Source organism: Pholcus phalangioides, unplaced genomic scaffold (assembly GCF_987345545.1).
Source record: "Pholcus phalangioides strain wild (caught in Gottingen) unplaced genomic scaffold, Ppha-v1.0 ptg000005l_1, whole genome shotgun sequence".
Lineage (NCBI taxonomy): Eukaryota > Metazoa > Arthropoda > Arachnida > Araneae > Pholcidae > Pholcus > Pholcus phalangioides.
In genome coordinates, this window is record NW_028301598.1 from 9,824,581 (window position 1) to 9,896,669 (window position 72,089).

Consider the following 72,089-nt stretch of genomic DNA (forward strand, 5'->3'; position numbering starts at 1 on the left):
CATACCTTCAGGCCGTCAAAGTGCCATTCCGAATGATATGCAGGTCCGTACGTCCGCCTATGCTGATTCCACCCCATACCATTCAACCAGCTCGTCTGTATTGTGACCTTTCACGAATGAATGCGGGGTTATTTCGAGTGCCCCCGTCCCTCCATACCAGAACACGTCGGGTGTCACACTCCAGACTGAATCGGGACTCGTCTGTAAACAGCACTTGGCTCCAATCATGTTGCTCCCAATCTCGATGTTCAGCAGCCCATCTTCTTCGGGCCGCACGGTGGCGTGGGGTCAACGGAATGCAGACAATTGGCCTACGTGCATAGAGCCCTCCCTCATGAAGCCGATTACGTACTGTTTGGCTGGACACCCTTCGTCCTGTTGCCAAGAGCAACCGTCTTTCCAGCTGCGTAGCATTCTCTGTTCTGTTTCGACGGGCTGTTAACCGTACATACCGGTCATCAGTTGCTGTAGTGGCGCGTGGCCGACCTTGCCCTGGTCGACGTCTAACATTTCCTGTTTCTTGGAATCGATTCCACAGCCTTGCAACAACACTTCTGGCGACTCCAATAGCGTCCGCGGCACTACGTTGTGTTTGCCCGGATTCCAGTCTGCCTATAACACGCCATGCCATGGATTCCGGTAAATCACGTTGTTGAGACATCCTCAAGTCACCTTGTCTCAAAAAACAATACTGCGCAATCGAATTTCACAGTTACGGCAGTAAAACAGACGTTTCTGCAACATCCCGATTTCTGCCCTATCTCCTTTTTCTGGTTTTTGACGTCATGAACTTTGATTTGCATATGAAGTTTTTCTTCTTCCGTTTCCTGCTAGGCTTTAAATTATGGATGATTCATTTTATGTTACTTATCGGTATGCATCTTTGCGTAATTTTGTTAAAACCATGTGCTCCCCTAATAGTTTTGAGCAATGTAGTTGCGGCCCTGAGGTATACCAAAAAAAATAATTTGGTAGCCGTAATAATAGCCGTAACTAGTCAGGTGCATCCGCTCAAAGTCCACTTGGAAGTGGGGCTCCAGAATTGTCCAAGAAAGGACCCAAATGCAATTTCTTGCAAAAGGCACAGGAATGGCTAGTTACAGCACTGTATGCGCGTATCGTAACGTTTTCAAAAAAGTTCGATTTTTCAATAATGATAAAATAGTTACAGTTATCATTGATAGATGACGCAATCAAAGTATTTTTAACTTAAGCACCATCTATTAGGAATGAATGTAACTATTCTAGCAACAAAACTGTTATTTAATAAAACACTGTCTTTTTGTGCGAACTGGATCGTTCATGCTTTTCAAATAATTGAATTTTCTCCTTTTTTGTTACTTTTTGATCACCTTAAAGGGTAATTTCCCTCAAAAATGTCAACTTTGAGTAAATGTTTTCTGCATAGATTTCAAAATATGTGATGCTGCTACCTATCGGTGAAAATGTGTCTAGGGTAGTCAAGTACCCTAGTAAAATATTGAACCGTGTATGACTTTAAAAAAAATTGATGAATTCAAAACTTTTTTCCACAAATGTCAAAAAAAAAATCCTACGTATATCAATTTTAGCCAATTTTGTCCATGGATATGGGAAATTTATCACTAGTTACCATCACTTGGGCGGGGGGGGGATCTAATGTTCCGGAAAAGACATAACAAAACTGCGTGGAACTTTTCTTTCCTTCTCCACTGCTACCTCCAGAACTCTGAGAAAAAAGGCACCCCTCAAGTGTCGAAAATATGAACTGAACTTGTAGTGGGGTAAAAATCCATGCACTAACCTCGTGTCTGGTCTGAAGAATGTCATTCTTTGCCGACAGAAAAAATACATTTAACGCACCTAAATTCTTGTCTTACATGGAATTTTTTCTTTCAGCTTTGTCTTTCTGACGAAGATGAATCTTGTTGCGAATATCCTCGTGACGTATTCAATCATTATCATAGTGGAAGGCTTCTCTATCAAAGGTGAGAGTTGGAAAGTTTTACAATTTTTTTCTTGTCAGTGTACATAATAATGATTCTGTTTGCTCTATGTTCTGAATAATTCATTTGACAACATCTTTCTAGAACACGGGTTTCTGATTTTGCGCACGCGTAATGTCTTCCGGTACAAGTAGATGCCACCTTGATTTACGCCAGCAGTGTGTGTGTGTGTGTTTTGTGCAGAGCGAATAGAACTTGTGTCGGGAGAGTTGGGCCTTGTTTTTCGAATTCATTTCTTGCGATCAATTTGGAACCTTATAACGAAGGCTCGATCTTCTCAGGTGACGCGAAACGTACACACTACCGACGTTATGCAAAATTGCGTCTATTTGTAGGGCAGGGATGTTGATACTGAACATGTCAAAAAGGACTGACACTACCAAACGCTCCTTATTTTTAACCCCTTTACGATCGCGACGAAATATTTCGCCCAAATGCCAATTCAATAAATTCAATCCACAGTTCTCTTTGTTTTCTTTCCTTTCTCTTCACCATCGCAAAGCTTTATTTCTCCCCCTATGAACCAAAGTTTGTTTTTCCACCTTTTCTCTATACTCTTGTTAACGATCCCCCCCCCCCCACATATAATGTATCTTTTCGTGAATACATATAAGAGCGTAAGAAAACGTGTAAGCTGAGATTGAAAAGAAAAATTTACTGCATACTCTCTTTGGTTACGAGACCGTCCAACCCTTAGGGAAAGAGCGCAAAGCATCCCAAAAGGTTCCCTGGGCTGTCAGTGGGTCATGTCTGTCTGTCTGTCTTTATACTCTTATCTACTTATCCATTACATTGTTGTTTTTTCTTCCTTTTTCTTCTATATTTTCCTATATCTATTCTATAATATAAAATCACAAACAAACTCGAAAAGGGCCTGTTGCTAAGCAACCGAGTGACGGAAGTGGGTGAAATTTTTGAGTGACGGAAACTCTGTTACGGAAGTGGGTTCGATTGATATATCGATATTCACATTCATATATCGATATGATATCATATATCATATATCGATATTGGGTCGATATTCACATATCGGGACCCATTTGACCCATCGGGACCATGTTATGTGCATGTACCAAGAGGCTCCTACATCCTACAGCAGAGCCCTTAGGCTGGAATTTAGATTTCGAGCCCCCAAACCAGCTTTTCAGGGGGCCCCCCTGTGATTAATTTATAGTGTGAAAAATCAAAAAGTGAAAAGAATCGTTGTGGCCCCTGTCAGCCCTTCCTTTGTGGGGGGGGGGGGAGGTCCATGCCGAGAGGTATATATATGTGTAATATACACACACAACAGCAGTGCTCCCAACACAGGGTCGGGGTACCCGGGGAAGATTTCACGTATAAGTAAAAAGTTTTCATTTCCAGGGGCCCTTGATGGATCTCATTGTTTTCTTGCTGCTTTAACGTTGAAAAATTTCGATAGCGGAAGCAAAAGATATATCCAGTCTGGGGCCCCACCAAAAGTATGCGAATTGGTGTCCCGGGTAATTGGTTGGGGGGTCCTGGATTTTATTCGTTGGTAAAACGAATACAAATGAAAATTTTTCATGGTACTCGCTCCGTGGGATGGCCGACAAGCTTCCAAGTCGGGGCCCATGTTTACAGGTTTCATTTTGGGGGCCCTGGATGAATCTCATTCTTTTCTGTTGTAGAATTCGCAACAGCCGAAGCCCGAGATAAAGCCAGTCTGGGGCCCCACCAAAAGTATGCGAATTGGTGTCCCGGGTAATTGTTTGGGGGCCCTGGATTTTATTCGTTGGTAAAACGAATGCAAATGAAAATTTTTCATGGCACTCGCTCCGGGGGATGACCGACAAGCTTCCAAGTCGGGGGCCCCATGTTTACAGGTTTCATTTTGGGGCCCTGGACGAATCTCATTCTTTTCTGTTGTAGAATTCGCAACAGCGGAAGCCCGAGATAAAGCCAGTCTGGGGCCCCACCAAAAGTTTGCGAATTGGTGTCCCGGGTAATTGGTTGGGGGCCCTGGATTTTATTCGTTGGTAAAACGAATACAAATGGAAATTTTTCATGGCACTCGCTCCGGGGGATGACCGACAAGCTTCCAAGTCGGGGGCCCTATGTTTACAGGTTTCGTTTCGGGGGCCCTGGATGAATCTCATTCTTTTCTGTTGTAGAATTTGCAACAGCCGAAGCCCGAGATGAAGCCAGTCTGGGGCCCCACCAAAAGTATGCGAATTGGTGTCCCGGGTAATTGGTTGGGGGCCCTGGATTTTATTCGTTGGTAAAACGAATACAAATGGAAATTTTTCATGGCACTCGCTCCGGGGGATGACCGACAAGCTTCCAAGTCGGGGGCCCCATGTTTACAGGTTTCATTTTGGGGGCCCTGGATTTTATTCGTTGGTAAAACGAATACAAATGAAAATTTTTCATGGCACTCGCTCCGGGGGATGACCGACAAGCTTCCAAGTCGGGGGCCCTATGTTTACTGGTTTCGTTTCGGGAGCCCTGGATGAATCTCATTCTTTTCTGTTGTAGAATTTGCAACAGCCGAAGCCCGAGATAAAGCCAGTCTGGGGCCCCACCAAAAGTATGCGAATTGGTGTCCCGGGTAATTGGTTGGGGGCCCTGGATTTTATTCGTTGGTAAAACGAATACAAATGGAAATTTTTCATGGCACTCGCTCCGGGGGATGACCGACAAGCTTCCAAGTCGGGGGCCCTATGTTTACAGGTTTCGTTTCGGGGGCCCTGGATGAATCTCATTCTTTTCTGTTGTAGAATTTGCAACAGCCGAAGCCCGAGATGAAGCCAGTCTGGGGCCCCACCAAAAGTATGCGAATTGGTGTCCCGGGTAATTGGTTGGGGGCCCTGGATTTTATTCGTTGGTAAAACGAATACAAATGGAAATTTTTCATGGCACTCGCTCCGGGGGATGACCGACAAGCTTCCAAGTCGGGGGCCCTATGTTTACAGGTTTCATTTTGGGGGCCCTGGACGAATCTCATTCTTTTCTGTAGTAGAATTCGCAACAGCGGAAGACCGAGATAAAGCCAGTCTGGGGCCCCAGCAAAAGTATGCGAATTGGTGTCCCGGGTAATTGGTTGGGGGCCCTGGATTTTATTCGTTGGTAAAACGAATACAAATGGAAATTTTTCATGGCACTCGCTCCGGGGGATGACCGACAAGCTTCCAAGTCGGGGGCCCCATGTTTACAGGTTTCATTTTGGGGGCCCTGGATTTTATTCGTTGGTAAAACGAATACAAATGAAAATTTTTCATGGCACTCGCTCCGGGGGATGACCGACAAGCTTCCAAGTCGGGGGCCCTATGTTTACAGGTTTCGTTTTGGGGGCCCTGGATGAATCTCATTCTTTTCTGTTGTAGAATTTGCAACAGCCGAAGCCCGAGATAAAGCCAGTCTGGGGCCCCACCAAAAGTATGCGAATTGGTGTCCCGGGTAATTGGTTGGGGGCCCTGGATTTTATTCGTTGGTAAAACGAATACAAATGAAAATTTTTCATGGCACTCGCTCCGGGGGATGACCGACAAGCTTCCAAGTCGGGGGCCCCATGTTTACAGGTTTCATTTTGGGGCCCTGGACGAATCTCATTCTTTTCTGTTGTAGAATTCGCAACAGCGGAAGCCCGAGATAAAGCCAGTCTGGGGCCCCACCAAAAGTATGCGAATTGGTGTCCCGGGTAATTGGTTGTGGGCCCTGGATTTTATTCGTTGGTAAAACGAATACAAATGAAAATTTTTCATGGCACTCGCTCCGGGGGATGACCGACAAGCTTCCAAGTCGGGGGCCCCATGTTTACAGGTTTCATTTTGGGGGCCCTGGATTTTATTCGTTGGTAAAACAAATACAAATGAAAATATTTCATGGCACTCGCTCCGGGGGATGACCGACAAGCTTCCAAGTCGGGGGCCCTATGTTTACAGGTTTCATTTTGGGGGCCCTGGATGAATCTCATTCTTTTCTGTTGTAGAATTTGCAACAGCCGAAGCCCGAGATAAAGCCAGTCTGGGGCCCCACCAAAAGTATGCGAATTGGTGTCCCGGGTAATTGGTTGGGGGCCCTGGATTTTATTCGTTGGTAAAACGAATACAAATGAAACTTTTTAATGGCACTCGCTCCGGGGGATGACCGACAAGCTTCCAAGTCGGAGGCCCCATGTTTACAGGTTTCATTTTGGGGGCCCTGGATTTTATTCGTTGGTAAAACGAATACAAATGAAAATTTTTCATGGCACTCGCTCCGGGGGATGACCGACAAGCTTCCAAGTCGGGGGCCCTATGTTTACAGGTTTCATTTTGGGGGCCCTGGATGAATCTCATTCTTTTCTGTTGTAGAATTTGCAACAGCGGAACCCCGAGATAAAGCCAGTCTGGGGCCCCACCAAAAGTATGCGAATTGGTGTCCCGGGTAATTGTTTGGGGGCCCTGGATTTTATTCGTTGGTAAAACGAATGCAAATGAAAATTTTTCATGGCACTCGCTCCGGGGGATGACCGACAAGCTTCCAAGTCGGGGGCCCCATGTTTACAGGTTTCATTTTGGGGCCCTGGACGAATCTCATTCTTTTCTGTTGTAGAATTCGCAACAGCGGAAGCCCGAGATAAAGCCAGTCTGGGGCCCCACCAAAAGTATGCGAATTGGTGTCCCGGGTAATTGGTTGGGGGCCCTGGATTTTATTCGTTGGTAAAACGAATACAAATGAAAATTTTTCATGGCACTCGCTCCGGGGGATGACCGACAAGCTTCCAAGTCGGGGGCCCCATGTTTACAGGTTTCATTTTGGGGGCCCTGGATTTTATTCGTTGGTAAAACAAATACAAATGAAAATATTTCATGGCACTCGCTCCGGGGGATGACCGACAAGCTTCCAAGTCGGGGGCCCTATGTTTACAGGTTTCATTTTGGGGGGCCCTGGATGAATCTCATTCTTTTCTGTTGTAGAATTTGCAACAGCCGAAGCCCGAGATAAAGCCAGTCTGGGGCCCCACCAAAAGTATGCGAATTGGTGTCCCGGGTAATTGGTTGGGGGCCCTGGATTTTATTCGTTGGTAAAACGAATACAAATGAAAATTTTTCATGGCACTCGCTCCGGGGGATGACCGACAAGCTTCCAAGTCGGGGGCCCTATGTTTACAGGTTTCATTTTGGGGGCCCTGGATGAATCTCATTCTTTTCTGTTGTAGAATTTGCAAGAGCGGAACCCCGAGATAAAGCCAGTCTGGGGCCCCACCAAAAGTATGCGAATTGGTGTCCCGGGTAATTGTTTGGGGGCCCTGGATTTTATTCGTTCGTAAAACGAATGCAAATGAAAATTTTTCATGGCACTCACACCGGGGGATGACCGACAAGCTTCCAAGTCGGGGGGCCCCATGTTTACAGGTTTGATTTTGGGGGCCCTGGATGAATCTCATTCTTTTCTGTTGTAGAATTTGCCACAGCCAAAACCCGAGATATAGCCAGTCTGGGGCCCCACTAAAAATCTGCGTATTGTGTCCCCGCTACTGGATGTGGGGCCCTGGATTTTATTCGTTGTAAAATTGATAAAAATGAAAAATTCTCACAGGGGGGTGTCCGACAAGCTTGCAGGTCAGGGCTTCATGGAAATGTTGGCAGGTTGTAATTCGGTGCCCCTGAATGTATCTCATTGATTTTTGTGGTTTAACATTGTAAAATTTGCAACACATCGGTAGCCCAAGATATATCCAGTGTGGGGCCCCACTGAAATTCAGCGAATTGAATCTGGGGACCCCCATGGGGAAGTTTTCTGGGGATACTTGATGAATCTCATTTGTTTTTTGTTGCTTTATTATTATTTTCATTAAAATTCGCTTCTTCAGTAGGCTGGTGCTTTCACACGTCCCTTTCCCCTTTTCCATAGCACGCTGATGAAGTGGGACGAAATAAACAAGATATGTCCGGGAGAGAAGTGGGGGGGGGGGGTTGGCCGCCAAAGGTGGCAGGGGGGCAGAGCCCCCCTAGTATTCCTATATTTTCCTATATATTCCTTTTCTTTCCCCTTCTTCCTTCTTTCTCTAACGGGCGGTTAGGTTTCGACAAGGTTACCAGATTTATCGCCGATTCGCCAAATAGAGGTCATCCAAACTTATTGTAATTGATTGTTTACTTTTCTCGCCAACTTTAGACTTGAAGACATCAAGGAACTATACAGAGGTATCCTCTCCGATTTACACCGTCCAGGCCCAAATTAAAGATGGAAGATGGAGGCCGAGAAGCAGGGGTTTCACGGTCTTCCGCCCCACGACAATTGCTCAGATGGGCCGCGGAGGTAAAAAGTTCAATGTGACGATGACCTCGGAGAAAAAGCTAACGAGGTCTCGTATAGTCAACAGCTTCGACGACGATCCCAAGATAGATTTTCCAGCTACAATAAACCACTTCACAACAGCGAATACCGAACCACCGAGATTCGACCACGACGAATGCGTCTGCGTCCCCGAATACCTGTGCAAGAGTGGTCGACTGGGTGGACTCATCTTGTCTGCTATTAGGCTGGGAGACGGTGCGATACAACTCAAGGCTAACGATGAGGTGAGGTTTTTCAACCTTCATACCCGGAGGGGGGTGCACAGCTTTTTCAGTCCACGGGCGATATTTCTGCCACTTGCGGGCCAGGAAACTTTTATATAGTGAGTAATCATATGACCCGTATTTTATGGGATATCCTTGTAGTTTTAGACGTCCCAACTTTTTATAAAAAATGTCCCGTTTTTTCATTCATTTTCTCACATATTTGGTCAACACATGCGTTTTTTGTTCGCTGAATGACATTTTGACATGCATCATTTTCCGTGATTGGTGATTTTTCAGCAATTTTAGCGATAGTTGGCAACTTTACAAACTTTTGACAATTTGATTTGATATAATTAGCAACTTTACTTGCGTTTGACCTTTCTTTTTTAAAGCTGAATTGGCAATATTTTGTCTTTCACAAATTTTTTGATTGTAAATAGCAACTTTACTTGCCTGGGACAAATGTTTTAACTGCAAATAGCAATTGTATTTGCCTTTGGCAAATATTTTTCCTGTAATTGATTTCGACATTTTCTTTTTTGACTGCTTCATCGGCAACTTCACTTTCATTTGAAATTTATTTCGGCTGCAAATTTCAACTTTATTTGCTTTTGACAAATTTTTTGACTGCTAATAGCAATTTTACTTGCCTTTGACAATATTTTCTTCGTCTGTAAATGACAACTTTACTTCACTTTGACAGTTTCTTTGGCAATTTCTCGTATTTTTGTGAAAAAAATATGGTCAACCTAGGTATTTATCGTGCTGTGTATATTGATGCTTTTGTATCGGGACACCTTTCGCAGGCCGCATTTGGCCCGAGGGACTGAGTTTGTGCATTTCTGATGTAAATCATTCGAAAATTACTTGTCCTTAATTTCTGTGGCTCCTTTTATCAGCAATTGAAGTAATTTGGTGGCTATTTAGATACACAAAAAATATGGCTTACCAAATAAGAGAAAATTCATCTAAATTGTCGAAAATATCATGTAATTGGCCAAGAATAATCATTCAAATTATAACGCAGGTGTCGGCTGACCATATTTCTTTAAGGTGAAAACGGGACATCGCCAGTTCACCTAATATCAGGTTAAATTACAATATCTGTCGTTGCTACAATCAAACCAAAGTCACGTCAACAAAAATAAGTCGTATGATTATGACACAGCTGCGGCACCTTGTTGATCAGACCGTCGAGAAACAAAACAGATACTCACTTTTTTGTGAATTTTTTCTTTAATCTATTCGCCAAAATTGGCTCAAAATCGAGAGGATGCGTGAACGCTGATTCCCTACTTTGTGCTAACCCTTGGCTACATGATAAACGTCTGTCCTGTCCCCTTAACTGAAATTGGCATTTCCTATACATTTGGCGACCGAAAAATGCGGTTGAACTTGTTTTCGACTATTCGGCAAGCTCTGAAATTTCTGTTACAGGAAGGGTCTCCCATAACTGTCGTCATCAGGGGCCTCTTACCAATGAGCAGCGATGGTCGGTGCGGCTCCAAAAAAGTTTGCTGTGGACTCGAAACGTTCGGTGGTGATCGCCGGAAAGACGTTGGAGACCCAGATGACTACGATGACCTGTACCCAGTGGCCACGCCAATCCCCGATTACAGAGACGATCCGGGACACCATCGTCAGCAACAGGTAGTCTTCCGGGAAGAAGAATGTGGCGTACGACGGGCCCGCGGCGTTCACAACAGGTTGCAGGCGGTTGAATATGGGTCCGACGCTGCAGAATATGGCGAATACCCTTGGCAGGTAAATCGATTCTCATGATTATATAGATAATCCGGCAATCAACCATTTGATGGTAGTTTCGCTCCACAAGGGTTGGGCTGACAGGGACCCATCCCTGGAGCAATTACCATCATTTTTTTATATATATACAGCATACTGTAGTAGAGAGTTGCATTACATGTATGGGAAATATCACTAAAAAGGAGTATAGAAAGGACGGGAAGGGAAAAAAAAACAACATCCATTCATGGGGTGCAATAAAGCTTCGCGATGTTGAGAAAAGAGGTAAAAAAACTGGAATTGATTTCTTCCAGTTGCGTTTGGACGAGGTTTGAGTTCGTTAGGGGGGGGGGGTTGATGCTAGCAATAGAAATGACCTCTCATTTCTCTCTTTTCACCTAGGCAGCTTTGCTGAGGATAGTAGATTCTCGCCAAAGTTTATATGTTTGCGGTGGAGTTTTGATTTCTAGAGAGTGGGTGCTGACCGCAGGTCATTGCGTTCAAGGGTAAGTACCGACATCATATATATAGCTTGCATAACCTAAAAATTTCTTTTGAGACGCCATAATTCTTAACTGATGCCATGTGACTGACCTTTCTCTTCTATAGAATCCGGCCATCAGAATTACAGGTCCGTCTCGGTGAATGGGATGTCGACAGGGAAGATGAAGTTTATCCTCACTTGACGGTAGATGTCGATGCCATCGTAACACATCCAGAATTTTCTCTCAGCAATTTGTACAATGATATCTCTCTCATCCGGATCCATGTCCTTCAGGGTATAACAACGCCTCACATCACTCCTGTATGCTTGCCTGGTGGTGACGACAAGCTGTTCGGGCAAAATTGTTGGGTCAGTGGATGGGGAAAAGATGCTTTTGGTAAGTGCACTTTAATATCTACTATACGGTTCATCACCTTTTCGGTCTGCGAGCCAGATATGCGGTATTTCTGCCACTTGCGGGCCAGAAACTTGTATATAAAGAGTGACTATATAACCCGTATTTTAAGGCATATTCCCGTAATTTTGGCCGTTATAACGTGTTATACAAAATGTCCTGATTTTCCTCTCATTTTCAAAAAAGCTCAGTTGAATTTTCGAAATCAAAATTTAAGATTATTTTCCTGACTTGTATACTCCATTATGATAATTATAACTCTAATTATTGTCTCCTAAATATATTCATCTCACATATTTGTCCACCACATACGTTTTATTGGTGAACTACATTTTGACCTACGTCATTTTTCGCGATTGGCGATCTTTCAGCAATTTTGGTAATAGTTGGCGACTTTACTTGCCTTTGACAAATGTTTAAACTATAAATAACAACTTCACTTGCCTTTGACAATTTTTTCGGCTGTAAATGGCTAGAGATAGACGGCTTTTTCTCAGCTCAATACATTGAGGAAACAGATATTGTATGGACCGAGAGGAACTCGGAAAGAAAGTCATCTGGCCTTCTCCATGACTCGAACCCAGTTCCTCCAACATTCCGGGCCAGCATGCTACCATCTACACCACTGGAGACACGATCCTGCCTTCCTTATTTTATGCACTGTGACGTGAGGCACTCAAGTAGGGGCATTAGTAGCCTCTCTTAACTTCAGGAAATGGTCCCCAGGCGGGACGGTTGAGATACACGGCTTTTTTTCAGTCCAATCCATTAGGAAATACGGAAAGCAGGGTCAGTGTCTCCAGTGGTGTAGATGGTGGCATGCTTGCCCGGAATGCAAGAGGGCCTTCGTTCGAGTCCCGGTGGAAACCAGGTGACTTTTCTTTCCGAGTTCACCTCGGCATAAAATCCATAAAATATCTGTTTCCTTGATAAAATTGGCTACTTTATATTTAACTTTGACAATATTTTTGGCTGTGAATTGCAGCTTTACTTGCTTTCGACCGGATGGAACATCTTGGGGTCGTATCTGGTCCGCAGGCTGGGGATTATTTTTGGCAAACCTTTTACCACGCTATGCCGCAATCAAGATTATTTTCGATGTGCGCGTTACTCTAAGAAGTTTAGTTCAGTTGATATACATATAGTACCTTAATGGTACGGGCTTCTGTAATAACCGGATGCCGTCTCAACGGATGGACCCGGGGGATTCATAAAAATGAAATCTTGTTGAAATTTTAGAAAGTAAGCATGTAAATCGGTAGGAAATAAATTTCTAGCCCGGTAAGGTTCTCAAAAAAATCTCTTTGCTCGGGGGCCCATAGTGCTCTCAAGACTGCCCTGGTACCAAGTTCATTGTTTGTTTCCGCCCCCTCCCCCTAAAATTTTTCATCATCGCAAGATTGCTACCCGGGTTAATTAGCACCGTCGCCCATCCCTGATCCCGGCTCTGAGTTGGCATACCTTTCGACCTCGATGCTTTCAGCCACGAATCCTTCAAAATCATCTTTCTTCTTCAAAATGCACCTTATAGGTGCTTGTTGAATTTAAGTGTTCCAGAAGATAATCTAAGTGTTTTTCTTCTCTAAATTCCAAGGATCGGGAGGTTCGTACCAAAACGTCTTGAAAGAAGTGGACGTGCCAGTGCTGAGACAACAAGAATGTGAGAAGAAGCTGCGCAAAACTCGTCTCGGCCAAGATTACAAGTTGTTTCCCGGGTTCCTATGCGCCGGTGGTAAACAGGGTAAAGATGCTTGCACGGTAAGTTGGGCATGGCCAAAAACCAATGTTCTCCAACCTCTTTTCACCTATGGACCGACGGAAACAGTTCAACAATTTCTGCGGACCTCCAAAAATAAATAAATAGGAGAAATAATTCGCGGACTGGCAGAAAATAAACAAATAAGAGAAATAATTTGCTGACTGGCAGAAAATAAATAAAAGAAATGATTTGCGGGCCTACACACACACACACACAATAAATAAATAGGCGAAATAATTTGCAGACCGGTAGCAAATAAATGAATATGAGAAATAATTTGCAGACCGGTAGCAAATAAATGAATATGAGAAATAATTTGCGGACCAACAATGAATAAACGAATAGGAGAAATAATTTGCGGACCGGTAGCAAATAAATAAATAGGAAAAAAAATCTACGGACCGGTAGCAAATAACTAAATGGGAGAGATAATTTGCGGACCGGTAGCAAATAAAAAAAGTAGGAGAAATAATTTGCGGACCGGCTATGAGTAAATGAATAAAAGTAATTTGCAAACCGGGGTAGCAAATAAATAAATAAGAGAAATAATTTGAGAATATCGGCAAACAATACACACATAGGAGAAATAATTTACGGACCAGCATAAAATATATGAACAGAAGAAATAATTCGTAGACCGACAATAAATAATTGAATATAAAAAATAATAGGGTGATTCTAAATTCATGGACAAACATTAATTGAGAGGTGATGTGAGTCACCTGAACAAGCATTTTTGATCATAGAATGTGCGGTCGGATCGCAATAGCAGTACAGGGCGTTTTTGTAGAGAGCTTAACAGTACTTCACTAAAAACAAATATAATATTTTCACCCAGAGAGCAAATTTTTAAACTGCCTTATCAGTTATCAGCAACCATGTAGCATTAGCCACTGTTATCAAATGTTTCCAACCTGATAGTGTCACACATGAACATAAAATCCGATTGATCCGAGAAGGTATTTATGTTGATGTATAAAGATTATAAGGTTATACAAAAATAATTACCAGCTCTGAATGCATCGGAACGCACGCACAAAACACTTTTTTTCCCAACTCTTATTTATAAGGAAGTGGCAGGTTGGCCGCTGACCGCAAACAGAGGTGATTTTCGTATTATGTCTGTAGAGACTATTGTTTGTTCTGAGAAAAACTGGCCGCGAAGAAAAGTTGGCCGGGGAATAGAGGTGGCCGCCTATGGAAATTTCACTGTATTTGATTTGCATTTAGGCGCGGTATAACCCAGGTAAATAAGATACCCGCTTAAAGTACCAAAGGATATTTAGAGGTGTCGCGAGTTCGACACCCGATTCATCCTTATCAGAAACTTTCCTGACGCGGGGGTACAACAGAAACGGCGACACGACCACAGAAAAAGACTGCTACAGCAGGAAGTCTCATACCAAGTGGTTAGCTCGTCAACCTCTCAGTGAGTGTAAAAAAAGCAGCCGTTCGGAATCGGCAATAAATTGTTGGTCCCGGGTCCAATTAGCCATCGTCAGCAGAAAATGATCGTGGTGTGACAAAAACAAACATGTATTTACAACCATATTACTACTACTTCACCGGCCATATCGCTATACGCAATTTATTGCGTTAACGAGTTCGGTGAGAAATGAAGGCGCCATTACTAGGTGGCAGCCTCAAGAGCTCGTTAGGTTAAAGTATCTTGTTTTCTATATTTGTATAGAAACTATAGTTGTACTTTACAACTTCTTACAGATCTTATAAATAATTGTGTTGAAAATGGGGAATATCCTAAGTCTCTCAAATCAGCAGCTGTGATCCCTATTTACAAAAATGGAGATTCAAATTGTTTGCATAACTATGGACCTATTTCTATCTTATCTCAAACCTCTAAAATTTTTGAAACAGTTATTAAATCCAGAATTTACTGTTTTTTATCTACTAGTAATTTTTTTTCGAAAAATCAACATGGTTTTTTACCTGTCAGTAATACAGAAACTGCTCTATTGAGATTCACTGAATTTGTTTATAAGAATATAGATCATTCTAAAAAAACAATAGGAGTATTTCTAGACATCAAGAAAGCATTTGACAGTGTTAATCATAGTATATTACTCTCGAAGTTATATGCTTACGGAATTAGAGGAAATGCATTTAGTATCATCAAATCTTATCTTGACAATAGAACCCAGATGGTAAAATGCAATAGTTTTCTGAGTAATGTCATGCAAATAAAAAAGGGAGTCCCAAGGATCGGTTATGGGCCCGCTGCTATTCATAATCTTTATTAACGATCTTTGTAACCTCGACATAGTAGGTAAAATTATAACCTTTGCTGATGACACAGTCATACTTTATTCAGGAACGGAATATTTGGCACTCACTGACATTATTAACAACGACCTCATCAAAATTAGAAATTGGTTTCAATGCAATGATTTACAAATAAATGTAACAAAAGTAAATTTATAAATTTTTCTCTTCAATACATTCCTCAAATCAACCATAATATAACTTTCCATGTCTGTTCACACTTCACCTCGTGCACGTGCCAATGTCTTGAACAAGTAACATCCATTAAATACCTCGGCGTTCATATTGACCAAAATTTGAAATGGAATTCGCTCCGTTTCATTTTATATAAGCTCTATCATCTGAAACCGTACATTAATAACCATTTCCTTATAACATTCTATTATTCAATGTTTCATTCATATTTAATGTATGGTCTCTCAGTTTGGGGAGGAGATTATCTAACTATTATTTCTCTCCAAAATAAAGCTATCAGATGCATCACTAATGATTATGTTACCCCTCTATTTGATCAATTCAACCGATTAAGAATTCTCCCAGTGCGTTACCTCTACTTTTATAAATCCTTATTAATAATAAAAAAAAACACCAATACTCCTTACCGTATCCCGTACTTCTGCTCGTCTAAATGGTATTAGTTCATAAAACTATTCTTAAAAAGCACTTTTGCTTTCTGATTCCAAAATTCTATAATAATCTACCCAGAGAAATCACTGACACTACTGCATTTACTTCCTTTAAAAAACTACTCGAACTCATTAACATTGAGTCCCATTTCTGATTACAACCTCTAACATTATGCTTAATTAAATCATATCTTTAAATCGCCTCCCATAATCCTGTACAAATTCATGTGTTGGCTCCATATTTATTATGTATATCGTTAATATGTTATTAATATTTTTTTTCCTTTTGTGTATTTCGGATCAATATTAAGAAGTCATGTGATATCATTCATATGTAAATTTTAGCACCTCCGCCGTTGCATGAGAATATCCTTTATTATTTATATTGCAATTTTTAACATATTTATTTTTTGTTAATTATACTATTTTTATCTGTAACTACTATCTTTTTTATATTTTTTTTCCCATCATATATCTGAAAATAATATCACTGTACTATATTTTTTAAGCCTATTCATTGTAACAACCAGTATGGGACATTTGTCTCCTTGGTTGCCAATAATATCATATAACATGTATTCGCACACATTTTTAAATAAATTTGAAATTGAATAAATTGAAATTGAAAAAATATATATATATATATTCTTCCTTAGAATGGTAGGCGAGCATCTTAGGCTTCTTATACACGGAGCGGATGCGGACGCGGGTCCGGATCCGCATGCCTTTTCACACGAGCACATATTTGCGGGCGTTTCGCCTTCATCTTTAGACTCATTTTGTTTTCACCCAGTGAACGCTGTACGTGAATAAGCGCGTTGTTTTTTATATAGTATTTAATTTTTTTTAAGTTTTATTTTATTATTTAAGAAGAAAATTGTGAAGTGAAGTATGAACAAAAGGAAGGTTCTACCTGCGCTAAAAATATTCTTAAAATATTTTAATATAAACTGCCGGCAGGCATTATATATACACATGCTAATGTTTTTCACTAAAATGCTTTTTTTCTCAAAACTACGTGTTTTGTTAGATAAGGAACATTTTTTCGAACATCACGCATTCAAATGTCTTGATACCCTGTGTGTCTCTCAATACTATGGTGATGCATACCGTTAACTGGGGTGACTTTGTACCGAGGTTCCGACCATGTGCCATTCACGGATTTCAGGACGCAAGCGCTTCCTGGGAGCGTATGAATGAACAATCGGTTTCAAATTTTTTCATGCCGATTCAAGAGCTGTAGATGACTCACCGACAGCATTTATTGCATCATCTGCTGCCGCCCGGACCCGCGTCGCGTGTATAGCTCCATATAACCTAATGCACAAAACCTACATGTGCGGATGCGGAGTCCGCACTTACGGCCCCTTTCACACGGAGCGGACGCGGATGCGGACGCGGGTCCGCATACCCTTTCAAACGAGCGCTGAAGATGCGGACGAATCGCCCGCATCTTTAGTTCGAAATTCGTGCATAAAAACTGTTTTTTGCGCAATTTTTGTAATTATTTTTCTCCTTCACCCCTGATTCAGTGCCCATAGGCAGCCTAGAGGCATTCTTTGGTGGTTTTTATCATTGAGCCTAAAGATGCCTCCATTCCGATCCTCACAAGTAGTCGATGGGAGAAAATATCTTGAAATATTTTCAAAAAATTTTGAAAAAAAATCTGTCTTTTCGGAAAAATATGAAAGAAAAATTCCAAAAACACATCCAATGTTCGAAAAATCCAATCCAAAAACATTCGATGTTCCAAAAAAAAAAAAAAATGCAGCAAATATCAAAGAATTTGCAAGTATAAAAAAAGGGAGGGGTTGGGACTTTCAAAATGTCTGTGCTTAGAAATATTCACATCACAATTCTGTCTTAGGCCGGGATTACACTATAAAAGTTTTGTAAAAGCTCTTTGATAAAACGTGAAAAATTCAACCATTAAGATCACCGGTTGCATTTGCTTGAATGCAACCGATGCGCCTATTGGTTGAATTTTTCAACTTTTATAAAAGATCTTTTACAAAACTTTATAGTATAATCCCGGCCTCAAGTATGGATTACACTATAAAAATTTTATAATAATTCTTTTAAAAAAGCAACTAATATATTTATCGGTTGCACTTGCAATTTATTAGTTGCTTTTTTCAAGTTTTATAAAATAACTTTCATAAACCTTTTAGAGTGAAATCCCATCCTTAGATTAGTCACTTCTGAAATATAAAATTTCCATTTTTTTAAGTTTATAGACTGAATATCGAGTAAAATATACTTGTAGGTATTCGGGGGGAACCACCAAAACTATTCAAGCGCTAGGGCCTTCAAACGTCTTAATCCGGCCCTGAGTGAACACCGTACGTGGATAACGTTGTTTAATTTAACGTTGGTAATAAAAAGTATTTTTTTTAAAGTTTAAAAAAGTTAACATTAAAAATTTAAAAAAACAACAAATATTTAAAATAATATTTCAGATATTTATATTTTTAAATAATTTTAAAAATTTAAAAAGAAAAAAATTATTATTTTTAAATTAAATTTGAAAGTTATTAAAGTATGTAGTCAATTAAATATTCATAATGAACAGAACGGCTTATAATTTTCGTCCCGTCAGTGGCCGTTGTTGGCAGGTTTTATTGTATAAAATTGTGAAATATGGACAAAAGGCAGTTAAAGTTGCTATATCTCAATCTCAAAAGGAAACGGAGGGATAGACGTATGTAGGTACATTATATTAATGAGCAGGGACCATCATATGGTGTTTTTAAGGGTATTTATGGCAAATAATTAAAAAAATTCCGTGCAAAATCACCTTCAAAAAGTAGCCAAAGATGCGGACGAATTCGCTCCGCATCCGCATCGTCTGAATAGCCCCGAATAAACCTATTGTCAAAACTTCTATGTGCGGATGCGGAGCCCGCACTTAGGTTTTGACACATGCGGACGACGTCCGGACCCGCATGAACATTTCCTAGGTGCGGAGATTTTTCGGCTCGTCTGAAAGGCGCAGTATATTCCAATTGTTAAAACTTCTTCCGGACCCGCATCCGCTCCGTGTGAAAGGGCCCTAAGTTTTGACACATGCGGCGACATCCAGACCCGGACGAACACTTCCAAGTTGCGGACGCATCATCTGAAAAGCTCCAAATATGTACCAATAGTTAAAACTTCTTCCGGACCAGCATCCGCTCCGTGTGAAAGGGTCCTTACAACTACGCCACTCGGGCGATACAACCCTATTGGGGGAAAAAAGAAAACCTTCCTGTGACACAACAACCAGTAATTATCCCTCATCAACCGAAACTGTTATATTGGAGTCGAAGCAATTGAATGACGAGGCAGCAATTATTTCATGATCATCATATCGATCCGCTTGAAAATCTTAAATACTTCATGTCTGACAACGCCTACGTCAATAGGTCTGTTCAAGCTCGTTCTTCAGAATCTACGGCAACATTTCCAATATTTGGCGTGATCTTATAATCAAAGAGATTATTCTCGAGATCCAGCGTGATCTGCTCTCCAGAATCATTTACGTGATTTAAAGTGATGGTTTTCCGGAATAAATGTAATAATTAACCAGATTTTATGTGATCGTTCCCCAGAATCAACGGAATCATTTCCGAGATTTGACGTGATTGTTTGAAGAAACCAATGGGATAGTTCTCGAGATTTAGCATGATCATTTTTCAGAATCAACAGCTGAGAATCGCTGATCATCAGAAATAATCTGAGAATCGACTAAAAATATATAAACAGGAGGGGGAATAATTTGCGGACTGGCAAAAATTTCATGAATAAGAGAAATAATCTATAAGAATCGGCCAGAAATATATATAACCAGGAGAAATAATTTGCGGACCGACAATAAATTATTAATTACGAGAAATAATTTGCTGACCAACAAAAAAAATGAATATAAAAGTGGGAAAAAACCATTTGAGAATCGGCCAAAAATACGTAAATAAGAGAAATAATTCACACAGAACTTGCTGACGGCTAAGACAGGAATAAAAATCAATGTATATACAGTAAAACCTGTGTTTAACGGAACCTGTATTAAGTGGAAACTTGTCTTTAACGAAAAAAATCATGGTTCCCTTGATTTCTCTCTCTCTCTCTCTCAAGGCCAAAATATACATTAAAAAACCTGGATCAAACGGAATTTGTGTAACGTGGAAATGGAAAGGAAAACTGTACCCTTGAACCGAAAATTTCACACAAACACTATACGGACTTTGTTCCACGGCCAATATATACCACAGGATCATACAAACTGGTAAAGAGTTATATCGAAATTTTTTATGAAAGTTCTTGCTTGCCAATGTGAATTCTACTTCACCTATCCTTAAAATTAGGAAAATCCATTTCCGTATTTGATGCTATGGTTTTGAAAAGTCATATGAGTGTAGTGGTACAGTTGCTGTAACAAAATTTTTTCGGAAAAGCAGGCTTTCTACGAGAGAAATCGGTGTAAGGGTTGGATTTTTAAATGATAAATGTAAAATAAAAACATAAAAAAAACACAATAAAACAAAATTGTGTGCTTTACGTGATCGCAGTGCTGAGCAGGGTCCGAATTAGAGGGGGGGGGGGGGATTATTCCCCGGATGGCAAAAATCTAGAGGTGCAAATAAACGAATTTTAAAGTGATCGGGGGGCAGCAAAGTCACCTTGTCGTTACTCTCCAACAAAAATCTTAGTTACGGCTCTTGTGCTGAAGATTACATAAACATAGGTGATATGTACAAACTGAATCTGACATGACGGATATTGACATCCTCATCGAAAATTTCTGAAAAGTAAAAAAAGAACGTAAATTTCGACAATTCAGATCAACAGTGAAGGGGTGAAGTTTATGCAGATACTCTGTGAAAGCCTATAAATATTTAGTAATTAGAGTAAAATAATGTGCATTACTTTATTTTATGTATATTTACATTAATTTTATTTAATTTTATTTATTTCCATTAATTTCATTTAATTTTATTTATTTCCATTAATTTCATTTAATTTTATTTATTTCATTTAATTTTATTTATTTCATTTAATTTTATTTATTTCCATTAAATACTAGATAATTACCTAATTTTACACATTATGTCGATTGAGCCTGTATTAAGCGGAAACCTGTGTTCAACGGAAAAAAATCTCGGTCCCTTGCGATTGCGTTAAAGACAGGATTTACTGTATATATTAATAATATATAGATTGCATTTTTTATTCATTAAATCCAAAATTATGAGGCTACATGAATTGATGGAAATGTTTCGCTGACGGGCATTGATGGACCAGCGGTTGAAGGACACTGGTCCACCAATGTCATTTGATGGTAAGCATGTCTCTGAAGCTCACATTTTTGTTTTACTTCTATTCACACACAGGGAGACGGTGGCAGCCCCCTGGTCTGCGAGAAAAGCGATCACAAGTGGTATCTCGCTGGTCTAGTTTCGTGGGGGATCGGTTGCGGTCTCCCAGATGTTCCTGGCATCTACGTCAATGTCCAGCATTACATGAACTGGATCCATGGTACCATATCCAGGTGATGAGGATTCACTCGAGAATATAACCCATTGAATGTACGTGCGAATTTATTGATTGTCAGGTGGCATTGCATCGAGATATCGATAATATACATCGCAAAAATTAATGATGAAATTCGTTATCTTTGGGTAATTAATATATAGTTGTACAGTTATATATGTGAATTTATTGCTCAATAAAACGAATCGTTTCGAGTTGCTTTACTTACCTCAGAAAAATTACGCACTTCTGAAAATATAACGTGTATTGACAACGAAACTATTGCATGAGGATAGTTGTATTATGGTTAGATATCAGTGGTTCCCAACTTTTTTTTCCATGTCCCACCTGAGCATCTTGTAATATCCCAATGCCTCCCAGCCACCCATAAGAGATACGGGGGGGGGGGGGAAGGGGGGGAAGTAATCAAAAATTGTAAAGAAGTTCAAATATTGTAAGAAAATTTAAATATTGAAAAAAATCTTTAAATGCCGTTTCAATCAATGTCTGTGAATTTGAAACGCTTTTTTGAAGGTTAAAAACTCAAAATTTCTCTGTACTCCTCCCCCCCAAACCTCAAATTAGCCTCTGTGCCCTCCCCCTCAAAAGTACGTCCTACTTTCATTCCCGCACCCTTACCGTGACATACACAATAGACCCTCTCGATAACGGACACCCATGGAACCGAAAATATGGCCGCAAACGAGAAATGTCCGTTAATGAATAGCAAAATACACAGAGGCCCATCGACGTAATTGAAAAAGAAAAGTCCGGTATAAGGAGGTGTCCGCTAAAGGGGGAAGTGTTTATTGAGGGAGGTTTTGCTATAGTTTTTTTGTAATTTGAAAAAGGATCCTTTATCCACGTGGAGAAAGCCAAAAACCAATCAACCTGGTATAAAGCAAAGGTTTTAAATCTTTGAGACAGTGTTGGCGAGAAAGAAATTTCTATGAAGCCCAATGTGGCCAACAATTCACACACTGCGGTATCTCTATTCACGCAGTGGTGTCTTAACAGGTGGACCAACGGGGCCCAAGGGCTTCTAGTCAAATAGGAGCCCTGCATCATTGAAGAATGTTATTTATTCTGAGATAATTTTGTCATTAAATATGAATTTTCATAAATCCTGATTGATTTCACTACAAATCAAATTGACTCTCTTAAAAACCATACCTCCCCCCCCCCCCCGGTGGAGCGGGGGTCCCACGTTGGGGATCATTCGATGCGATACACATGGCACCATCTCTCCGTGAAATTATAACGCCCGCGAAATGTAACAATCAACGAAAACTTTCACGAAATAGCCTCAACTCAAGTATGAATGCATATGTTCTGTATTGATAAGTCCACTTCAATTGCGTCCAAACGCCAGTGGAATAAATTCAAACAGGTTCTCTGTGTTTTCTTTCCTCTCTTTCTTCACCATCGCGAAGCTATATAGTAACCCTATCAACTGAAGTGACTTTTTCTTCCATACTCATGCTAATGATATTTTTCCATGCATAGAATGTATCTTTCTACTATTTGTATGTAAGAGAACGTAATAACTAGAGCTCGGATTTCTATGCCCCTAAAGATGAAACGTCGTTGCTGATAGGTTAAAAAACCTGAATTTGCCGATCAGCAACGACGTTTCATCTTAGGGGGCATAAAAATCCGAGCCCTAGTAATAACAAACACGCAGGGTGAGAGTAAAAAGGGGACTCTAAAAAACTCTCTTAAGCCGGGATTACACTATAAACGTTTGATGAAATATCTTTTACAAAACCTGAAAAACAACCAATAGGCCTATTGGTTACATTCACTCAAATGTAACGGATACGCTTAATGGTTGCATTTTTCAAGTTTTATAAAAGAACTTTTCGAAAACGTTATAGCGTATAATCCCGGACATATCTGCTTTATCTGTTATACTTTTTTTCCCTTTCATATATATATATTTTCCTTTCCCTTCCTTTCTCTAACGAGCGGTTAGGTTAGGACGAGGTTACCAGATTTATCGCCGAGATTCGTCAAATCGGGATAATCCAAATTCCTTGCCAAATGCTTGTGATTGTGCAGGTCTGGGTTCGAATCTCGGTTCGGGCATGGATTTCTACTAACAAATTCCTTGGACAGATCGTAAAGATCACTGAAGAAATACGTGCTGATCACACACACTTACTTAAAAAAAATGATTGATAGAGGTCAACTCGAAGCTTTCAAGTTTCGGCGACAGATGGCGGCAAATGCCCTGAGCTCAAATTGAGGAGTTCGCAATGGAAGGAAAGTCCGACAGATGGCAGCACAGGTGCTGACTGATGAGAACAAGGGGAAAAAAGAAAAAGTTTTCTCTTTGTCGAGACACTTCTTCGACTTATAAAGGTTTTTAACAGCTGGCTGAGATGTGAAGATATATTTTGGAAGGAGAGAAAATTCAACTGCGGGGAATCGAACCCCCGTTCTTTCACTTTCTGGGTGAACGCCCAAGACCACTAGACTACAGAGGCAACGAATATCGCAATCTTCCCTTGGAGTTTGTATGCACTGACCGTACACGGACTTCACTAAGGCCAAGGCCAACTTCTTCGACTGTCGAGTTAACCATGTGTCATCGTCACAAACGCGTTTCTCGTTCTTGTGCAAAAAATTTTAAATAATTATATTCTTTCTCATTACCCCGTACCGATCGCACTCCAGTATAATAAAAAAATTGACTGACAGAAACAACAATAAGCTTCCAAGTTTTGATGACACATGGCAGTGAATTCCATGTAATTGAAGCAGTTTAATCACGGGGACGGGGGAGGCAAAATGGATACTGACCTCGGGGGTGACAGTAAATTTTCATTTCTAGTGGTAGTCAATATCTATCAGTCAGTAGTAGTATCTATCTATCAGTAGCTTTGGGTCAGCAAAGTCACCAATGCCCGTGAAAGTGGGAATTAAACCAGGAGCATAAACGTCAGGTAGCGTCTTGAACAGTGAGTTCAGGTCAAGAAGCTGTAATTGTAAAACCAGACGTGTCCCAGGATCTGTTCCATTGGGGATATAAGCGCTGTACCCGAAGGGTTGAGCCACGCTGGAGTCGACCAGAAGCTGATTCGTGGATCATTCATGGTTCTATGGACTATATAAATTGTGCTGCCATTTTCCCATCCTAATTTTTTTGACCACTCATTCCTTAAATTTGCCGCCTTGAGCTATAGCCCGTTTATCCTCTAACCCCATAAATATGCTCCCGTCTCGGTCACTCTTTTGGTCACTCACGTAATATAATATATAATATATTCACACTCTCTAGCTCACTATTTCATGCCTCACTCACTAGGTCACTTGTTTTTGTCCCTCCCATGCATACACACTCTGTAGGTCACTGCCATACTCAGACATTTTTTGAAAAAATTTTGAACACACAGTAAAATGTAAATGAACACAAAAAATTTATGAAAATGTAACACTGAAGTAATTTTAAACTAATGAGAGAAACAATTCCCGGAAAATAAAATGAAAGAAAACATTCCGCGAATAAAAATTCAGATTCCACAATTGACGAAAATTCAGAATCAACGGTAGAAAAGAATTTTATTTGAACTCGAAATCAACGGAAAAAAATTCCAGAATTGATTAAAATTCAAGTTCAATGACAGAAAAAATTCTACATTTGATTAAAATTCAGAATCAACGGAAGAAAAGTTTCATAATTGATTAAAATTCGGATTCCACGACAGAAAAAATTCTAGAATTAAATAAACTTCAGAACTAACGGAAGCAAAAATTCTAGAATTTATGAAAATTCAGGTTCAATGGAAGAAAAATTCTAGAAAATTTTGTTCCGTTGATTCTAGATTTCACAATCACTTCTAGAATTTTTTCTCTCGTTGATTCTGAATTTTAATCAAATGTAGAATTTTTTTTACGTTGATCACTCACGTATATTCACACTCTCTATAGTTCACTATTTTCATCCTTCACTCACTAAGTCACCTTTTTTTTGTTCCTCCCATTCTTGCACACTCTGTAGGTCACATTCTGGACTTAAATCAATTCTAGTATAAACGGAAGAAAAAATTCTGCAATTGGTTGAAATCCAGAATCAACAGAAGAAAAAACTGAAATTGATGAAAACTCAGTACTTTTTCGGAAGGCAAAATTCTATAACTGATGAGAACTCATTATCAGAAATAATGGAAGGGGAAAAAATCTAGAATATCGTTGAAAATTCAGAATCAATAGAAGAAAAAATCTAAAATTGATGAAAATTCAATATCAACGGAATAAAGTACACTGGAACTGATGAAAATTCAATATCAACGGAATAAAGTACACTGGAACTGATGAAAATTCAATATCAACGGAATAAAGTACACTGGAACTGATGAAAATTCAATATCAACGGAATAAAGTACACTGGAACTGATGAAAATTCAATATCAACGGAATAAAGTACACTGGAACTGATGAAAATTCAATATCAACGGAATAAAGTACACTGGAACTGATGAAAATTCAATATCAACGGAATAAAGTACACTGGAACTGATGAAAATTCAATATCAACGGAATAAAGTACACTGGAACTGATGAAAATTCAATATCAACGGAATAAAGTACACTGGAACTGATGAAATTTCAGAATCAAGGAAAGAAAATATTCTAGAATTGATGAGAATTTAGAATCAACGGAAGAAAAAAATCTGGAATATTAATGATAAAGATATTATAGAAATTAATGGAATAATAATATAATTCTGCAATTAATACAATAATAATAATTCTCCCACTAATGGAATAATTGATAATTCCGCAATTGATGAAAATTCAGAATTACTACAAAAAATAATTAGAGAATTGGTGAAAGTGTCAAATAATTTACCATGAATGAGAAGGTCTCACTGAGCGTGCGGCCCGGTGCGACCGCACCTGTCGCAAACCCAGGGCCGTAGCGTACCTTCTCGGGGCAGACGTTTTCTTGGGAGACCCTCTCCCCCCCCCCCTCTTAAAAAGGAAAATACTATGAAAAATAAGTGTACATTTTTTTGTAGCTCCCATTCTGCTTTGGGTTCCGGTTGCCCCAGCCTAGTTACGGCCCTGCACACACCCCCAGTGCGCTCTGCTCTGCGAGGCAACTCATTTCACTTTCAGAGTTCTTTGAAATTCATTATGACGTCAGGAAATTGCTATCTTGACCACTGAATCACCCAAAAATAATCATTTTTTTATTTGATTTTGTGTTTGGGGTCAATTGTTTCCATTGACAGACCATTAACAAACAGCTGTGAGGAAAGAAAACACAGAAAACCCCGTGACGTCAATGTCCATTAACCAATTAAATCACTTGAAAAGCCGCTTTTCTTTTTTATCTCGACCTTCACATTCGACTGGTTAGTTGCAAGGTGTCAGTTGTACGCATACGATAGGCTCTCATCATTCTAGTCTCGAGCCGAATACACACACACAAAAATCATAGTGAAGACCATTTGCTGGTTTTACCGGTTCTTTGACAACATCATCGAACACAACCACAAGTAAGTGCGAATCGTATATTATTGTATTAGAAAAGCATCGAAAAAGGAATCCTACCTTGAACTATGTTTCGACATAAGCTGTTTCTTGTGTAATGTTTGATTTCCGATGTTTTCTCAACGCCACTGAAATTTCTTCGAAAGAGTTTTTCTGGGAATTCAAAAATTTATGTTTCTTAATAGAATTAGGATTTTTATGATAGGAATAATTTTTTGAAGATTTGCTCGAAAATTGCTCGTTTTATTCTTCGGAAAGAAGAGATTTGATAGAAAAAGGATTTCGGAGAATCGATGGGATAATTACCGAGATTTGAAAGTCAATTTCAAAAATCAATAGGATTATCCGAGATTTGACGTGATCAATTTGTGGGGTCATTTCCGTTATTTGGTAGGACCCCCTTCCCAGAATCACTCCCAAGAAGTCATAATAGTTTTCTAGAATCAATATGATGGTTAGAGATTTCAAGTGATCTTTTTTCAGAACCAATGGGGATTGTTCCAATGATTTCACGTGATCTTTCTCTGAGATCAATAGCATCATTCCTGAGAATTGGCATAATCGTTTGACATTATCCATAGGATCATTCCTGAGATATAGCACTATCGTTCGATAGTGTCAATATAATCATTTCGAGATTTGGCTTGATCAAGCCAAATCGTTTGATCAGAATGAAGGAAATCATTGAGATTTCGCGTGACAGAATCAATGAAATCATTTCTGAGAATTGACTAGAATAGAATTTTCAAGAATGAATAGGAACATTCCCAAAATTTGGCGTTATAGGTTTAGAATCAATGGATCGTTCTTGAGTATTGACGTTGATCGTTCTCCAGAATTGATGGCATCATTGCAAAGAACCGGCGGGTTCACTTGACAGAATCAATGGAATTATTCCCAAAATTTCACGTGATTGTATGCCAGAATCGTACAACCATCCATTGATTCCGGTTTTCCGGAATCAATGGAATCATTCTTCATATTCGGCACGATCGTTTTCAAGAATCGATGGGACTATTCCCAAGATTTGGCACACATAATTGTTCTCCAGAAACAACAGGATCATTTTAGTTATTTGGTGCGATTCCGTCAGTATGATCACACAACCATATAGTGGTTGATTCTATAAAATGATAATGCCACCCAATCTTAGGAATGTTGCCATTGATTCTTTTAAACGATCAAATCAAATATCGGGAATTGTTCTATTTATTCCGGAAAACCCATCGCGTCAAATCTTGGAAATAATTCTGTAGAGCGATCACGTTGGATCTCGTGAATAATCTTTGATTGTAAGAAATGATCATAGTAAATATTGGAAATGATCCCATTGTCGGAATTTATTATTCTCTGAAATTATCATATTTTTGAAAACGATCATGCCGAATCTAGTAAATAGTACCGTAGATTCTGGAAAACGCATGCCAAATTTCGGGAATAGGCCCATTGATGAAGGCTCGAACTGATATGAAGTATTTAAGAATTTCAAGGAGATCAATATGATGGATCATGAAATACATATATTGCTAACCCGTGCAACTGCTTCGGCTCGAAGACAACTGTTTTAGTTAGCGAGGGATAATTGCTGGTGGTTGTGTGTCATAGGGAGGTTTTTTTCTTCTCTAATAGATTTGTAGCGCACCAGTAGCAAGCATAGTGGTAAAAGGCTAGTCTACCGCCGTGAAAGTTTCCGTCAGGTCCCAGATTCGATTCCGGGAGGGAGAAGAATATAGATATTTTCCCTAGCTTGAGGCGACTTTAGGAAAGACCATCTAACAAAACCGGAAATAAGTTAGTTACTTAAATATTGAATTTACAAAAACAAATTAAAGTCGGCGGCACCGGTATTTGCGGAAACGTGTTGACTAACAGTTCCATATTTCCAACTAAGCTACGGTGTCATTTTTGGGGAGGACCATCGAAATTTGAAAAAAAGCCTTTTTTTTGCAAATTTGGATGAGGCAGAAGTGCTATGAACTTTATACATTCATTCAATTTTATTCAGCACATCAACAAACTTACATTGCGCAAAACGAAGAAAATCCATCCAAGGGATCGCTGTCGATCCATACTACTTCACCAAACACCAACTCTGGCCATATCGCTATATTGCAATTTACTGCCATTAGTGAGATGGGTTGGAAGTGAAGGCGCTGTCTATCGGTGGTCGCCTCGAGTTCGTTAGGGAAAATATCTTATCTATATCCTCCCTTGGGTTCGAACCCGGGGCCATGACAACCTTCACGATGGTAGACGAGCATCTTACCACCTTGCCACTCGGGCACTGTCGATCCATACTGGTGGACGCGATCATTAATGAGTTAATTTAATCATCCTTTATAAAGTTAATTTAACATCATATAAATCTTTTGAACATTATTTCCGACAGCCTGACAGTAAGGTTCTGAATAACTTAAAATGGGTACTGAATGTATATTCAGCGTGAAAAAAAGATCGTTCAGCCGAAAATCGCCAAAGATACAAAATTCTCGTGTCTCATGATAAACTAAAAAACCTCATTCAAAAACTAGTCTACCGGCGTTTTGGCTACAATTACAAGATGAATTCAAATAGTGTCTGTGAGAAAGCAAAACTTAGTATTGCTGTCTTTCTCAATTAACATCTCTGCGAAGCGGGACTCTGCGCTCATACAGGTGCCGAAACTGAATGCAAAAGCTGCCTACTAAATGTGTAACCTGACATTCACCTGCAATTATAAATTGAACCTCAAATAAGAAAACTGTGGAGAAAAAAAATTCAACCACAGGCGCCTCATTAAAACATTCATACTTTTTCATTATATATGTTTCATGTAAGGACTTAATTTACGCCTACTGTTCCACTACAATGTATTCCACTTACGGTATATTTAGTACGAAATAATTTGGATTGTCTTCTGTAGCGAATAATAAAAAAATACCATGGCATACAATGACGAATATGCATTTGAATCCAATTGGATGCAATAATCAAACTGGAGGAACTGAATTTATTGTATGGGCCTTATAATTGCTCTCACCTGTAATATAAAAGTTGTTGCAAAGCAATGATTTGATTCATTGAATTTGGAAGAGCTTCCATGTGTTGGTAAATTTTGGTAATAATCTGTGAATTGGTTTTATGTGAGAATGTAAATCGAAATGAATTTCAAGTATACCGAATTTTTTTCTTAATTTTTTTTTGTACTGAACACAACACATAGAACATACAATCAAAACAACTGAGAAAAACACACAAAAAATGACGTTACGATGACAGACAATCTGTGACCCCAAGGGACTAAGTCCTTCAAGTAATCAATATAAATTAGATTAAAGACTTAATTGGATTATGCAACAGCTTTGTTAAAGTACGGATTGGTTAATAGTTTATAAAATCTAATACATAGTTCGAGATATTTTTCAACTGAACAAATAAAATACACAGTATACAGGGTGATTCAGAAAAGATGAGAAAAACTTTAAGAGGTGATAGTACACGCCAATACAAAATTTTTTATCGCAGAATCCATGATCTAATATTAAACGCGCTAGCGCGTTTCACAAACGACCGCTCCGCAAACGTTTAAACGGCATTCCTGTTGAAATTTATAGGGAGAAAAAAAACACCATGCATGCAAATGCAACTAGGGGAAGAAGAAACCGTATGAAAATCTGCGTCACGGTGAATAAAAGGCGCGGACGCCAGTCCTGTGAAATTATTCCAGCGTGCAACCGCGCGCGTTCTAACAGTTTTAACGTACGGGATGGCGTCCGCGCCGTTTTTATTCATTGTGACGCAGATTTGCATACGGTTTCGTTTTTCCCCCCAGATTAAAAGATTAAATTTGCATGCATGGTGGTGTTCTTCCGATAAATTTCAACAGGAATGCCGTTTTAACGTTTGTGGAGCGGCTGTTTCGAAACACGCTTGCGTTTCATGTTAAACAATGCATTCTGATGACAATTGTTTGCATTGGTGTGTACCATCACCTCTTAAATCTTTTCTGAATCATCCTGTATATGTTTAAATACGTTAAAAGTTACTCCGTTGACATGCGCAGAATTCACGTATAATAATATCACATGTATTTTTCAGTTTATTAACAGGATTGGTTATGTTTTATTATCCGTTATTGTTGCATTATTTGATTCTAGACTAGTGTTTATCGAGAATATATTGCGATTGGATTTTATGGACCTTGCTAATTGGCATAGATTCATTATTTTTGGGGCAGTATATCTGTAACTCCTTTGGAATACATAACGTTTTACGTTTTCGGCACTTGATATAAGTTATTTAACCTAGACGAGGTTCTCTATTTTTGTTTTGTTTCTAACCATTTTTGTTTAAAAATGAAAATTGTATTAGTATGTGAATATAGTTTTGTCTTATAGTTAGTGACATTCTATTGAATTATTGTTTGCTATAGTATAGATTGTTATTCGGAATCTTATATTTTATTATACAGTCGAATCCTGTTTTAACGAATACCGTTATAGCGAAAATCTCGTTTTAACGAACACTTCTCTAATCCCCCAGATAGGTTTACATAGGAACAATGCAAAAACCTGGAATTCCTTTATAACGAAATTTCGTTATAACGAAGGTCTCTTGGAGTTCGTTATAACGGGGTTTGACCATGTATAATCTAGTTTTTGTATATTTGTTTGATAAGCAAATACCCAAGCAGTAACTCCATATGTTACTATTGAGTAATAACTAAGCGTAAAATAAACCTCTTAGAAAGTTATTGCATTATCCCATGGCATACACTTTTCAAAACAGTTTAAAAACCTTTAATTTTCTTTATTTTGCATTTTGATACCATATAACCGTAAGACCATTCCTAAACACCATTAGTGACTTGGGGGGGGGGGGGAGGGCTTCGCCACAAAAATTTGTCTAAAATGGTTCCGCGAGTCAAAAGGTTGAGAACCACTGATCATGAGCTTAGAAAATGAGGATCGAAATCCGCCGCAGTGGTGGTCGGCTGAAGTTGGCTTTCTGTGGTTCCCAACTGAAGGTGCGAATGCGAGCCTATTTTTCCGTTGAAAAGTCTCGCAACAGACCTACAAACAGTACAAATATTCAATCATTATTCTTCACTCATTTAAATTCTTTCAGTGATGACAGCACTGAAAAATCGGACACCACTGGATACGCACTCGGACCGTTAGATATACACGTTTACACTTCCGGCACAACTCACTAAGTAGTAAATTGCCCATGGCGATAGACCCGAGTTGTGCTCGGTTCGAAAGAAAAGTAGGGGGAAAAAAAACATTAAATTTCTTCTTTTTTAAATGACCTAAAAAAATAGATTTCACGAAAGGCGACACTGAAATATTCATAGAAAATGACGTCGCAACTTTCGCTGGACAGTTGTTTTGCTTCAGATCCGGGAAATGGATCTGTTTTAAGGCAAATGGAAGATAAAATGTACGGAAGCAGGAAGTTGTGAAGCGGAAATATTTCAAGCTCTTACTTTACGTCCTCGTACATTTTCTGTTGACATTTCACAATCTCTTGCACAACATATAAGTTCAAAAAGACCATTCATGAGCGGAACATTACAAAACATGCGAAGTTCGTTAACGCATTTGTGACTCGATTTTCTCCATCCGTTGAATTCTAGGAACTGAATGGCTGTCATCGTCCTCCTAGTGAGTTTATTGACCATCACGTGCTGGGCTGAGGAAAATCCGGAGCCCGCTCTAAACGACGACTTCAACATCGATTATTCGGAACCAGGTGTACCGACCGAGGACTGCATCTGCGTACCTTTCTACCAGTGCGAAAATGGCGAGATAGTAAGAGACGGATCCAATCTCATCGATCCTAGGAAAAAGGTTCAACCCGAAGAACTACCCATTGTAAGTAACCTATACCTTAATATATTTTTAGGCACTTGCGAAAGCATGGTCTCCCTGGAAACTACGTCCATGGTCTGAGGAAGTGTTTTCAATTAGAAATTGACCAAAACACAATCCCTTAATTGAACCCAAACAATCAACAATGCTATTGACTTGACTAGTGTTTATCTGCTATAGAGCTCGGAATTTTGACGTGTCATATTTTACTCGTTTTCGAGCTGTGTCATATTTTAAGCCTTTTTTGAACAATCGGTCATGTTTTGATCATTTTATCACAGAAATGTATCTGTAGGCATTTTTTCAGAGTTAATTTATGTACTTTTCCATTCTTGCCTTTCTTAATTCAAAAAAAAAAAATGTGCTTCCCCGGTAGCTATTATTTTGTTCCCGGGCGCAACAAGCGCCTCCTAGATTGATTTTGTGCAAGAAAACTTTCTCTATTCACTTCCTAGAAGGCTGAGTCTTGTCGGAGAGCACTTTCTATAGTACGATCTATCTGTACGCGGTGCTGGTGCAATTCCCACGCTATGTTTCTGAATGGAAACCATTAATGGCAGTTGCAAAAATTCAGTAATTGTCAAATTCGTTGTCAAACAAATGGATTTGTTATTTATTGGAAATAATAAAATAAAGTGGTTTAGTTCGTTCCAATTTGTGTACAATTGAAAATAGTGATCTATTCACCATCTCGATAAATATCGTATTTAATTTTTAATGATTTTGTAGAGCGGGATCTACATTTCAGTCATTGGAATAGCATGGGGACTGTATAAAAGGTTAATTTCTTTATTTTTATATGAATGCGCTTGACTGTCAATCCGCTTAAAATTTATTGTGTTGACATATAGTAGTAACAGGAAAATTAATTTTTTTTTTTTTTAGTCTTAAATGGGAAAACTTATCGAAATTCGTAAAAGTGCAACTCGTCTCATTCAACATGTAAAAAAAGCAACTAATATGAGTGAAATTTGGTATTTCATCAACCCACCCACACACACACAAACAAGAGACGCAAATTCGGTTATTAATATCAATTGCGTGAACTGAATTAAGAATAAAACGAGGTAAAGAAACTTCGACTTTTTGGGTGGAGCAAAGTAGCCCCAGTTTTGCCCAGAACATTACCATCAAATTACTATCAAACATAAAATGGTAAACAATCAGTTAATGGGCGCGGTAGCCCCTGTGGTCGATAAGATACTCGCCTTAAATACCGAAGGATGATTCGTCCTTGTCAGAAACTTTCCTGACGCGGGGTACAACAGATCATTGCCCCCACATACGGGGGGCTGACAAGGCTCTAGCCCAGGGGCCCCGGCTGGTTATCATCTTTTTGCTTTTTTACGCTGTAAATTACAGAAGGGGCCCGTTAAGTCTGACCAAGGGGACCGCAAAAGATCCCTGCCTAGGGGCTCCGCTACAGGATGTGAGCAGGGCCGTTTTAAGAGCATCATGGGGCTCCGTGCCAAGGGATTTTTCTGAGGTCCTAGCTAGTAACTTCTCGAAACATTCAACTACTTTTCGTTTTTCCGAAGCCCCTCTTCTCTTGAGGCCGTTCCCGGGTGGGCCCATGCGTTAAGGCGGCAGAGGATGTGGGGGCCATGCAACAGATACAGTGACAACTTGACAACAAAGAAATTGCTACTGCCGGGAGTCTCGAATCACACTAACTCCTCCGTGAGTTTAAAAACGCTGCCATTCGGCATTGGCAATAAATTGTAGGTCCCGGTCTAACTAGCCCTCGTATGCAAAAGATGATAAACAGTCAATTATAACTTTATAGGTATGATTTTTAACTACTGGTTCTCAACTAAGTTTCTAATCAAGCAGCGCAGATATGTTAAGCAAGCTATACCTAAAATAACGGAAGTATCACCACCTCGCATACATGGGTTGACTGAAATTCTTTTCCGACAAAATCAAAACTCTTTGGAAATTTATTATAGTCCCTATAGGCAACGGTGAATGTTACTTCAGGAAGTAACCCCACCCCCCTTCCCGTAGGTGGAAAGTAGCCCGGGATTACGGTACTTGATTCATGCTACTAATGAGTTGATATCTGACATCAGTAACGACACAGTTCTGCGAAGTATAATCCAAACTCTCTAATAAGAAAATTTTTTGAATTGATAATTTGTTCACACATAGAATGACGTGACGTCATAAGATGATCACTTGTCTAATCACGACACGAGGGTGCGTTGAGATAACCACAAATGCCCAATGACCCAGTGCGTGAATTCGGTGACGTAACTGAAATAGCTGGACTTTTGAAAAAATATAAGCGTTCTATTGCCCTTATTTCGGCTGGTGGGGGATGGGCCGCACAACATACATCCTTGTATTACCTTAACCGCAAAAAAATTGGGTCAACGTTAGAGAATTGACTAATTTAAACACCAATCTAATCGACACAAAAAAGAGTAATCGAAAACATTGATACATGGGCCTACATCGGGGTAAGGCGTCTTTAAAGGATATTATAGGGTCTCTACATCAGGGAGTGCGCAACCTCCGGCCCGCGAAAATTGTTCCGGTAGGAAAATGTCAATACATACGACACCATTAATATATGCCTGGGCTGACCATATTTTTCTTTCATTAAAATACGGTGTATCTCCAATAAAGTTAGTTGTCAAGGCAAGTAAAGTTGCTAATTACAGCCGAAGAAATTGTCAAACGGAAGTAAAGTTGCTGCAGTCGAAACATTTGTCAACCATCGCTCAAAAATTGCCAATCACACACGGCCAACGCAAAAAAACGCTGGGTAATGCAAGTCAAAATTTAATTCGCCAAAAAAAAACGTGTACGTTTAACACACACACACACACGAGATGAATATGACTATATCATAATTTGTCATGATATAATTTATAACATGAAAATAATCTTAATTCTTGACTTCAAAAATTCAAGAAAGCCTCCTTGAAAATTAAGGAAAAACTGGACATTTTATAAAAAAAAAACATTGCTGCGGCCTGGGAATGTCCTATAAAATACGGCCATATGGCCATCCTATTTGTTAAAGTTTCTGGCCCGCGGACTGAAAAGGTTGTGCACCTTTAGCCTACATGTTAATGGTCGGCTGAAGGTTTTCTGCGATTCCCAACTTCAAGGAGCGAATGCGAGCCGATCTCCCCGTTAAAAAGTCTCGCCACAGAAATCAATAGGCCTACAACAACACAATTATTCAATCATTACACTTCAAGGTATAGATGGGAGCACTAAAAATTCACATACAGCACTATATACGCACTCAGACTGTTGGGTGCACCCTAACACTTCCGGCACAACTCAATCGGTAGTAAATTGCCCATGGCTATTGACCGGAGTTGTGTTTGGTTTGAAAGAAAGGAAGCCTACATGTTAAAAAAATTCGGGTGAGCGCGATAGCCAGGTCGATAAGTACCAAAGGATGTTTAGAGATGTCGCGAGTTCGACACACCGTTCGAGGGGTTAGCGCACCAACTTCTAGCAAAAATTCTAGTTACGGCCCTGACAAGTAGCATGGTTGTGTTAATCAAAAACAATTTCAGAAAAGGGATCTAAGATGATACAATGAATGTAGTTGGTAAAAGTGGAGCGATTTCAATGCCGCAAAATTAAGTTTTATTAAAAAACCACCCGAAATTTAAATTTCTATTGAGTTTCATTTACAGTGAATCCTACTAATAAGTGTATCGGTTACATTCCAGCGGATGTAACCGATAGATTTATTAGTTGTTTTCTTCAAGTTCAATGAAACAATTTTTATGAAACATTAACAGTGTAATCCCGACCTGTGCGGGACTTATTTTCGTGGTCCCTCAACTATTATTAATACACGTTGAGATTTCCCGTTTAGAATGTTTTCCCGCTTACAAAGTCTTTCATGATGGTTTTTGAAAAACGTTATAAGCTGGATCAGCTGTATTTATAGTAGAATTATAACAGAACAATATATATCAACATAGTGATGAAAAATTGGCAATGGAGATGTTGGTTCATTTTATCACAACTCTTTGACGTCTTTGAGCAGTTGGAGTGAACCACTTTACGATCGAAGGAATCTGTAATATTGCGTCTGAACGCCTGTGTAATAAATTGAAAAACAAGCTGTTTTCTTTCTCCTCTACTCATCATTATGAGGCTTTGTTGTACCCCTACTAAATTATTTTTTTTACCTTCTGTTTATTTCTATACTTCTATTAGTAATTTTTCCCCCACGTATGATGTATCTATCTACTATATACACTGCTCAAAACAATTATGGGAGCAAGCAAAAAAGTGAAGAAAACCGTGCGAGAAAGCCACGTATTGGCATACAATGGATAGTACACGCGTATCAATGCGCAATACAGAAAAAAGACGTAAAAAAATTTGGAATTAAGCTTTAATTCTTTGAAAATATGGAAAAAACATGAAAAGATGAGTTAGGGCAACAATTTGGTTACATGTAAACGATAAAAAAAAGTACTGTTTAGACATGATGCGTGAGTTTTAATAGGGCGTGTGGTCTCCTCGAACAGCTAAGACTGCTGCACACCTGTTTGCCATGGATGCGAGGAGGTTATCGATCAGACTTTGGGGAATACTGTTCCACTCCTCAAGAAGTGCAATCTGCAAGTCTCTGACAGTAACAGGCGGCCTTGGTCGCGCAGCAATGCGTCGTCCAACCTGACCTCAATCCAATGCTGATTGGATTCAGGTCAGGAGAGCACGCTGGCCATTCCATACGCTGTATTGTTTCAGCTTCAAGCATGTTCTCCACCCGACGAGCTCTATGCGGTCGGGCATTATCATCCTGGAAAACAAAGGAATCTCCAACGTAAGGGATGACATGAGGTCGCAGTATCTCGTCTGCATACCTTCGGGCCGTCAAAGTGCCATTCCGAATGATATGCAGGTCCGTACGGCCGCCTATGCTGATTCCACTTCATACCATCCAACCAGCTCGTCTGTATTGTGACCTTTCACGAACGAATGCGGGGTTATTTCGAGTGCCCCTGTCCCTCCATACCAGAACACGTCGGGTGTCGCACTCCAGACTGAATCGGGCCTCGTTTGTAAACAGCACTTGGCTCCAATCATGTTGCTCCCAATCTCGATGTTCAGCAGCCCATCTTCTTCGGGCCGCACGGTGGCGTGGGGTCAACGGAATGCAGACCATTGGCCTACGTGCATAGAGCCCTCCCTCATGAAGCCGATTACGTACTGTTTGGCTGGACACCCTTCATCCTGTTGCCAAGAGTAACCGTCTTTGCAGCTGCGTAGCATTCTCTGTTCTGTTTCGACGGGCTGTTAACCGTACATACCGGTCATCAGTTGCTGTAGTGGCGCGTGGCCGACCTTGCCCTGGTCGACGTCTAACATTTCCTGTTTCTTGGAATCGATTCCACAGCCTTGCAACGACACTTCTGGTGATTCCAACAGCGTCCGCGACACTACGTTGTGTTTGCCCGGATTCCAGTCTGCCTATAACACGCCATGCCATGGATTCCGGTAAATCACGTTGTTGAGACATCCTAAAGTCACCTTGTCTCAAAAAAAAATACTGCGCAATCGAATTTCACAGTTACGGCAGTAAAACAGACGTTTCTGCAACATCCCGATTTCTGCCCTTATCTCCTTTTTCTGGTTTTTGACGTCATGAACTTTGATTTGCATATGAAGTTTTCTTCTGCCGTTTCCTGCTAGGCTTTAAATTATGGCTGATTCATTTTATGTTACTTATCGGTATACATCTTTGCGTAATTTTGTTAAAACCATGTGCTCCCCTAATTGTTTTGAGCAGTGTACATATAAGAGCGAAAGAGAACAGGTGGGGGTGAGGATGGAGAAAGAAAAATCCACTTCGTATACCTACTCTTATCTGTACTTATCTATATTATGCTGTTTTACTTTTTTTTCCTCCACCTTCTTTCCCTTTTTCTGACGTGCGGTTAGGTTAGAATATTTATCGCCCATTCGTTAAATAGAGTTCGAATTTATTGCCAATAGCTTGTAAGATTTAATATTTTATGTGTATATATTGTTTATGCATTTTGAATTGGGTTGCTGTATTTTTTAAATATGACATCCATAAGTGTTATGGGCATCTTTTCCTCAGCCACCTCGTTGGGCATTTTGCCTGTTGTGCCATTGTATTTGTAAGCGAAGGGGTTAAGGGATGTCAGACCCCTAGTATAAAAAAAGAGCAAAATATATTTATTTTAAATACTTGTTTCACATACTAAATCTGGTTCAATCAATTCAAAATTTGGAGATTTTGTTTATAATCGGAATAAAGTCGAACCTCGTTGATGGATCACTCTTGGGAGGACAAAAATATCACACCCCCCCCCCCAAAGCAGTGGCCTGGTAAATGGAGCAAGTCATGCACTCGATACTTCATATCGCCATTGTTGCACATAAAACCTACTTATCGTCATCCAAATGAGTGCGGTCTTGAAGATCTATTAATTTAAGTTAACTACATTATAATTTATAATATTTACCTTTAGGGGTCTCTTACCTTTTCACATTGTGTAAAACTTTGCTCTAACAGAAATATCATTAGAAATATTAATTTAACCATCGATTTATTTCATTATACTATGCTGAGATTTACATATCTTGGATACTTAATATTTTATAAAATTAAAAAAAAATTCATTAAAAATAGCTTCTGCGCATAATAAAACACCATCACATCAATGGAACTGAAAAAAAAAATCGATTGAAAATAAAGGAAACTGTTCAGTTCATGAAATGAATCAAAAAGTTGAAATTTCATTCTCAATCTTATTTAAAATGAAATTTTAAATTTAATTTAAAAATTGAGCCAATGAAATCTCACTCTTGCTTCGTTTCATGAACTGAACAGTTTTCTTTAAAAAATATTTTGAATCGATTTTCATTCAATTACACTGATTGACAAACAAAAACCTGACAATCGCTACAAAACGCAAAAATAATGGCAACGGAAAACAGTAACACAAATACAAAAATATACGTAGATAAAGGTACATTCACTTTGACCCTAGAGGATTAAGGCAGGGCTGGACAAATTCTAAGCACCAAATACAAATACAACGCCACAACAGGCAAATTGCCCAACGAGGTGGCTGACTTAAGAACATCATGGATCCCCGAGCCATTTTTTGGAGGCCCTACCTACTACTGCTACACCCCAAATGCACCCCCCCCCCCACGGAACCCCCCAACGAACCCGTACATGCCGGAATGTGCGTGTATGTGTAGTGCAACCTGACGTAAAGTTTGTTTCTGTGTAATGTTTATGTGTAGTGCTGCCATCTGCCACCAGTTTTTTTTTCTAACTATGAGTGAAGTGTTATGATTGGGTCGCCATGGCGACTGAAAAAATTGATATTGGCGCTTAAAATTTTCTTTGTAACTTTTCTAAATTACAAGCTGAGCAGCAGCACAAAATGTTTGGAATTTATAGCAGCGTATCTGCCAGTAATGAAAGAGGGTCACTGCCCTAAAAGCAAGTCAAAATAAACATTTTTGACATTTGTCTTCGGGTTAAAAATTTTTCGGCGCCTAGATTTTTTTTTGCGATTTGTCCAGCCCTGGACTAAGGTGTCCTTCCAGTGTGTCTATAAAAATGTAATATCGTGTGTAGTTCAATGGCAACTATCATGTTATAAAAATTTGCTAATTTATGGTTAGGGTTATTTTGAAATTGATGTTTTACTTGATATTTTTTTTACACAAAATATCGCAGTTTGTTATAATGGAAATTTATATATATCTTTGAAGTTTATAATATCAGTGTAATCAATATTATATACACAAATTATTTGATCAATTTTCTCATATTTGAAAAACACCTATGCGAAAACAATAGAAAATGCCCACATATAAAACACTGTACAGGGATTACAAAGGTTTGTTTGTGTTCTTTAAATACTAACTTGATTAATGTAATTATTTTTATTGCACTTTTTTGAAAACTTACATTTCTTATATACTTAATGTTTTGTGAAACTCTTCAAGCACAGAGTAGCACATACAAACAAGAACATGTGTGAAAAATTTGAAATAAGCCAATGGTTAAATTAATATTTTTAATATTTCTATTAGAGCATAGTTTCTCACCATGTTAAAAGGTACGAGACCCCTCCCCACCGTTAATTTCTTCTCTTTCATCACAAGATCGTGTAATTTCTCAAAAAAACAAGATGGGGGATCAACTGCATTATACTTTTTATAGTTTTATGTCAAAAACTACTCCAGTAATAATGATAGTAAAAAATATAGTTAAAGGGCATCAGAATGTATTGGAAGGAATAATAATTGCATTTATTCGACCAGTAATTATTAATTGAAATTTGCAATACATATCCAGGTTCAATAAAAATCGGAGTAGACACTAATTTGCGTTCATTTTTCGAAGATTTTGAATTATTTACACCTTTTCTAAATAATTTTTTTTCATGATATTAGATTGCAATATCTACCGAAATATTATTAATAGTGAGAATTGAAAAATATCATTTTCATGACTTTTATGTGAATTCCTTATTCGTCATTTTCGAAAAAAATACATTTAATTTGGAATCTTCAAAATTATGGGAAACCACAAAATTGAAAGGAAAGAATAAAAACAAATTTCTTTTGACGTAAAAAATAATTTAAAAAAAAAAAGTGATTCTGACTTTGGGATCAAATTGTCCTCACTTGCTTGGCCGTCTTGGCGCATGCAAGAGGGGGCAAAATTATGCTTATCGGAGCGAATTATCTATCCAACTTGTGCTTGTCAGTCTGAATCTTCTCTCCAAATAGCGCTTTTTGTGCTTGCTGGAATGAATCTTCTCTCCAAATCGTACTTGTTGATCCGAATCTCCCACCAGATTTTGCTCGTCAGGACGAATCTTACCGCTAAATTTCGCTTGTCGACAAGATTCTTCGCCAAATTTCGCACGTCGGCACGAATCTTCTCGCTGGATATTGTTTGTCGGGACTATACTCTATACAGTATATAGATATCTTTAGTCTATGGTCGGGACGAATCTTCTCGCTAAATTTTATTTATCGGTGCGAATTTTCTGGCCCGATTTTGTTCATCGGTGCCAGTCAAAGCTGGTTGAAAGAAAACCTTAATGCGACTTTGGTGCCAGTCTTTTCATCAAATTTAGTTGTGAAATACTTAGACATCGGCCCTATCCTCTGAATCTATTAACCATGAGACTTATTTGCTTGGTCTCTCCGAAAAACATCCGAAAAAACTTTATTTTTCCTCGAATTGTCCAAATGAAGGACGCTGTGAAGAATTTGTAGCTCTCGCAGCTCAAAGCTGTCTCTGAAGGGAAGGGGGGGGGGGCCCCATAGACCATTTACGAAATCATGATTTCGGCCCTCAGACCCAAAGCATTCACTTCTATGTAATAAGAGTATTTTTATCAGATCAATTTTTCATTGATTTTATCAGATCAATTTTTCATTGATTTTATCAGATCAATTTTTCATTGATTTTATCAGATCAATTTTTCATTGATTTTATCAGATCAATTTTTCCCCTTGACGACGACCACATCGGTGTTCACAATGGCTCTTTGAAGCCAACTATACAGTTCAAGGGTATATGTAGAGGGTGTAAGGTTCTCTAACAGGTGTCGGATACCTTATTGAATGAATCGTATTAAATATGCAAATTAGTCTGATATATTTTTTTTTTCAGTTTTCAATTACTCCGAGTCTTCAATAGTTTGAGATATTGACTATCAAATGAAAAATCCCGATTATTTCTAAATCATTATTTCTATCCATCTTTGTTGCAGGAAGAGAAGTATGAGCCCCCGGCCTGTGGTCCTTTCCACGTGTGTTGCCGAGACCCCGAAACCCAGACCGTCAAGCCTTACGAGCATCGATGCGGTACCAGGAACCCCAGCGGTATAAATGGTAGGATATTGTCTGCGAATGCCGAGGGCGAAGCTGAATTTGGAGAATGGCCATGGCAGGTAAATATAACGCTTGTCTCATTCTATCCATACGAGGGCTAGTTCATCCACGTCCAGTCCAATTGAAAAGTCCTGACTCTTCAATTGGCGTGAAGAGAGTGGATTTTATATCATTGCAGCATTTTGGCAAGTTGCCAATTGGAAAAGGTTCGAAAGTGATTTACAGAAAATTCATCGTAAAAATAATTCACCGACGGCAAAATCACAGCTGAGAAAATTCACCGAAAACAGTTCGTCACCAGTAACTGAATGTGAATGAGTTATTTTCACCGAATGAGTTGGTGAATGAGCTAGCGAATAAGCGACCACGTGAACAACATTAAGGAGTCGTTCTCTCACTCACCTGCTCTCACTCGTTCATTTGTTCACTCGCTTATTCCTCCATTCCCACTTGCTAAATCACCAACTCCTCCCTCACTTATTTGCTCTCATTCATTTTCTCACCTGCTCCATGACTCACTTGATGAATGCTCTCACGATGAATTGCTTGAATTTTCCGAATTTTTCGTCGAAGTGACTGTTGGTGAATTGACACTCGTTATTTGACGGATTCGATGTTCTATTCGACGCGCCAAGCGAGACATTTGCGACGTTGCGATTTGGCACCGTAGTGATCGGGAACCCTGAGTATGATAATTTTGCGCTCCTCTCGTGGACTAGCCCTCGTACTACAAAAAAAAAAAGAAACCAGATTTTAAAGCACATATTCGGTAACCTTTTCTTATTACTTCGTTAGGCAGCCGTACTTCGTCGTGAAGGCAATGAATTCGTGTTCAAATGCGGTGGAACCTTGATCGACAACAAGCATATCTTGACAGTGGCTCACTGTGCGGAACACTTCATGTAAGTTCCAGAATCTTCCGACTTGAACTTATCTCGGAATTCCAGCTCATTATTTACAGCTTCATTCAATGTTTTAATATTCGACAGGGATGACATGCACAACATGGTGATCCGCTTGGGAGAATGGGACACGCAAACGACCACGGAATTCCTCCCCCACGAGGACTACAACGTGTCCGATATTGTATTGCATCCGTCTTACACGCTGAAAAATCTGTTCAACGACCTGGCCATAGTGACCCTGGAACGTGATGTGCAGCTCAAGCCACATATAGATACGGCCTGCCTACCAAGAGACGAAGACGACTTCACTGGACACGAATGTGTCGTCACTGGATGGGGAACCAACGCATACAGTAAGTAATTCCATTTCATGGCGATTCATTTCCCACAAGAGTTGTATTTTTGAAGGAAAACTTCTTTAGCCAGGAAAAAATGTGAAGTTTTGTGAAGGAAAGGAAATTCATCACAAAGTGAAACGCTTTCTTTTTCTTCACCCGTTCCATAAAAAACTGATGCGATTCCGAGAAGCAGATGGATTGTGGTGGTGTCAATAGGCATTCGGCCGCGTAAAAAAATAAGGTGGTGTTGGACGGTTTGTGTCCAACAAAGACAGTTCATTACCTTTCCCTACCCTCCGTGATGCCTCACCCCCCTGGTCACACGAGGGTATATCCCGCACGTGAACGCAAGTTTCGTAACGTCGCAGTGCCAGCTCCTAATTGGCTGTTCTGTCACACATAACGCAGTATACATTCATATACACTTCCCTTTTTTCTTACTCTCCACTCCTCCCTGATTTAGAGCCAACCCCGAATATCACTAGAAATTTTAAGGGCGGTATTCACTGACACGGTTTAAACTATAGTCACAATTTTTTGATAAGAGATCGACACGGATTGGTTAAATTCAGGTTTTTAACCAATCTATGATCTGCTATCCAAAAATTGTGACTACAGTTTAAACCATGTCGGTGAATTACGGCCCTTAGTGAACAAATCTGCCTTACATAGGATTTACAGTGGGTTCAATTATGATTTCATATGACGCTAAACACGTTAGAATTCAATCTTATTTAAAATTATTAATTCACTCTTATTTAAAATTTCTAAATTCAATTTTAAATAACTAAAATTAAATTTAATTGAGGTGAATCTAGTCATGTCAAACCTAGAAGTTTCACTTGTACTGCGCGAGATTCTCACGCAGATTTTTTTTTGAGTTGGCAATACTGTTGCTGTGTGGGATGCCATACAACGGAGGTACATTCCCTCGAAAAAGCAAATGGACTTCTCACTCAGACGCGAATTTACGGTTTTGCCGCTTGTGAGCCACACAAATTTCACAGCCTTCTCTTGCTCTCGTCTAATTTTCTTGACTACTCAAATTTTCGACCCTTGGCTCAGCCCCTCCGACCATGTAAATACGCCTGTCTCTAAATCACTCTTTTCGCCACTCACTCTTTTCTTCCTCAATCTTTTGGTCGTTCGCCAATATCGTTCCTCGCTCTCTCGGTCACTCATATGCTTGCAAACTAGGCTGTACATTCTCAACTCGTACCCCGTGGCACATTTCCAGATCAATAAAGGGACCAACGACAAGTTTACAGATTACTTGAGTGACCCGCAGCAGAACTGTTCGGCTCGCGGCACATTTATAGATTCCTTAAGTGACCCATGGTTTGTGTTTTCACATCATTTCATTAACCCGAGACACAATTACAGACCACTTGATCTGCCCATGGTGCTGATCTGCCCAGTTCCACATCACTCAAGCAGCTGGCAACACATTTACAGATTACCCAAGTGACCCTCGGTGCACTTTCAAAGCATTGAACAAATACAACCGGCGGGTCGTAGCACATTTCTAGATCATTTAAGTGATCCACGCACGACATATTCTCAGATCACATAAGGGACCTGCTGTGCTGTTTAAGATCACTTAACTAGCCCGCGACGCGTTTCCAAATCAACGAAGTGGCCCGCGTAATGTTTTCAAACTAATTAAATGGCCACACACTCCTAAAGTTTGAGCAACGGTTCTCTAGGCCGTTCACCGACATAGTCCTTCGCTCTCTAGGCAGAAGAGAATCTTTTGGTTTTACCGCCTGTGGGCTATAGACCTGTTCCCACTACATGCGCAATGACCAAGATTGTTGTGGTCTAATATCACGATGTTTTCAAAATTGAAGTATTTGCTGGATAAAAGCTGGAAGTACGAAAGGTTGTCCCACAAGAGGCTTGATCGTGAAAGGGGTTAATACGGCCCTGCCAGGAATTGAGCGAAGACTGAGTATACGTCAAGAAGGTGACAAATTGTATATCAGTGGTCACTGTCATCCCTTATTTTACGGGAAGAAACGATTCCCCCACCCATTGTGGGTCTCTCGATGGCATAAGTTAAGGGAATACAGGCTCTTCGCACGGAGGGGTGTATTACCTAGGGGAAAAAAGTGAACGGGAGGGGGGGGGTGTGGTTTATAGTGATGCAATTGTCCACCTCTGCCTATACCAATAATAAAATTTTTCCATTTAATGAGATGGGGCCATGAAGATGATCCCCACGCCGTATACATTCGCCTATGCTCGTAAAGGTTGTGGCGGGGGAATCCGGGCCATCTCAAGAGCTCCATGACCTGTGGCAACTAAACGCTCCCAAGCTGAACTCGTAGAATTCGACGAAAATTTTACAGGCGTTAATAGATGGCTCAAAATATGAACTGAACTGTGAAAATAGTAACTGCGGAATTGCATTATATAGGAGAGGAGTAAATTAATGTTGAAAATTGAGTCTGGGATGCCAAACCCATACAGTTAACATCAATTGGCGACTTTTCATTCTTGAAAATTAACGAAAACATCTAAAGCGTTTATACTATCAAAACGTGCTGTATTTTTAAGAAGCGTTGATATTTGAAAAATAGCTTCTTAAAAGTGTCACTCGAAAACCAGAATATGCAGGTTGGATGCATCAGTACTATCTTGCACAATAGTTTACAACAAATATAATTTATTACAATTGATTCAGGTCGAATGCAAGGGTTAATTTCTTTATAAATTGAAAATTTTACAAATATGAGGCTCATTGAAGAAATGCATAAAGCAGAAACGTATTTTACACCAGCGAATATTTTGAATGCACAGTTTTGTTTCCAGCAATCAATGCTTTGTTTGCAATAAATATGAAATCAACATGATTCTCGAAGTACCCAGGATGCGTTTCTGTGTATGAGCATGCATGCCATGAATATTTCCACATGTTGACGTAGCGTGGTGAAGAAAACTGGTTGTGTGCAATGGATTTGTATTTTAAAAATATTGTCTCGATGAAACAAATCGATTTGTTCAATCATAAATAAATCTGGAAATTTTCGAACGAAATGTTTCCACACCCGAAAACCATACCTGTCAAGCGGTTCTATTAGATGAGTGGTTTTAGGTGGCATCACAAACACATGAACGATTTTACCCGGTGGCATAACAGTATCAATCAAATCATTGGTTTTGAACGGTGACCAAGAATCCACCTAACAGTACGGTTTCATTGGGTGTGTTTTTAAAATACACTTCCCATAAATATTCGCACAGTTCTCTCTCTTAATCCCATTTCCCGCGATTTCGAAGCCACGCTATAAATATTGTCAGCTTGAAACATTTTCTGCCGAACTTGGGTTCCGAATTGTCCTTTAGGTTTAGAATACGCCATAAATATAAGCGATAGCAGCATTCCATCTTTGCTGATAGTTGGCATTACAGTATATTAATGGGTCGTACCATGAATAGATTGCACTATATAGACATGAATGCAGCACTTTTTCAATCTGCTTGATTTTTTAGGTTCAAAACATTCTCCCCGAATAAATTTCTTTATTACAACCCGATTGATCAGTATTATACATCTGGTTATCCTTCAACTGCGAATTCTTAAATGCATCATTTACATATGCTTTTGAAGAATTTACAATATGATCCTCTTCATAAATCTACTAAAATGATCGCTCAAAAGCAATTTTTCTGCTGACAATTCTATATTTCTGTTTAAAATTAGCCATTTTCCGGAAGCTTTGAATGGCATTTTTAGGAACAGAGCTTTATTACAAGCCTAGCTTTTCAAATCCGAGTCATGCACAAATGCCTGCGCCTCGCATCCTGAAACTTTTGAAAAACATTTTTGAATTTCATGTAGTTTGTGCCTCTTATCACCAAATTTGTTGACTTTATTTTCCCCCAAATGCATTTGAGACAAACTTTTTACAAACCTATACTTGCTTTGAACAGTTTTTAGTGCGAGATGTTTCATTTTTTTTACTGCTACGCCAGTATTCAACGGCTGCGCTTTTACTTTCAAATGGGGGATACTCTGGACTTCCTCATTTAACTCTTCACCTATATCATTTTTATCTGTAATGTCAAAGTCAGAATTCTAAAATTCACTTTCGTCAACCCGATGACTCGAAATCCAGAGTGTCTTCTCCACCACTAAACATTTCGCAAATATATAGAATTCAGGTTCTTTCATTTCTTAAATTTATTTCGGCTTCTGTAAAATCTGTTGGCTCCATTTCTTGAACAGAGAATTCGTGATACAGCATCCACACACCACGTTGAACACATTAATATGTGGTGGCGTTTTCTATTTGAAAGCCACAGCTGGTTTAACAAAAATAGATTCGAAAACAATACAACGATGCAATTTCATGCGAGACTTTTCAGCATTAAACAAAACAACAAAAACTTATTGCAACTTTGCTAATTTGTTTTACTTATGCAAAATAAAAGTGTAGGAAATGCACGATTAGATGAAATATATATACTCAAACTCAATTTTAAACACTTTTGAATGCAAAATACCCAAAAAATAACTTTACAACAGATTTAAACTCATTCGTACGAAACACGGACAGTTCATTTAAGAATTTGCCGCTTTTCTCTGAATCCTCGCCAAGTAGGGTTGCATTTGGCATTAAAAATGGTGATTTGCATTTTTTTTACAGCTTTTCTGTTGCGATTCCGCAGCTACTTTTTCACACAGTGCATATTTTGAGCCATCTACTTAACGCCAGCAAAATTTTCGTCGAATTCTAAGGGTTTAGCTTGGGAGCGTTTCCTTGTGATATTCTGGGGGCCCATTACTTAGCTGCCTACCAATTCATGTGATTACTCTCGAAAATCATAGTATTGAAAACATCACCGCATGGCCCTTTAAAAAAACTTGACACCCTTGAACAATGTGCACGGGTGGGCCCATGCATTGGGCAATCACTTACTTCTGGATCTGCACCTACTGAGATGAAGAAACTGAATTGAAGCATCCGCGTCAGAACAGTTGCAGAAATCGGAAGTTGAGTAGAGTAAGCAGTCAACGGCATTAAAACAAGTGTCGCACAAAAACAAACTTCACGCTAGTTTCACAACGCGGACACACATTCCAACATGTGCCAATTCGTTAGACGTTTCGCAGAGGAATATGAATGAGGTGCATGTGTGGTTTAATAGTAAAAAGTTGCATGTATTGCGTATTCCATGCCCACAATACAACTTGATAGTACTTCACACTCTCTCGCGTTCAATTTTTACTCAGTGCCGCTTCTATTCTGAACGCAATGGCAGTACTACTGCCAAAGCCTACTAGACCATACATGCTTAACTCATGATCCGCGAGCTAAATGTGGCCCTCGGATTCATCTGTGGCCCGTAACCTCAAACCTAATTTTGTGAAATTGAACTAAGCGGCACATTTCCAGATCACTTAATGGTCCTCGGCACATTTACAGATCACTTTAGTGACCCATGTGATGCAGTTCTACATCACTCAAGTTACCCACGGCACCGTGCCAGGTCACTCAAGTAGCTGGTGACGCATTTACAGATCATTTAAGTGACCACACATCACTTATGTTGCCGTGGCACAGTTTCAGATCATTCAACTGATCTACAGCACGTTTACAGATCACGTAAGTGACCAGTATCACTTAAAGTAGCCCTGGACACGTTTTCTAACCAATAAAGTGGCCTGCACTTTCTTAAAGGTTGAGCACTCTTGTCCTAGACTATTATCTAGTCCCTATCTAGGAGGATTTGATGTTACCATGGCTCACATTGGTCATTGCGGTTGTATTTTGCAAGGGAAAATACAAGAGCAGGTTGTAAAACTAACCTGTGGTATAAGCAGAATTGTCTGGCATTTCTGCAGCAGTGTTGCCACCATTTAAAAAAAACCAATTTATAACACGATACTCTTTGTCAATTCTAGAAAGCGGGCAGTACTCGATCATCATGAAAGAGGTGAACGTCATCGTCTTGGCCCACGACGACTGCCAGCAGAAGCTCAGGAAGACTCGGCTGGGACGGTACTTCAGGTTGCACAGCTCGTTCCTCTGCGCTGGCGGCGAGCAAGGTAAAGACTCCTGCAAGGGTGACGGCGGTGGGCCTCTGGTATGTTACAAGCAGGACAACAGCTACACTGTCGTCGGTCTGGTCTCCTGGGGTATCGATTGCGGGCAGGCCGGGGTGCCGGGCGTCTACGTCAACTTGAAGAAGTTCGTCGACTGGATCTCGTCCGTGACCGAGACGCCCCTCGTAGAATACTGGAGCGACAACTGAAATAGATAAGGTTCGAATCTTCGGACCAATCACTCTTCAGGGACTGTTTTCAACTATTGTAGATATGTGTAAAATTTTATTTTTGTTTTTAAAGGAACCGGGTGGGGACGAGACTGTGTGCATTGTTCTTTTTTATGTGGGGAAAATAAAGTTTTTACTGAACAAAAGATGACGTAATGTTTGGTGCTCAACCAGGGTTTCTACCTGATGCCAAAAGTAAAATACGGGGATAATGAGCTTTGTTGGACTCTATCGCTATAACTGTTATGCCCAACACGGTGTCCACTACACCATTGTGCCCACAAAAGCACCATCCTCACAAAAAAGACACATATTTCGAAGCGCAAAGTCTGGACCATTACCTTATAACGGGTTCTTAACCTATGTGTCGTTACTCAAACTAGGATGGTAAGGGCTTGAGATTGGTCGTTAAAATCCAATAGCGGGCAAGGATTCTTGAGCTAGAGTCATGATCTAAACTTGATTCGCAAGGACTTCCAAAATGGGTCGTACAAATTCACTTACAGCCAGGGAGCGACCCAAACTCATTTCGAAGGAGCTTTTTAGATGATTCGTACAAATACACTTAGTCCCTGTAAATGCACTATTTCACTAAACAAACAGTCCCATGGGTCGCGGTTAAAAAAGTCCTCTTACAGATTGGGAACAAAGGAAAATTTTAATTTCTTCAGCACCAGTCATTTTATGCAAGTGGTAATAATGACGGAGGGTTCGAACTGCACCGTCGACACAGTGGTGGTCGGCTGAAGTTGTTTTACTGTGGTTCCCAACTTCGAGCCGATATCCCCGTTAAAAAAGTCTCGCCAAAGAGAGCAACAGGCGTACAATGGTACAACTATTCAATCATTACACTTCACGAAAACCGGTTTTTCCTAGGAGTAGAATTTGTGCAGCGTGAAAACGTCGATTTGTTAAAAATTTGAAATTCAGGTTTTTTGACCAAAGTTTTCACGCTGCATGCGCTGTAGAAACCTACTTCTAGGAAAACCTGGCTAAAGAGTGAAATATAGATGGCGGCACCGAGAGAAAATCAAACACACTATACTTACGCAGACTGTTGAGTACTCACACATCCGTCACAACTCAATCGGTAGTAAATTGCCCATATGGCAGTAGACCGGAGTTGTGCTCAGTTTGAAAGAAGTCATTTTATGCTCGCGCACACAATGAACAACTGAACAAGTGTCTATCATTTGTGGCCGATTTTCTTCCGTAACTGAAGTTATATAGTTGGTACGTGAACCCCGATGAGGTAGAAATGCGTTTGCGCGGTCGCCATGGCACTACCTTTGTTTGATTAGCAGAACGCCTACCTCCAGTCAAAAGAAATTTGACAAGGAGCGATCAGGTTTTGAAATCGAAACCTCTAAAGCCCCCATTCACATATGCAAATATTGCGGTAGCATTGTGAGAGTTCTAGAACCCGCTTAACGACTTTTTTCTTCGTAAGAAAATGAGAGCAGTGTTATTAGTGAGAATTCTTTTGAGGCGGGTTTAAAACACCCCCCCCCCCGCTTTTTCTATTCCCCATGTGAACGGGACTTAAATGTTCTTTGGTATATCGGGCAGTCTTATACAAATGCAACGCCACAACAGGCAAAATGCCCATAAAAATATGGATGTCATATATTTCAAAAATACAGCAACCCAATTAAAAATGCAATTAACAAAAATTATAAACAATATACACACATGATAAAATATTATACACCGCCCATAAAGAATACTTATGGTTGTCTTATTCTAAGAATGGATAGCTTCTCGATTTACCCCAACATGTTTATCGTATTTCTTTTTAAACGTGCCAATTGTGTTACAATTTACTACCTCCGGGGGTAAGCTATTCCATTTATTAACAACCCTATTAGAGAAAAATTCCCTGCGACACCATAACCTTGCATTGTCCCTCACCAATCAATACTTTGACCTTTGAAGACCGGATACACCCCGCTTCCCATCTCAGAGAGATATCGAAGCGTTCCCGAAGGATGGGTGTATCCGGAAAACGATACTGGTGTCCCCTTGTAAAAGTAGTCGATTGGCGGTGTACTAAAAGTTCATGATCCATCCCATTGAAAATTTTGAGCACTTCGATCATATCTCCTCGACACCTGCGTTCATCCAATGTAAACATATTCAAAAAATGAAGTCTCTTCATAACTCAAGCCCTGAGTGCCAATAAGGACACGCGTAGCTCTTCTCTGCACCCCTTCAACCAAGTCTATGTCCCTCTGTAGGTAAGGTCTCCAAAACCTTACAGCATACTCCAGTCCAGGACGAACTAAGACTCGGAAAAGCGGAAGAATGACTTTAGGAGAACGCGAAGAGACCTTTTTGAAAATGAGACCAAGTATTCTATTCGATTTTTTGACCACCGCTGAACCATGTTCAGAAAACCTAAGCCGCTCGTCAATGAGAATTCCTAAATCGGTGACCCTAGTTGCATCAGGTATAATGACACCATTCAACTCGTAAGAGAACCGTGGGTTGTTCGAACCAAAATGAGCGACCATGCACTTATCAACGCTAAACGTCATGCTCCATTCATTTGCCCATGCTGCAGTCTTGTTTAAGTTGGTCTGTAGCAACTCCCTATCGCATTGATTCCCGATTACACCCATTAGCTTCACATCATCTGCGAATTTGCTAGTAATCCCATCGACACCCTGATCGAGTTTATCGAAAAAAAGTATGGGGCCAAGGACACTTCCTTGAGGAACTCCACTTAAGACTCCTGTCCAACCAGAGAATTCCCCGTTCACTTTAACTCGTTGCGACCTACCTCTTAACCACGATTCTATCCAATTCAGCAAGTTGCCCCCAATTCCAATCTCGTGTAAACGCTTCAATAGTTTGCCATGTTGGACCCGATCGAATGCCTTCTGGAAATCAAGGTAAACAACGTCGACATTTTTGCTCTTACCCAAAGTCTAAGTCACGTGATCATAGAAGTAAAGGAGGTCAGTTACACATGACTTCCCCTTCCTGAACCCATGCTGATTATCCGACAATACATTATTCTCGTCTATCCACTTCACAAACTGCCTTTTGATAATAATTTCCAAAATATTCGAGAGGGAGCTCGTTAAACTCACTGGACGATAATTGGACACAGCTTCTCTACTACCCTTCTTAAATATCGGAACAACATTAGCAAGTTTCCAATCCCTTGGGACGATACCCTCAGCAACACTACTCCTGTATATCTGTGCGACTGGCCCCAACAATTCAATAGCACATTCCCTGAGAACCCTGGGATAGATATCTGGTCCTGGTGCTTTGCTTGCCCATACATTTCTTAGAAGATTTAGGACCTCCACGTCTTCTACTTGAATATCGTTGAGGGTTTTATTACCCCATGCAACACCCGTATATCGAATATCATTATCTCCATTAAAAACTGACGCGAAAAAGTCACTGAAAGCATTACACATGCCTATATTGCTCTCTAACCTAGAGTTTCCTATCGAAAGGGCCAACCGTACCCTTACATCCATTATTGACATATCGAAAAAATGATTTCGGGTCAGAGCCAATGTTATCTGCCAACCTAGATTCAACTTCCTTTTTAATATCCCTTATCGCTTTCTTCAACAGTCTTCTTTTATCAGTAAACAATGATAGGTCACCTCGTCCACTTTTTACTCTCTGAATGCTCTTTTCTTTTCAAGATAAAGATTCCGCACGCTATCCGTGAACCATAGAGGGTGCGATGTACAAACACGCTTTTTTCGAACAAAGGGTATGACGTCGTGCAAAATAGAGGACAGCCTCAAACTAAATTCTACCCATTGACTTACCACCCCTACTGATTCCAACCGGTCTTTGAAAACTTCCGCTAACCTTCCTCTCAAAACATCGAAGTTAGTTCTCCGAAAACAAGGAACCAGTCCTTTGTTATCAACCTTACCCAAGGAAAAGTTTGTGAAATCTGACTATACGATGATCACTAGAAGAAAACTCCCCCCCCCCCCCCGAAACATGTTCAACTAGATCCAAAAACGCCCACGTTGGGAATCACTGCCCTAGAACATCACATTGCCCGGAGTCCATGATGTTGGGAGAGTCCTATATAGAGCATCTACACAAGCGGGAAGCTCCCCAGATTTTAACCCGGGGTTGTGCGGCTATATGATAATAGTAACAGACTGTGAGAATCTGGGTTCCAACCCGACGGTACAGTAGTGTTTGGATGAAGCTTTTTTTCTGTGATTTCTCTCCAACTTCAAGAGGTGAATGCGAGCTGATATCTCCGTCCCACACAAGTCTCACAAGAGAGTGGTACAAACAACTAAAACTGTATAAACATTCAATCATTACATTTCACATCATAGATTGAAAAACAAATTGCTGCCATCTATTTAGCAGCACTAAAATTCATGCAGAACACTTGATATGCACTCAGACTGTTAGATACACGTTAACACTTCCGGCACTACTAACTCAGTAAATTGCCCATGGTGATAGATCAGAGTTACGCTCAATTTGAATGAACGCCCAGGGGGTGTGGAGATGGACTTTGTTTATAAAATTTTCGTTCTCTAAAATTCGCTCAAAAAAATTGATTCAGTAGGTAGAAAGGGTCTCGCTCCAAGATGAAAATGGAGGAGGGCATGGAAAAGACAGGGACACGAGAAGAAAATTTGGTTTAAAGGGGACCATGGGCAAAACAAGGGGTTATATAAGAAACACGGCTCGAGCTCGTCCAATGACAACGAGCGTTCAATTAAGTTTGGCCATTACAGAATTGTGATTTATGTGATTAATCTAACTTTTAAGTGTTTTATATTCAAATTAAGCAAAGGATAATTTCCAAGCAGTCGATTGACACTCCTTCGTCAAATTAAAAAGAATATGATTATACTGTATAAGTCGGTTAATCCGCGTCTTAGTTTCAGGGGCCAATCATGTATTACGTCAGCAGATTTTCAGCCAATTTTTTGAATTTGCCAATACAAAATGACGCTTATGCATAATAGCCGGCAAATGTGATGAATTTAGAGAGAGATAGATGGCTTTTTTTTTCCAGCCTAAGATATCAAGGAAACATTTATTTTCTGGGTACTATGCTGAGGTGAACTCGGAAAGAAAAGTCATCTTGTCTGCGCCGGGACTTGTCCCTTTTTTCCGAGTTCACCTCAGCATAGTATCCAGAAAATAAATGTTTCCGTGATGAATTTAGTACAATTTATCAAATTTTCCAACGACGCTTGGGTATTATGCCTAATCGCCGATAAAAAGTGATATTTTTCAACAAGGTATGCCGATTTAAATCAGCTTAATTTGAATAATGATTAAAATCACGCTTTTTTTTACAAAAAATCATTGGTTTTTAAAAATCACAAAATTTAATTTTTTTTCACATATATAACATATTAAAGTAAAAGTAACCTGTAATACCGATTTTTGTTCACGTAAGGTTTAGTAGTAAAAGTAACGTGTTATGTGCTATGCATGTTATTGATATGTGGTAAAGTTTGTGATTAAAAGAAATATAGATTTGAGGGGTAAAAAAAATAAACTTAAACCCTATATAAAGTGCAGAAAGAAAGCTGCTTAATTTTTCGATTTTGTGCATGGAAAAAATTGCACTAAATACACTCATTGCCATAAAAATTTGCGCATCAAGAAATAATTGTGGGATCGAAACGAAAGTTGGCCTGAAGGTACATATCGGGCAGATATGCAAATGATTAGAAATGCAGCGTGATTGCGCATTGCGTAATGCCACTAGAGGCCGTTGAACTTCGTTCTCCTTGGAGTATAAAACAGGTAAGCGGAGCTTGCTGGTGTGTATTTAATCGTTTGCAAAGGAAATGCTGAGGTAGACATGTCGCAGTTGTCAGAGTTCGATAGGGGAAGAATCATCGGGATGATGGAAGCTGGGTGGTCAGCTCGGCGAGTAACTCGTCAACTAGGTCGTTCTGATTTTACTGTGAGGTGGTGTTGGGATCAGCGGACAGAAGAGACGTCATTTACACGGCGACCAGGTTCAGGACGCCCTCGACAGACCAGTCGTCGAGAAGACCGTCACATCATCCGAAACGCACGCGTAGAGCCAGCTGCCTCATTGGCCGCTATCCAGACACAGGCAGCAGCTTCACTACGGGCCCCTGTGTCTTCCCGAACCATCGCAAGGCGCCTGGCTGAAGGACATCTGGTATCGCGGCGCCCATTACGTGTGCTGTCAATGACACCCACCCACCAACTCCTCCGTTTGGAGTGGTGTCGAGCACGACGGGATTGGACTGCAACGGAATGGAACCAGGTCGTCTTCAGCGACGAATCGAGATTCAACTTGAGCAGTGATGACAATCGTGTTCGTGTGTGGAGGCCCCGTGGTGAACGCTTCAATCCTGCCTTCGCTTTACAGCGACACACCGCTCCCACAGCTGGTGTCATGGTATGGGGTGCCATTGCTTACGATACACGGTCACCCCTACTATTGATCCATGGCACAATGACAGCCCAGCGGTACGTCCATAACATCCTTCAGCCACATGTGTTGCCACTCATGGCAGGGCTCCCAGGAGCCATTTTTCAACAAGACAATGCTAGGCCACACACAGCAAGGATGTCACAAGACTGCCTCCGCCACATTACCACTCTTCCCTGGCCTGCTCTATCCCCAGATTTGTCACCAATCGAGCATATCTGGGATCATTTGGGACGGCAAGTTGGACACCCTACGAGGTTGGTCGAACTAGAGGCGCATTTACAGCAACTGTGGAACGAGATGTCTCAGGACATCATACGGAACTTGTATGCCTCAATGCCCGCTCGTATCGCATCGTGCATTCGCGCTAGAGGTTGTCCAACAGAGTACTAAAACTTCTGTTCATCTGTACTTTTTTCTGTAATAAATGATCCTTTTTCTTGGATTTTCTAATCACTTACTTATATCAACGTAGTACTTACATGTGTAAAATTTCGTTTCATTTTGACGACTTCTTCTGGGTGCGCAAATTTTTATGGCAATGAGTGTATATAGGGAGTTGAACTTGGCACTTAGCTAAAATGTACTAAGTATTTTCAATGCATTACAATGTGTAGCACTAGCGTTCCCCTGATTAAAAAACAGAGAAATTATTTTTTGTATTAAGCCTTTTGAATTCTATGCCCTAATTGTTGATTCAAAATAATAGATGTTGCGTGTACCCACATAAATATTATTGAACTTTCGACTTTACTTTTTCGTATTCAAATATAGAGTTTTCTCGTTTTTTACCAAAATTCATTACACATTTTTATTCTTTCACAGAGTTAAACTATTAAGCAACATCATGCAAGTCAGAAACACATCCATTAGTTTTGAAAGAAACAATCTTGTCAATAGAATTTGTTTTTTATTTAGTTAATGCTGAATGGCCCTTTGGTTGTGCATGGAGTGAATCGACGAACCTGCACCATGTGTGTGATACTGAGTTGTCACCAGGTATTCACTTTAATAGGGGAAGGGGGAAAGCCCTTATGAGTAAAAGCACTCTTCTCTACAAGAAAAATGTTAATCAATGAAGAGTTAATTTGGGCTCAATGACCCTTCATGTTACGTAAACAGTTTTTTGGTGTTTATATTTCTTGCTTGTAGTTCGTTTATTAATGATGAATTAAATTTAAGAGAAAGGAAAGAAACAGGTGATATGAAAATATGAATTCTTAATTATTAAAAATATTTTTTAATTAATAAGCAGTCAATTAATTAAAATAAAAAAATCCAATTTAAATAAAAAAACATTTTTTTTCAAATCATGATTTTTTCGTACCGTTCCTCAAACTTACCAAAATGGCAGGCAATTATGCACAGTAACCAATTATTCCCAACTGGATTTATCACATTTAACATAACATATACTTTTTAAGGAAAGAAAAGCAGAAAAGATTACTTAATAATCTGTATGTAAATAATTTTGAGATTTTTACTTCCGAGGAGTGAAATTCAGTCTGATAAATTTGGGGTAGGCTATGTCATAGATACGGCCGCAAGTTTTGATGTGAATGCATTTTTTGTGCCTCAAATCGCATGGTAAGTACCGATATAATGAAACTGCTATTATCATTGACTTTGTCTTTTGAATAGCTAACAATGATACCAATGGCATCTATTTTTGTTGTAAACTGTTCGAGATATAGCAGTAAACAATTTGTTATAAATAAGGGTAGCAGTCCTGGTGTCAAGATGAGAAGAGATAACAAAACCAGAGTGATATCATTGAATGCACCTTTGAAATGTGCATCTGAATATGCCATTTTTTTTTACTTGGGCTGGGTACTTCCTCGTATATGACCGTTTCAAAAATTTTGTCCTGTAACTTTTTGCAAATGCTCCCAGCATCATATATTTAAATGATATTCACATGTCAAAACACGTCTCTCCACAGAGAGCAAGTAAACCTACAACCTTCATACATCTGTTACTTATAAGATGCAAATCATGAATGCTTTGAACAATCATAAATACATTGAGGACGTACATAAACTTGCTGGCATGTTCCATTTCATCACACATTTTTCCAGAGGAACATCTGAGATACATGCAGAGTCACAACTAGATACTTAGTCTACCGGGGCAAACTCACATTTAGGCACCCCCACTGTAATGTTGAACGAGAGGTTAAAAAGTGAAGTTTTTGTCCAGCACACCAGACCTGCTCCTCGCTATTTGTGGGTTTTAAAAGTAGCGCAGCCAATACAGCACAAATAAGGCATTCACAATAACATTGATAATATATACCAATGCAACTGAAAGCAATCAAATATGAAAAGTGGTTTTTTTAAATATTTCAACATGCATGTATATATACTTTATTTAAAACTTTACATTCACTAAATAGAAATGCGGGTTATAATAAAATTTCACTAATACATATAACAATATAAATAATAAATTTACACCAAAGATAACCATAGTAAATTTATAACACAACCAAGAAGTCGAGTAAACAATTATAACATTACATTGCCTACAAAAGATTTATGTCATGAAAGTAATATTTTGTATCATGATTAAATCAAACACTAATTCTTCTAAACATATTTTAAAAGCTTGATGACTGTCATATATTTTTTTTTATTTTCCGCAAAACAAAAACTGCAAAATGAGTTGAAAAATGAGTTTGCAAATGGAATGAAAAATGCTGTTGAAATTCTCAAGCAATTTTACATAACTCATTTATGTTATTGTCCCTCATGAACATGAAGCCATTGCCAAGTGCATACATGTATCCCTTGCTTTACATGATGTATGTGTGTCTACGCATTTTTGTTATAACATGGACTGGAAAATTTATTTTAAAAAATTGCAAAATTGAAATTCAGCAAGAAGTTAGACTTTCATGATTTTAATCCTGGGAATGAAAGACATGAAGAAATTTGTTGGATTTGAGAATGTGGATGAGAAACATTGGAGACGAGAACGCATAATCAACAGAGGTAGCTTATGAATATCTTTAGAAAACAGAGGAAACGAACATGATTGTTTAAAGAGCCTCTCATTAGGCCATCGATAAACTGTGTTTACACACTCTCATGAAGCTGTCAAGAAACAAATAGCTCTCTTCAAAACACATTCACAGTACCATCAGAATTGTAATACAGTAGAGCCTTGATAATCTGAGGTGAACAGGATTGAGACCAGATCGGATTACTACTACTACTAAACCACATATGCGACTCACATACCACATTTCTCTGTGGAACGTCTAACAAACTGGTACATGTTGAAATAAGTGTCTGTATTATGAACCTAATGTAAAGTTTGTTTCTGTGCAATGCTCGTTATAGTGCTGCCATCTATTTTTTTAACTATGAGTGAAGTGTAATGATTAAAGAGATTTACACCGTTGTAGAACAATAGGCTAACAATGGTACAAATCTTCAATCATTACTTCAATCGGATTACTGAAAACTGAAGAGAGAACTATCCAAAAAAACCAGTAACTGCTTACTTCATTGGAGATTAGAGCTGCCAAGAACCATGATCTATAAAGGAAGCTGATGGGGTGGGGGGGGGGGAAGTTTGATATGAATTTCATTATTTTTTGTTGCACATTAAATTTACTATGGAGGAGCCTGTATGGAAAATTCTGGTGGAAGGAAGTGGAATTCCACCAAGACCCCAGCCAAGGTATCAAATCAAAATCCTTTCTAACTGAAATAATTCGTTCATAGGAAAAGTATTAAAAAAAAAAAAAAAATAGGAGAGAATGAAAAGGAGTTTCGAAAAATTCTATTCCCTCAGATTATCTGGAACCTTAGGCTAATTTTCGAGACTACTGTAGAAAAAAAATTATCCAAATTTGGCTAGAATTGTTATGACCTGTCAAAGATATTTGGAATTATTTGAGACACAAAGAATGCTGCCCATCTGAAGAATTTCAGCTGTTTCATTGGAAACTTGAGGATAGTGGAGATCCAAAGGAGTGTATACATTAGCATGCGGATCATGTAAGGTAAGCATTCACAATTGGTTGTTCAGTAATTTGTAGTGTTGAGAACGATTCTTGAGTTGTTTGAATTGGGCCACTGGGAATTGGTTTTTTCAATAAACACAGAGGAAAGAAAAGGAACACAAAGGAAGTTTGTGTACCAATGAATGGATTAGAACCACTGCGGGGGATCGTACATTACAAGATCTGCATGCTAATGTATGTGCCTAAACATTTAATTTATCATCTGATTGAAAAATATAATACAAATACAAAGGCCACAACAGGCAACTTGTCCAACAAGGTGGTGGCATGGTGACGAGAAAATACAGTCATTAAATGAAATTAATCTGATAAGTTTGAATAATCAATTTTGCTAGCAAGTGTAATGTTTTATATTTTTAATCCTTCCACAGAAACCACTCTTATATCTTACTCAAGTTAGATTTTATTTGCTCTACATGATTTCATCCTACATAATTATTTTGCAGAACCGATTGAAGTGACAATTACCTGCACAAATCAATCTTTTTTCTTAAAATTAAACATTTTAGATCTTTGGCTCTACATGTAAAATAGTGGACCTATTGTAAAAATGTAAAAGTGAATCAAAGCATATTGAAAAGAAATAAAGAAATACGTTCTAATGACAATATTTGTATATAAGAAATAAAACGATCAATATATACATGGTGTCCAGATTAAACATACCTAATTATAATCATCTCCTACACTTTACAAAAGTTGGAAAGGATGAGAAAAGTATGTATATATATATGTTACTGAAAAGCCAGAAATTAGCCGATTGGTGATGGGGCAGGCCAAAGTTCGATAACAAAAGACATGATTTGGGATCACATCAAGTTGGAGTATTTCCTCATGATAATTATATCCACATTAGTTATTCAAACCCATCAATCCGCAGTCACAATGTGGTAATCATTTTTTCTCCAAAATATGGCAGAAAAAACTATGTTTATAGTTATTTTTATTTTATTTATTTTTTTATTTTATTTACAATAACCCCAGATGGCATGAAATGCACTTATACTGGAAGAAAAAAAATAAAAATAATAGTCAGAATATGAAGCACTTCGCATACGGAGTCAGGTCGAAATCCTCAATAGTGGAAGCAAATCTTACGTAGGAGGCGTATACAAGTTCTGATGGAAGACTTCCATATTCTCATCACATGGTATCTATATCCGTGTAAAAAGCAATCTCTTCTGGCCATTGGTATTCTTATTTGGAAGCAATGCCTGCATAGGTTAACTCGCCTGTTTATGATTTCGAAGAAAGGTACTCTCGATGGTAGATAAACAATTTGGTGGACTAGTTTGTAGCACATCTTCAGATCTGTTTTCTCTCATCACATGGAGTTAATCCAATACAGCTGCTATATATAGCCAGGTATCACACATTAGCAATTGAAAAAAAAATGGATTTGGCACCTACCGGACTGCCTTATATCAGCACATCGAGCTTTAGCCAGGGATTTCCAGCCACTACACGAAATGGCTGGCCAAGGTCTGAATCATTTCTGCAATTCGGACTTAGGCCAAAACTCTTGGCCAATTAGTGAACAGCTGGACCCGTCGTGAATTGCCGCACTTTGCCAGTAACATATACATAAATCAAAGGCATCCCCATCTATCAAGTTTTAGTAAAAAAAATCAGGGCTTTTCCATATGTGCTCTTTTTGTTCCTGGATGAAAAATGGTCCAATGACCATACCACCTGAAAGCGTGCACCACACATTGATTTTAAGATTGTTTTTTGTGCTTCAAAAATTGCATTGGGATTTTCTGAGCCTCAAATTTGGCTTATTAACACTGTTGGACACACAGAATATTGTGTCATCTGAAAAAATTATCCTTAACAGGAAATCAGGTTCACAGTCAATGAGAGTTAACATCTCCTTAGAACAAATTGCACTTTCTTTTATGTGGGGTGACAGCATTCTTTGCTTGCTAGTAACAACGGCAGCGTGCATAACGCTTTCAGAAAATTTACCATCAAACTCTCATAGTTGGGCAGCCAAATTTTTCTAATATTACCACCCTACATGGTATTACTGATTTTTAACTGCTGCTTTAAATTAGAAACATTAAATCCAGATACCCTATACAATCAAAGAAATGATAAGCAGTATAAAAAAAAGAGATGGAAAAGCGATGAGATTTTAATTGCAACACACTTACCAAATTTCAAGCATATGATATGAGAAAAAAATTGTTAAGAAACTGAATCATTATTCATGAAATTTGTATTCAGAAAATATAACAAAGCAAGAAAATAACATCGATTACCATTGCCCAGTGCTTATTTTTATTATGCAGATCAGCTATGCAAACTTTATGGAACTAAATATATGTTTTATATGATTTAACACACCCTCCAACACCAAAATAACATTCCTCAAAAAAAAAAAAAAAAAGAATAAAAAACCTCATAGAGTTAAAATTTTATACACATCAATAATAAGTAAAGCAGTGTACAATAGCTTATTTCTTAATAGACCTGTTATTTTACACATTTTACAATATTTTTTTATACACATTCTCACCATACTTGTATATGTATATATATATGTGTGTGGAACTTTGAACCTGAGAAAATATTTGCAAAAGAAAAAAAAAGTTCTCCCCATTGCACTGCAATATCCTAAGAATGACTCGCATCTCTAATATACAGGTTTGATCAGACTGTGAATGATTCTTCAGTCAATAGATTTACTGCTCAGCAGCTCTTCAATCTGAATAAAAAGACAAAAACAATGTGATGCATACAGGCTGTTTCACCATAACTGGCCAAAAGGAATATAATTCTGTGGTTCAATTTAAAATTCAACAAAAATATGAAAAAGAGATTGCGGATATGAAAATATCAGCAAAGAGAACAGAATTGATATAAAGAGAAAACAAGGCTGCTCATACAAAGTATGAATGACTAGATATCAAAAGGAGATGAATTTCAAAAAGAAAATTTACGTCTCTGTAGGGAATAAAAACCCTGTCTCTACACAAATGTGCTAACCAATATGCTACAAAGCACACAGTGGATAGTAGCATCATTTCTCTATTACACTTGTTTTTTTTGCTGGGCTACAAATAATTTTTCACATTTACTTTTTTGCTGGTCTGAAAATCTTTATCCCATTCATTTATTTTTTGCCAGTCCTGAAACAACTTCTACCAATTTTTTTTGCCAGTTTATAAATTATCTCTCCCATTTATTTTTATTTTATTTTTTGCTGGTCCACAACGTGTTTCTTCTATTTATTTTTTGCTGTCGTCAAATTGTGACGATCCGGCGATCCCCAAATTAATTCTCCCATTTTTGACTGTCTATAAAATTTTTCAACCATTTTCTCTGATCTGCAGTTTTATGAAGGTTGGTGAGCACTGCTCTAAGGGAAGAAAATGTCACAAAGGATTACCAAAAAGATCACCAAAAACCTCACCTGTATTTTATAAGCTGTTTTCACATCTGTAAGATCAAGCTTAAGCTCTTCACATTCTTCAACTTTTTCACCATACATCTGAAGAAGTGTGTCATACCTTTGATTGACATCCTGTTTGAATGGAATGTATAGTTAAACAAGAAAAATGAGCAAAAAATATCTATCATTTTCACAGTTTCATACAACTAGGTACAGAACATCAATAAAACTACTTTCAATTGAGAGATAACCAAAAAACGTTTTTTTGCTTTTGATTGTCAAAAACAAAATTGTATGCATACAGCAAATGACCGATATCATTATTCCTTGAAATAATCCCTGTTGTCATCAAACACCTTTTGCAGATGAGTCTCCAGTTGTCTATTACCCTGCCAGTAAAAATTGGGGATCTTGAATGCAAAGTCTTTTGGTGCCAGTCTCAAGACTACCTCATTTTGTGAAGAGTTCCTGCAACGTCTAGGGAATCAAAGATGTGATTGATGTGATAATCTCTTGGTACAAGGTCCATAGAGCATGATGGATGACATTTTCCAGTATTTCTTGAATTTACTGCCAACAGCTATTATCCTTTCCCATTTCCTGGCCAACTTTTGAAGAAAAATCATTAGCAAATGAGACAAACTTGCGGCAGGCATCCACAGACCTATTTGCATTGAGGACGCAATATTTTTACTGCTAAGCATTGCACAGCTGAAAGAATACTACTACTAAACCACACATGTACCTCGTCCATATCCCTCTGCAGAACCTTTAATGAATTGGTACATGCGGGAATGTACGTGTAGTGAAGTTTACTTCTGTGTAACGCTTGTTATGTGTAGTGCTGCCATCTGCCACCAGTTTTTCTAACTATGAGTGAAGTGTAATGATTGAATAACTAATCGTTGTAGGGCTGAAAGAATGCTACTACTAAACCACACATGCACCTCGTCCATATTCCTCTGCGGAACCTCTAACGAATTGGTACATGCGGGAATGTGTGTGTACGTGTAGTGAAACCTGACATGAAGTTTGTTCCTGTGTAATGCTTGTTATGTGGCGTGCTGCCATCTGCCACCAGTTTTTCTAACTGTGAGTGAAGTGTAATGATTGAATAATTTATCGTTGTAGGCGTGTTGCTCTCTGTGGCGAGACTTTTTAATGGGGAGATCGGCTCGCATTTGCGCGTTGAAGTTGGGAACCACAGGAAACCAACTTCAGCCGACCACCACTGCGGTGACGGTGGGGTTCGAACCCGGATCCCCACGATGCGAGTCTGTCATTATGATCACTCGACCACCACAGCGGCCCGAAAGAATGCTGGCAGAAACTGTTGTATGCCAACAGGAAATAATTTTTCTCTTTCCCTAGAATAAGAGACCAGAATGAATGAACGCTAGAACTTTGCCACTGGACTTATCCCGTTGCAGAGATCTCTTCCAGCCCAGCTTCGTGGCAAAGTCTGGAACACTTTATTTTGTGTCAAAAAAAAACCATAAGATACGAAATGTTTATAAAATTTTTCCTGGCCAATTGGGTACTATCACGATTAACAGATTTTGTGGTGATTACAGACAACATGGGGTTGGGAGTTGGAGAAAAGTTTCTGGGTTTTCGTTACGACGGATGAATGTACACATATTAGGATGGAGATATATTTAAAAGCAATTGGAGGGGGGCCCCCATTCCATCTCATCTGTTATATTACACTTGTCATTTTATAAACACACGATACAAAAAAAAACCAAACGAAATGAGAATCTTATTGTGAAACATAAAATATTCATCGGAGCGAGTCATCTCGCTTAACACCTTATTGGTGAGCCACATAAATATGACAATATGAGCACATGTGTTGTGGACATGAAATGCATGAAGAACTTGAATAGAGGAAAGGGAAATACACATACACATTCATATATATAACTGCCAGGCCAAGTCATCTCGCTGCAAACCTATTTTGGTGAACAATGTGGGATTAGCTTAAAGTTGGGATTGTCTGGAGAAAGCCTTAGCTAAGGATTATCTTCGGTCTTGTTGTTTTGGGTGACTTGTTCTGGCTGGTTATATTTATTAAAGAAAAAAATGAATACATCTATACATATAAAAATAAATATATGTCTGTTTGTCCTTTATGCATTACTACATCATTAATCCGATCGCCAGGAAACTTTGGGAAGTTGTTGAGTACAGTCCCATGAAGGTTTCTGGCATAGTTTTTTTTTTTTTTTTTTTAATTTTGTTTTTCTTTTCCTTCATTCCCTTGAATTTCCTTTCTTCTGAGATCGCAGCAATGCGCGACGGGTAAGCTAGTATAAAATAAAAACTACATGTAATGATTATTATGCAACCATTCCTGTCCTCCTGCCTAGCACCCCTGCTAGAAGAGCTGACTGGAGGACAATTGTGGTCATCACATTTACATCATTGTTACGGGAATGTCATAAAAATTCTTGTTCGGGTCCCGTTAGTACATGCTATATCTTGTATATGTAATAGTTACATATTAGTAGCGGCAGTCACGTGGATATGATTTTTGTTGTTGTTTTTATTTATTTCTGTTTTCCCTTATATATTTTTGCAAAGCTTAAAAAAATTATTTTATTAATCTGGTGGACAGATTTTTTGTTTTTTGTTGGCGTGTATATATTTGACAAGGCTTATAATCCGTGCTGCTGTGTTTTTGTTCTTGATTATTTTAAGTGAATCATTGTTTTTTATTGTTTTTGGAATATTTGTACATGTGTAGATGCTTTGTAAATTTTCACTCTATGACATAGTTAACTGGAGTACCCACCATACTGCAAGGCACATTTGTCTGTTCGGTGGCGTTTCCATTTGTGTAAATATATAGGGAATGGGTCATGTCCTGTTAAGAAGGTAGTCACCTCCCTATTCCAGTTTAGTGTGTTGTATGTGACTTGAGGGACAATTTCGTGCACTTTCATAGCCGTTGTTTGAGGTAGAGAACTGCATTGGTAATATTTTTGATGATACAGTACAATGCCCTCTTTTATTCACATATTTGAAAGTTTCATGTTGATTTGACATTCATAGAAACAAAAATTGTTGTCATGGTATGATGCTCTCAACACGTTGTGTATATACATAAATGTCTATTTTTAAAATAACTGAAAAGAAAATTCATGCTGCTGCAGTCATTAATGTATTTTTTTATTATGAATAATTCCAGAACGCAAAGAGAAAATTTTAGTAATCATAACATCTAATTAAAGAGAAATTAATGAATATTTCACTCACTTTATAAAGCTTCTCTGTGCTTTCTAGTTTGTTCATTCTCTCTTGCATTCCTTCATTTTGAGTCGAAACTTCTACGAGCTCCTGCGCAAGTGACTCCCTTTCTCTCTCCAGCTTTGTGATTTCACACTTCAAAGAAATAAATTATCAAGACCAGAGCTTAATCATAAGAAAACTTTTTGATACAGCAATTTACAAAATATTCAGTGTCAATAATGGTACATGAATTAGATAATTTAATTGAAAAATGAAAAATAATGAAATTATATGGCAAATAAAATAATTATGAAGCTTTATCAATCAGAGCTAATGAGCAAACATCATTTGAGTGCTGCTCTTATTTTCCTCGCAGTGTAGCCTACCATTACAGTAAAATAATACCTCAACTGATGAAGATAATTCTTTCCGGAATCACATTCATTAGCCAAAATGTGATTTACCATAGGTTCAGCCCTGTAGCCAGAAATTTCATTCGGAGGGGGGACTACTTGCATTTCGAGGAAGGGAGGACCAAATTGGTTGAATAACAGATTTAACTATCACGGATATTATTGGGGTTTCGCGATGGAAAGCCTGATGATGGGCCGATAGTTTAAATACGGCGTTAGTTGAAGTACAGTGGAATAAAGCAATCTCTTTTCGCAAAGAATCATTTCACGGCAAGCAGGAACAAAAATTTTTTGACGTCCTTTCCGAAATTCCGGGCATACTGAAGCAAAATTCGCTATTTGGTGCAGAAAAATATGAAAATACCCTATTGGAGCAGGATGGTGCAAGATGTTAATTTTGGCGCAGTGCGGCACAATTGGCGCAGAGTTCCCACCCCTGGCATAGGTATCTATGGAAAATTGTTTAATTCATTCTAGGTACTGTCCAAAATTTAAAGATAACTTTTACATCTATAAGCAATATATAAAGGACAGAAACCAACAGAAGGCTGAAATTAACAGCTTCACAATTGGATGAATGAGAATTCCCGGGAAGACAAGAAACTGAAGAGACTTTATATTTTAAACATTAAGCACCTAACTCAATCGGGATCATAGGTATTCTTCTATATCAGTGCTTCTCAACCGGCGGGACATCAGAGATTTCATTCTGTTTCATTTTTCCTCATTTAACTCTCATCAGTCTGTGTATGACCGGTCCTTCCACTCACAAAAATCAACCGGACTTCGTAAAGTTGAGAACCACTGTTCTATGTGATGTGCTCAGCTCATTTCTGTCTCATACATGTAGAATGCACAGGATATTGTGAATATTTTTATTAACATTCATTTATCTAAATGAAAGCACAGAATAATAAATCATAATAAAACATGGTTGATTGTTAGCTCCTATAATATCTAGGATGTTTAGTTTGGTATTGAATGAGTTTTACTGTTGTGCACTAGAAACATTAATTTCTAGGTTTTTGATTTTATTTATTTATTTTAATGCATCTTTTGGTAGCTTAGTCTTCATTTTAAACAAAATGGTTCAAAAGATTTCTGAAAGAAAAAGAGAGGTACATCTGGAATGTTACTCTGAGGTGAATATAAATTCATCAGGCACAAGTAACAATAAATCTGATGATGATGATTGGCTTGAACATTCAGCTCACGAAGTGGCAGTGTTATGTTAGCATATGCATCCATACCAACTGAAAAAATTGTTAGCCAAACCCACACACACATATTTGTTTATACATTTATTATCCCTTTTATTTACCCTAGGGTTCTTAGGGAATGTGCTAATGAACTGTTGTGGCCAGTTGCAGAAGTAGTGTTGCTGAGGGTATCGTCTCAGGGAATTGGAAGCTTGCTAAAGTAGCTCCAATATTTAAAAGAAAGGTAGAGAAACTGCATCAAATTATCGTCCAATGAGTTTGATGAGCTCCCTCTTGAGAATTTTGGAAATCATCATCCAAAAGCAACTGGTGAAATGAATAGACAAGAATAACGTATTACCAAAAAACCAGCATGGATTCAGGAAAGGGAAGTCATGTGTAGCCAGTCTCCTTTGCTTTTATGATCATGTGACTAGGGCGTTGAGAAAAGGCAAAAATGTCTACGTTGTGTATCTTGATTTAAAGAAGGCATTCAAATGGGTCTACCCAATGCTTAAAACGTTTCCATGGAATTGGAGGCAACTTGTTGAATTGGATAGAATCATGGTTGAGAGATAAGTCACAACAGGTTATGGTGAATGAGGAATTTTCTGATTGGACAGGTGTGAAGAATGGAGTACCTCAAAGAAGTATCCTTGGGCCCATACTTTTTATCGGTAAACTTAATAAAGGTATAGATTGGAATTATTATCAAATTCACAGATGACATGAAACTAATGGGGGTTGTTAGGAATCCAAGCAATAGGGAGATGCTCCAGACGAACTTGAATATGATTACAGTATGTGCTAATGAATGGAACATGACCTTTAGTGTTGATAAGTGCATGGTCGCTCATTTTGATTGGAACAACCCACGTCTCACTTATGAATGGTATTATTACCCCGGATGCAACTAGGTCACAGATTTCAAAATTCTCATTGATCAGCAGATGTTTTCTGAACATTGTTCAGTGGTGATCAAAAAAAGCTAATAGAATGCTCGTTTCATTCTCAAAAAGGTCTCTTCGCATTTGTTTGACAAACAAATGAAAAAATCATTATGGTCATTAAAGTTGTTAAAACCTGTAACTGAGCTATTTCTCCTTCTCGCTGTTTCAACTGTGACTGCAGGTTTTCCAATATAGATGTTTGGCATCCAATCCTAAGAGAATCGTAGACAGATATCCTCTGGTTACCAACTGGAGTGGGTAGCCGCCTATCCAGAACATCATCCTGTAATTCATGAAAATATAAAGATCATTTGCAAAACTAAAATCATTCATATCTACAGGTAAAAAAAATAATGCATAGGTTAATAGATATTCAAACTTATTACTATAGCAAATCTCCTGAGTTTTTTAAATCTGCAAGTGGTCATTTCTACCAACACACACATAGTACTTGAAAAAGCGTATTACTCAATATTTTTTCTTAAAAAAATTTAGGACGCTCCTGTAGCTTCCCGAGATGTAAATTTCAAAGTTTGATCACTGATTCACATATAATATGACCATAATATTCTTCAATTAGTATTCAGATGAAGGAAAAAAATAAATATTATGATAATAACAAGTTTTAAAGAAAAAAAATCATGATTTAGGGAGAAAACTGTATTTACCTGACCCCAATTGTTGATACTTTCAACGGAACTTTTCATAGAGGCACTTGGTGATGGGCATGGAGATATATTCTCCTGAAAAGAGAAAGAGATTTTCTTAACAAAAATATTCTGGACACTAAATAATAATGAAAGAAATTATGGACAAAATGTTTGCATGTTCCATTTCCTATCAGATACCCACCCGCATACTTCCTGAATCAACAAATATCTTCATGTAGGTTAAAAGGTTTTTCCTTGAATAAATAGATATTTTTCCAAGCTTAAATCTATGATATAAAACTGCAGTAGAACCCAGATTACCTGGGCATCAATTAACAGAGTTTGGGTTATCCAAGATGTTGAACATGTTATTAATTTATCATCATTATTATTATAACAAGTCGCGGAATGGCATTCAAATGTCGGCTTGGTTGTTATGGCAACATATGTCTTGGCTGGATCATCATTAAAGTTCAGTCATGTTCTCGTTCGTAATCGATGTAGCATCACATCACTAAACATGGTGGCAGAGGTGTTGTAACTCCAGAGCAGGGAAAAGGCCGAATTGCTTGAGCATAACCGAAGCAGCACAGAGTGAACCAATTAGCAGACGGCCACCGCCTGTCCACAGTTTGCAGCTACCAAGTCTCGCACTCAGAGAAGAACCTGCACTGAATTGGAAGATGAAGCAACTACCTCACCCTCTGTCAAATGGACAACCAGCCAGAACCATATTGAGTAGCACTTCTTCTCTTGTGCTTAGATGATGACGCCATGCGACTCTATGATGGACTGGATTTCGTGTCCGAAGATGATGATCGAAAGGTGTCCAAGATCTTGGAGAAGTTTGAAGCTTTTGCAATTGGCCAGCTGAACGAGACGGTATGAGAGGGCCCTCTTCAATAAAAGAAGCTAAAACGAAGGTGAGTTGTTCGATAACTTTTGGCAGCTCTTAGAAGCCAAATTAAAGTATGCGGCTACTGTGACAAATGTATGAACTCACTACTTAGAAATAGAATCGTTGTCGGAATCCGAGATTCGAATACTTATGAAGAGCTTGTTAAGCACAGGTCTCTATCACTTGAGAAATGCATTGATGTTTGTAGGACAGCAAACAAAGCCATACATGAGAGTACAGTCCTGCCTTCACCTGCTGAGGTGTATGCAGTCAAAATCCCACCAGAGTTTCGCAAGATCATAAAAGCTATAAATGCAAATATTGCAGGCTTGAGCATCCGATGAGAAAGGAATCTTGTCCTGCTTTTAAGTACGTGTGCAAAAAATGCAACAAAGCTAATCATTTTGAGACTGTGTGCATGTCTGTAGCAAAGGGTCAGATACAAGCAAGGCGATCATCCAAAGCTAAGCAGATCCAGCAAATCGGGCATGACCCGGATGGAAAATGATTATGTAGAATTTGTGTCTTCAGTAAATACGCATTCTGCAAAGTGTGTTCTCCATGTCAACGACAAAGAGTGGTGTTCCAGTTATACACAGGGGCATCCATCAACCTATTACCCAGGTCAAAAGTATCACCGAATACAAATGTTTTGCTGTGTCATCACAAACTGAAAATGTGGAATAATTTAGAGCTTATCGCAAGCGGGTCATGTAAAGCTGAGGTACATAACCCTAAGACTGGGTTGCGACATACTGTGGACTTTGTTATAGTCGATCAAGAACTGTCACCACTCCTGGGGC

General features: G+C 38.9%; 3 protein-coding genes across 4 annotated transcripts in view; 2 read left to right on the forward strand and 1 right to left on the reverse strand.

The window, feature by feature from the left end:
- The first annotated feature begins 1,882 nt into the window (after positions 1-1,882).
- Positions 1,883-21,401, forward strand: LOC149086267 (phenoloxidase-activating factor 2-like). Its single transcript, XM_089232052.1, has 7 exons — positions 1,883-1,967; positions 8,106-8,512; positions 9,932-10,258; positions 10,640-10,743; positions 10,847-11,118; positions 12,731-12,894; positions 21,171-21,401. Exons 1-7 carry the CDS (start codon positions 1,898-1,900, stop codon positions 21,330-21,332), a joined length of 1,506 nt encoding a protein of 501 aa, XP_089088178.1. The 5' UTR covers positions 1,883-1,897; the 3' UTR covers positions 21,333-21,401.
- A 5,274-nt stretch (positions 21,402-26,675) lies between these two features.
- Positions 26,676-50,222, forward strand: LOC149086268 (phenoloxidase-activating factor 2-like). Of its 2 annotated transcripts, XM_089232288.1 has the most exons (6): positions 26,676-26,816; positions 32,429-32,666; positions 42,431-42,610; positions 43,347-43,453; positions 43,541-43,809; positions 49,706-50,222. In XM_089232288.1, exons 2-6 carry the CDS (start codon positions 32,436-32,438, stop codon positions 50,053-50,055), a joined length of 1,137 nt encoding a protein of 378 aa, XP_089088414.1. In that variant the 5' UTR covers positions 26,676-26,816; positions 32,429-32,435; the 3' UTR covers positions 50,056-50,222. The 2 variants fall into 2 exon arrangements, with proteins under 2 accessions (XP_089088414.1, XP_089088417.1); XM_089232291.1 differs by lacking the exon at positions 26,676-26,816 and having other exon boundaries at positions 32,326-32,666.
- A 12,585-nt stretch (positions 50,223-62,807) lies between these two features.
- Positions 62,808-72,089, reverse strand: part of LOC149086269 (TATA element modulatory factor-like) — a 76,949-nt gene continuing 67,667 nt past the window's right edge. Inside the window, exons 20-24 of the mRNA XM_089232292.1 lie at positions 70,407-70,481; positions 69,872-70,021; positions 67,204-67,329; positions 63,964-64,074; positions 62,808-63,255 (exon numbers count right to left, since the gene is read on the reverse strand). Of these exons, the coding sequence (XP_089088418.1) occupies positions 63,220-63,255; positions 63,964-64,074; positions 67,204-67,329; positions 69,872-70,021; positions 70,407-70,481 (498 nt within the window). The 3' untranslated portion in view covers positions 62,808-63,219. The remainder of the gene's footprint in view (positions 63,256-63,963; positions 64,075-67,203; positions 67,330-69,871; positions 70,022-70,406; positions 70,482-72,089) is intronic.

What these genes read in the sequence shown, in the direction of transcription:
- LOC149086267 (XM_089232052.1), top strand. Translation starts at nt 1,898, where the DNA reads ATGAATCTTGTTGCGAATATCCTCGTGACGTATTCAATCATTATCATA. An exon ending in ATGGCGAATACCCTTGGCAG is followed by an intron (nt 10,259 to 10,639) that starts GTAAATCGATTC and finishes CTTTTCACCTAG; the next exon opens with GCAGCTTTGCTGAGGATAGT. An exon ending in GCAGGTCATTGCGTTCAAGG is followed by an intron (nt 10,744 to 10,846) that starts GTAAGTACCGAC and finishes TCTCTTCTATAG; the next exon opens with AATCCGGCCATCAGAATTAC.
- LOC149086268 (XM_089232288.1), top strand. Translation starts at nt 32,436, where the DNA reads ATGGCTGTCATCGTCCTCCTAGTGAGTTTATTGACCATCACGTGCTGG. An exon ending in CACTGTGCGGAACACTTCAT is followed by an intron (nt 43,454 to 43,540) that starts GTAAGTTCCAGA and finishes AATATTCGACAG; the next exon opens with GGATGACATGCACAACATGG. An exon ending in ATGGGGAACCAACGCATACA is followed by an intron (nt 43,810 to 49,705) that starts GTAAGTAATTCC and finishes TGTCAATTCTAG; the next exon opens with AAAGCGGGCAGTACTCGATC.